The sequence below is a fragment of the Eurosta solidaginis genome, chromosome 3 (genome assembly GCF_040869045.1).
Source record: "Eurosta solidaginis isolate ZX-2024a chromosome 3, ASM4086904v1, whole genome shotgun sequence".
In the NCBI taxonomy this organism is placed as follows: domain Eukaryota; kingdom Metazoa; phylum Arthropoda; class Insecta; order Diptera; family Tephritidae; genus Eurosta; species Eurosta solidaginis.
The window spans coordinates 285547142-285619230 of record NC_090321.1 but is presented as its reverse complement, the minus strand read 5'-3'; the positions used below and the strand labels follow the sequence as shown (position 1 = coordinate 285619230).

At 38.0% G+C, this 72089-nt stretch overlaps 3 protein-coding genes across 9 annotated transcripts; 2 read left to right on the top strand and 1 right to left on the bottom strand.

The window, feature by feature from the left end:
* The first annotated feature begins 11457 nt into the window (after positions 1-11457).
* Positions 11458-13594, top strand: LOC137247231 (zinc carboxypeptidase-like). The gene is made up of 2 exons (XM_067778339.1): positions 11458-12095; positions 12149-13594. The coding sequence occupies exons 1-2, from the start codon at positions 11700-11702 to the stop codon at positions 13139-13141; spliced, it is 1389 nt and encodes a 462-aa protein (XP_067634440.1). The 5' UTR covers positions 11458-11699; the 3' UTR covers positions 13142-13594.
* Positions 13595-27392: 13798 nt separating this feature from the next.
* ACOX1 (acyl-CoA oxidase 1) lies at positions 27393-71875 on the top strand. Of its 5 annotated transcripts, none has more exons than XM_067776905.1 (9): positions 38591-38796; positions 40140-40418; positions 69297-69456; positions 69526-69818; positions 69884-70289; positions 70365-70871; positions 70945-71050; positions 71118-71270; positions 71329-71875. In XM_067776905.1, exons 2-9 carry the CDS (start codon positions 40295-40297, stop codon positions 71587-71589), a joined length of 2010 nt encoding a protein of 669 aa, XP_067633006.1. In that variant the 5' UTR covers positions 38591-38796; positions 40140-40294; the 3' UTR covers positions 71590-71875. The 5 variants fall into 5 exon arrangements, 4 of the variants coding, with proteins under 4 accessions (XP_067633008.1, XP_067633006.1, XP_067633005.1 ...); XM_067776904.1 differs by lacking the exon at positions 38591-38796 and adding an exon at positions 39748-40041; XM_067776906.1 differs by lacking the exon at positions 38591-38796 and adding an exon at positions 39807-39823.
* Positions 33933-37337, bottom strand: LOC137245753 (methyltransferase-like protein 25B). 3 transcript variants are annotated; one of them, XM_067776909.1, is made up of 6 exons: positions 37140-37337; positions 35706-35831; positions 35426-35641; positions 34548-35368; positions 34269-34459; positions 33933-34204 (listed from the first exon to the last, which is right to left on the bottom strand). In XM_067776909.1, the coding sequence occupies exons 2-6, from the start codon at positions 35802-35804 to the stop codon at positions 34122-34124; spliced, it is 1410 nt and encodes a 469-aa protein (XP_067633010.1). In that variant the 5' UTR covers positions 35805-35831; positions 37140-37337; the 3' UTR covers positions 33933-34121. The 3 variants fall into 3 exon arrangements, with proteins under 3 accessions (XP_067633010.1, XP_067633011.1, XP_067633009.1); XM_067776910.1 differs by having other exon boundaries at positions 35706-35827; XM_067776908.1 differs by lacking the exon at positions 37140-37337 and having other exon boundaries at positions 35706-35890.
* Positions 71876-72089: the final 214 nt, after the last annotated feature.

Below are 72089 nucleotides of genomic sequence, written 5' to 3'. Positions count from 1 at the left end.
AAAAATTACATTGGGTTGAACACCGGTTTGGAGACCAAAACTATATCCGCGGAAAACACTTATGTTCACAATTTTTTTTTTGTTGGCACCACAAAATCATCAAAATTACAACAACCATATGAAAATTTTCAAAATTTCTTTTGCAAATATCTCTTGAAATAACCAAAATTTTTTCCCTCCGCTTACGGATTCGCGATCCTGGATCCAAAACGCGTCTTTTGATACCCCTCTTGATATTTTTGGACGTGTATTAAGAGTGTCATGCTGTCGTATAGAATTACCAAATATATTACAGTTTGTTGTATTTTTGTTATGATTTACGCATTTTCTATGTGAGCAGCAAGGAAGGCAGTCGGCATGATCTTGTGTTGCACTGTGGCTAGTCATGTCGGCTGGGTTGGGCCCTTGCCAACCTTGCTGTCCTGCGCCATAACAGGAAAAAGTTCCTATCATGCCTTAAAATAGCCGTCAAAAAAGCGCAGAGCTGACTCAAAACGCTTGAAATTCAAAGTAAAACAACATCCGGCCGAACCGGATGTCACGGACAGACCGTTAAACATTCAAAATTTAAAAATTAAAAAAAAAAAAACTAAACGCAAAAAAAAACAAGTAAGAACGGGACTGTCTTCGGCTGTGCCGAAGACTTCATACCTTTCATGAATGGGGCTGAACAATAATCTTATCCCGTTCGTAATCTCCGAATAATTGGATGTATAAGATAAGAAATATATAGTGAACAGATCTGCATACCTTAACGATTTTTAAGATAAATATAAAATAAAAAACAGGTAGGTACTTTGTGTGAGGATGCAAAGTTTCTGGTTTTTTGTGGTCTGCGTGTAAAAACTATGACTGCGAATCACGTATTTCAACAATATATGACGTAAACGTAACTATTTGATGAAATTTGATGAATTTTGAAGCTTCTAGCCGTAAAAAGTGGGCAAAAATTGAGTTTATATGGGGTATATAATATATATACCACCGGTATCTATGATTTTCTCAGACAACAATATATGCTATACACGTAAGCATTTAGTGAAATTTGAACATATCTAAACAATTTTTAAGATAAATATAAAATAAAAAATAGGTAGGTAATCTGTGTGAGGATTCAAAGCTTCACGTTTTTTGTGGTCTGCATGTAAAAACTATGACTACGAATCAAGTATTTCAAAAATATATGACGTAAACGTAACTATTTGATGAAATTTGATGAATTTTGAAGCTTCTAGCCGTAAAAAAGGGGCAAAAATGAGAGTTTATATGAAGTATATAATATATATACCACCGATCTCTATGATTTTTTCAGACAACAATATATGCTATATACGTAAGCATTTTGTGAAATTTGAAGCTTCTAGCTGTTAAAACGGGGCAGAAATTGCGCAAAGTTTCTTATCTGAACAATCGGTTGTATGAGATATATACTATATATACAACCGATCTCTATGATTTTTTCAGACAACAATATATGCTATATACTTAAGCATTTGGTGGAATTTGAAGCTTCTAGCTGTTAAAATGGGGTAGAAATTGCGAAAAGTTTCTTATCTGAACAATCGGTTGTATGAGATATATACTATATATACAACCGATCTCTATGATTTTTTCAGACAACAATATATGCTATATACGTAAGCAATCGGTGAAATTTGAAGCTTATAGCTGTTAAAATGGGGTAGAAATTGCGAAAAGTTTCTTATCTGAACAATCGGTTGTATGAGATATATACTATATATACAACCGATCTCTATGATTTTTTCAGACAACAATATATGCTATATACTTAAGCAATCGGTGAAATTTGAAGCTTATAGCTGTTAAAATGGGGTAGAAATTGCGAAAAGTTTCTTATCTGAACAATCGGTTGTATGAGATATATACTATATATACAACCGATCTCTATGATTTTTTCAGACAACAATATATGCTATATACGTAAGTATTCGGTGAAATTTGAAGCCTCTAGCTCTTAAAATGGGGCAGTAATTACGAAAAGTTCCTTATCTGAACAATCGGTTGTGGGGGATATATACTATATATACGACCGATCTCATCAATATAAGAAAGTATATGGTGAAGTTTGAAGCTTCAATCTGTTAAATTGGGTAAGATATTACAAAAATCCTCTTTTTCTGAAAAATTGGTTGTATGGAGGATATATGCTATAGTGGTCCGATCCGGTCGGTTCCGACAAATGTCTAATCGGACACCCAAATACACCCGCTCACCAAATTTTATCAAGATATCTCAAAAATTGAGGGACTAGTTTGCATACAAACAGACAGACGGACAGACGGACATGGCTAAATCAACTCAGCTCTTCAACCTGATTATTTCGGTATACTTAATGGTGGGTCTATCTATTTTCCTTTAAGGACTTACAATTTTCGGTTTCGTGACGAAATTAATCAGGGATGCACCTTAACGTTAAGCTAATCGTTTATCAAAAAATTTCCATCGTTTCCGTTGAAACACTTCAAAATATTATCGATAACGAAATTAGCAAGATAAATTGTATCTCGTTTTTAACCGAAACGAAAAGCCTTCGTTAACGTTAAAAACGTTAACAAAAACGTGATACTTTATGTTTGAATTGTGCTGGCAATGCTATAGCCATGGTGAAGCCGTAAGGTGGTAACAGCGAGCGGACATACACACACAAACTCCATGTAATTTGTTTGTGTAATTCGTTGGTGGTAATGTCAAAAATACTGTGAGAAATGTTCGTACTGTCAAAATTCATGAGAAAAGTTGCAATCAGCTTGGCTAATGCTTTCACCTTTAATGACTCCGCCATCAATCAGCTTTGCCAGCATAGTTTGAAATTAATAATCAACATAAACGATTTGATTTCGTTTTGATACGGCAGAAAACGAAACAAAATCATTTCGTTAATTTAACGTTCTTAACGTTAATAAACGAAACGAAATGACTTTGTTTCGTTTATTAACGTTATTTATCGTAACGAAATGATATCGGTTCGTTGGTTAAGCATGCCTGAAATTAATATACCATTTCATTTTCATGAAAGGTATAATTACCGAACCGGACATGACCGGTTACTAACTGCTGAAAATCCGAAAAAAAATTTAAAACCAAAAAGCTGAAAAAATAAAAGGGGGAAAAACAAAAGGGGCCGAATATAACTTGGGGGCGCCGCGGGTTTTGTTGCGACGCCCGGTGCTGAGCCCACCCTCAAAATCCATGGCCACCGTCGCACCTAAAATTTCGGTGGCCCCTTACCTGGTTTACCTAGTGCCTTCTAAATCAGAAGTACCGCCAGCATTCCCATTTTAGAATACAATTTTATTTACAACTCATTATTTAAACATTTCAGGAAAACTTATTCAGTAGTACGTAGTCAAATGTTCGAATTAAGAAGAGGAATGTTTGAGTTTGAATGTCTGACAATAATTGAATTTATTAAAGAAATTCTTTCTCTTTTATAAGTAATTTCTTAACCTACACATTCATAATTATCCTAATACTAACAAACTAAAAATATGTACATTTGCAATAGTGGTATGCATACATGTAGATTTGTATTAAATGGTATGCATACATGTAGATTTGTATGCAAAGTCGGCAGATTGATATTCATGTAAAATGTTTGTATGTGAATATTTGGTTAATTTCCATTATTGGTTGTATGTAAATATTTTCGTGACAAACTAACATTGACGATCGGCAGAATTTGTTATGTGTGAACTGACAAAGGTTATTCGGCATTCCATTGATGTTAGCTAACCGCTGTGTTAGGTCAATGTAATTTATGTCGCATAATATTGTAATATGATTATGCTATTACTAAAATGTATTGGCATAGAAGTTCATGGTGCGTAATGCCGCAAATGTATTGCATAGGTGGGCAAGACGCATAATGCTACACCATCCGCCTTAGAAAAAGAGGATTATATAATTGTTTTGTGAACAATTGTATAAGACTCTTTGTTTGCATTTTAAATGATTTTGGTATTTTACTGTAACTTGATATTGTAGTGAAAGAGTTTATGTACTTTGTTTCTAATTTGCTGACCTTGATACTCTTATTATTTTTACATTTTATATATATATTTTTTTTTTCAATGTTTTGTACAAATCTTTTTTTTCAAAATTTTAAATTTAACGATTATTTTACGTATAAAATTTTTTTAAATTTAACAATTATTTTACTTATTTTATTTATTTTATTTATTTTACTTATTTTATTTATTTTACAGCCGGATTTTAAATGTGTGCACTCACATAAAATCCGATTTAGAAATTTTTATTAAATAACCGAGTAAATTGGAATGCTTATTTTATGATTATTTGCTTTAAATTATCAAAAGATGTTTTAAATGGGTTTAAGCCTATTCTTATGGACTCTTATTTCCTTATCTTTATTATTCCTATCATTATTTTCTAAATTATACCAAACTATTTTCCTATTGAAATTTTTCTATGTATATAAGTTACCGTAAAAAGTTTTATTGTTTATCTATCTAACGAGGGTTAGAGTAAAAATATTTTCCTATTAATATTTTCTAATCTATTGCGGTTAAAGTAAAGTATTTTTCCTAATATGTAAAATTATGACCTTATGAGGCTAAGGCAATAAATGATTATATTTATTTTATTTTATTAAACTAATTCCGCATATTATTCAAGGAAAAAAAAAGATTTTTTTTCACTTGACATTTTTTTGTTTCATTCATAATAAGGTAAATCTGTAATAAATTGTATAGACAATAGAGCAGGGATGCACCTTAACGTTAAGCTAATCGTTTATCAAAAAATTTCCATCGTTTCCGTTGAAACCCTTCAAAATATTATCGATAACGAAATTAGCAAGATAAATTGTATCTCGTTTTTAACCGAAACGAAAAGCCTTCGTTAACGTTAAAAACGTTAACAAAAACGTGATACTTTATGTTTGAATTGTGCTGGCAATGCTATAGCCATGGTGAAGCCGTAAGGTGGTAACAGCGAGCGGACATACACACACAAACTCCATGTAATTTGTTTGTGTAATTCGTTGGTGGTAATGTCAAAAATACTGTGAGAAATGTTCGTACTGTCAAAATTCATGAGAAAAGTTGCAATCAGCTTGGCTAATGCTTTCACCTTTAATGACTCCGCCATCAATCAGCTTTGCCAGCATAGTTTGAAATTAATAATCAACATAAACGATTTGATTTCGTTTTGATACGGCAGAAAACGAAACAAAATCATTTCGTTAATTTAACGTTCTTAACGTTAATAAACGAAACGAAATGACTTTGTTTCGTTTATTAACGTTATTTATCGTAACGAAATGATATCGGTTCGTTGGTTAAGCATGCCTGCAATAGAGTGGTTGCTGACGGAAGAGCGGGGTAGCTATGTATTGATAGTAGTTCTATTAATGGATAAGTGGAAGGTACAGTGGGTGCAAAAAAAAATGTTTCGTATCTTTAAATGTTATTTTTATATTTTCGATAATTTCCCTATTTTCCAGCAATATCTTTGATCTTATGTGTCATGCGATTTCTGCGGCGGCCACCAAGACAAAATCGTCATGACTTTTATGAAGAATTATTTTTATTTCTATACCGGGATTGTCACATGCACAACCTCTTTGGTTAGTGCAATTATTTGATCTTTTAGAACTTGGGTACCAATTATTATTTTATAAATTCGCCTACTGCAGTAAAGATTCAATTCTTAATCACCAATTTGTCCCTCAGGACAACTGTGTTTTTCTTTATAAATTTCAAGTCCTGGATTGCCGGCATTTCTTGTATGCCTGGTCGAATATTGTCCTAAGTCAATAACTTCCTCAACAATCTGGTTGCTTGAAAATTTTTCTACGCCAACATTTTTCTATCCTAAGATGAAAACGAGAGCGACTAGTATTTTCTTGCAAATTTATATAGCGCTTTAATATTTCTATAGTTATATAGGTTCTCTTTGTGACTTTTTCTTAATTTTTTCTTTTGTTGTTATGGGCTGGTTTTAAAAGTTTTGTATTTTTTTTTTTCGTTCTTAGTTTTTGCCTACTTCCACTGTCCTAGAATTTCCTATTGCTTCATGAGCATGTCTGTCAGGAATTTATGCAAAAAGTTTTTTTTTTTGATTTGCTGTTCGCTTTAGGCAGGGCTGCCTTTACTGTCGACTGTGACATTTTTAGGATTACTATTTGAGATTTACTTGAATTGTTTATTGCTGTTCCTCAGCTTTGGGTTTGGTTTAGGTAATGGGTTGCAAAAACTGGTGTTTCTTAGATACGATTTGTGGCGGGTTTTACCTGCCTAAATTTGTGCTTCATATAGTTTTTGAGCATCATAGCTATTGTGATGATCAATAGCATGAATACACAACCTATAACTGCTAACCAAACATCTGGAATGTTCGGAGTATTTTCTGTATTTACCTTAGTTGATGGCTCATACTTGATTATATTGTTATCTGTTGTTTCAGAGCTTTCTTTCCCTAGTTCGTATCCGGCTATCACTATCATGATGCCTTGCGCAATCTTTGTCCACCAAGCCATGCTGAAGATTTTCTATAATAATCTTTCTGAGAAATGAACTAAATTTAATTTTTTGATAAAATTTTTGATTTTATTATTTATCATTTTACTTGGTATTTAGTTAACATTATTAACGTATAAGAAAATTTTTATTCTTAACTGGAAAAATTTGTTTAACTTAAAAAATTTTAGCATTTTTATTTATGTTTTTTTTTTTTTTTTACAAAATATTTTAAAAATTAATTTGTATGCTATTTCGCTGATTTATTTAAAAACGTGTGCTGAATTCCTGTATAAACCTCTTACGTGTCTTTTTATCGCATCCCGAAAGCAAGGGATATTTCCCAGAAAGTGGAAAGAGTGTTTTATAATACCACTTTACAAAAATGGGAATAGATCATGTGTTTCAAATTATCGAGGAATAGCAAAGCTTAGTGCTATACCCAAACTTTTTGAATCGATCGTCACAAAGCAACTAGATCATAGGGTATCCTCAATCATTGACTTGTCTCAATATGGTTTTTGCTCGGGTAAATCTACCGAGACTAACTTGCTTGAGTTCACAACTCATGTGATGAAGTAAAGCTTTTGATAAAGTTTCCCATTCACTTCCTCTGCTCAAACTCGATCGTTTTGGCTTCCCGCCTTTGTTTCTATCTTGGATATCTTCATACTTGATGGATAGAAAAAACAACAGTTATATTTAATAACTGTAGGTCAGAAGCTATAAATGTTACTTCTGGTGTTCCTCAAGGCAGCCACCTTGGTCCAGTGCTGTTTCTGCTGTTCATTAAAGACCTTCCAAATGTTTTGAAGTGCTACAAGCCGCTAGTGTACGCTGATGATGTCATTAGTTTTGTATAATATAAAATGTCGAATTTGATTTAGAGACAAACCCGGGTTAGTTTTTGAAAGATGTTTACTTTTTCGGAATATAAATAAGTAATAATAATTAATTTTTTTTACCAACTTTATACTCAGGTTTTGTTTAGTACCGTTACATATTCATAGCGGTTTTGGAATAATCGCAAAGGTCATATTTTTCTTTGGTGCACCACGCTCTGACAAGAAATATAAATAAGAGTTGGTAGAGGGATCCTCCTAGATGCCAAAACTAAATTTTTCGTCTGCCGATGGCTTCTAGTTTATGAACAAACAAAATTGAATTAATATTTTTCATTAATGATGCAATAATGGTATATGTAACAGGCAAAAATATTGTTGCTTCATAACCCCACCCGGGTATGTATGTGTGAGAAGTGCTCAGAATAAGAGAACAGCAAAAATCGAACAACAACGTTCGATTACATTCGCAACATGATCGTGTTCAATGATCCAACTTGCTTAAACGAACATAATCGACAGTGATTTAAAATCAACCAACTTATTGCATGCGTGAATATAATCAATTCTGGCGTTTGCCTCAGCAGCGATTACATTCATCGGAATGAAAAGGCAAATATGAAAACTCCATGCGTCTGAATATTTGCATGATTCTTCTGCCCTTACGTCACGGCGACAAGCTACATATAAACATTGGCCCCTATTATGAGCTTTATTCGATCTTCTATCTGTGCTGGCTATCGAAAATCGAATTTGAAATTGGTATTATGACAACTCATCTCTGTCGAGATTTTCGTTGTGTATCTAATTTTCAAGCGAATAGAAATTTTGGTGTCAATGCTGTATCGAATAGAAAAAGAATTGTTTAAAATGTAAGTTTTTTGTATTTATGTTCTACTTTTTTACTACCTAGTACCCACTCAGCATTTAGGTGATTCAATTTTGAATTTCCCTACATATCAATATAATTTGATTACTCTTTCTGACTAAATAATGAGTTATTATACAATTGAACAAAAGAAATAATCAAATATGAATACTTTTGATGATAAAAACTAAAAAGCATTTTTCGATCAATTTTTGGAATCATTTTTGAAGTCCTTTAATGACTAAAAATTAATATTTCATAAAAACCAACAAAAAGAATAATCAAATATGGTTACCTTTGATGATCAAAAACTGAATATAGTTTTTCAATCACATTTTGGAATCATATTTGAACCAAATGTGTTTACTTTAGGTGATCAAAAATTTATGATCATTTTTCATTCAGCTTTCTGAATCTTTTATGAATATATTTATTGACTGAATACACATATTTTTTCAATCATGAAGCTAAGAAAAAATATATAAGAATTTTATTATTTATGCAAAAAATATTTTTCAAGACAAAAATAATGTAATGCTGCTCACGAACGAAGATTTCCCCAACCATTTGTCCCCTTCAGCTTCCCAGAAAATACATAATGATTGGACAATACATATGTTGTGAGCTATTTGAACTCCAGGTAAGTGAAAATATCTTGACATACCTGGATACGGCTTCAACATCCCGTATCGTATCCGTATTTTAAGATGCAGACGATAATGCTGATGTTGGATGTTTTAGTCGCAGGTGTATATCGGTCAAGTTTGTTTGCGAGTTAGCTGTGGCTCGAATAGCTCACTTTCGCATGCTTTCTTTCCCTGATGAAATAAGATTATTATGTAGTGTCCTATTTTGAATGAGATATGAAGAATAAATGCATCAAAATTGCATTCAAAAATGATTCAAAAATCTTAACCAAAACGATTGAAATATATTCACGAATATGATCAGAAAATGACTGTGAAAAGCAGTCAAATATTACTCTAAAACTATTAAAGCTCAATTTTACAATGATATCAAATATGTAAAAAAGCGTTTCGAAATAGGAATCATAAATGATTATTCAAGAATAATCACATTTATGGTAAATTTTTCTCCCGACGATACGTTAATTTTCGAACAGAAAATGCTTTTAAATTTGAACGTTTTTAATCATCTTGGGGTATGATATTTAAATAATTTTTGATCAAAATTTTCAAAAAATGCTGACTGGGTAGTAATTTTGAACTATTTGAATTAATTTTATATAGGTCCAAGGTCGTGAGTACAAAACAACAGCTTGAAAGACTAGTTTCAATTACGAACAAATCCATCACACAAATGCATCAAACAAAATCCCCATATAGCAAAGGAACTTGCACATTATAGAAATCCAACTTTGCTTGATGCAGCTCAGCCTCCTCGTAATTCAATTTTATCCATCTTTCACAAATAATATTTTCCAAGACATTCAACACCTCTGATAGTACCACAGACACAGTTGGCTGGGCAAGTCCGAGTGCATTTTCGTTTCCAATGCTCAGATGGTAGGATCGCTGAGTACAAAATCGGAGAACTGTTGCCAAAATTAAAAAATATTAGGAATAGACTCGGCTCTTGCGCATTGCTGCAGCAGTTCATCTGTACTGGACAACAAGTCCATGAACCCTTCTTTGGACAGTCTGAATTTTTGAATAAATCTATAAACAAAACTTATAATATCAACAATTTAACAACTTATTTAGAAAGCTACACTTATGTGGTGGAATTCATTTCCAAAGGATTTGAAGCATCTCATCCGTCTTCTACTTCTGGCTAACTCCAGTAAGCTTTCCTCTCGAATTTGTCTCATAATAGGGGCCATTGTTTACGATTCTGTGTGTTTGCCGAACTAAAGCTGCAGACATTGGTGCGTTATCGGTAACCGTATCGGTAACGTTATAACAGCTGATTCGACCAACCTTATGGGAATCAATGTAATCGATTATTGGTGCCGTATCGTAACTCTAAGGTCGTAACCGCATCGTAGCCAACCAATTGGTTTTTGGTTTTCCGCCATATCCATAACCTATAAATATTTGAGTTGGTGAATTTATAACTTTTTCTAGATTTTATTCATTGTTTTTGATACGTTATGACTAAGAAACTTATTTTTTGTGGAATCTGTTTGTAATTTTTTGCGTTTTCTTAATTTTTATGAAATTTTCACGATTTTTAGGTTAAGGCACCATTAATCGATCACAATGTATCATATAGGGTTACGTTAGGGATACGACTACAGCGATATGACAAACGGCACCAATGACTCCGCTTTAAACGATACTAATGGTTTGATTGCTACGTTCCGGGCTACGTACGTACGTGCGTCGAACGTCGGTGAGTTTTCGTTTACATTGTACACTCATAAGTTAGGTCGTGTCAGCTGAAACGTTTTTTCTACGTACGTTCGTGGGTAACTGACGCTTAATTCTCGTGCTTTGATTTCATTTTCCGCTTGCCTTCGTTTGATCAATACAATCGTACGCAAAACCTGTTCGGTCATTCGATGGCAATCATGCTAATAGCTCCGTCACATAAGCAGTTTTCATATAGATGAGTTTAACACAAGCTTATGCATTGTAAGCAGATCGCACGTATTTTTATGGAGAATGGTAGAATTAGCGACACTGGCGCCATCTGATATTGAAAAGTCGCCAACTCCCCAATTTTGTTCCAAGCAAATCATACGAAGAAGAATTTGACATTTGCTTTGGCTAAGGGTGTTGGCACACTTTGCAAGTGAAATTATTTGTCCCAATGGTTGGTAAAATTTCTAACACATTTCGCAATTGAAAACTGCAATATAACAATCGATTACGACACAAAATATGTTAGCAAGTATTTTGCTGTATAGGGAGAATGTTTATAACAGCGCTTCGCGATATTTTGTATGTGAATGGGCAAGGCGTAATTAACTTCAATTGCCAAGTCTGAAGTTCCTTCATATTTACAAACGCAACATCTTGGTTGATTGTGGCGATGTTATTGGAATGCGTAAGCTTGTGTTAAACGCATCTATATGAAAAATGTCATTGTACCGCGGCCTTAACGGAGTCTAGTAAAGACAAATGCTTAGTTTATTCAATTATGAGTTTATTCGCATGATTGAATGTGAATGCAAGTTTTAGTGTTTGATTAAATGAAGAAAATTCTGATTTTTGCAGTTCTCTGCTCAGCATATTGATTCAGGAAATATTTTTTTTGATGTTTGCTGGGTAGCACGCAAAGATTCATGAATAAAATATTCGAGTGTTTTTGGAGTCAAGTAAACCATATGTTGTCGGTCAGTTCTTATCTTTTTTTTTGTGAAAATGTAAAGCAGAATATTAGATCAAGCAGCAGTGATCCAGTGTCTTGTACATATAAAAAAATGATAAAAGCAAACCAAACATACCGCAGAAAATATTTGTTGACCTAAGAATGTACCTGAATACATACAAATATTCAAACTAGAAAAGAGAAAATATAGATATGCACCGTCTACCTTCATCTTCAAGTGTGCGCATTTTCTTCGTGCTGATCATTATAGTTGCGAATATGTCAGCGCATGGTAAGGTAAGCTTGTCAGACGAGAGCGGAGAATGTACTGCTCTCACATCAGAACACGATTCATCTTCGACGCACTGTGCCATTAAGGATTCGCAAGAAGATATAGCTCGGTATGATCATTACCGTGTCTACAAGGTTGAAATAGATACAGACCAGCATGTCGATCTATTCCAAAAACTAGAAGAGCAAAGTGATAGCTTGACTTTTATAGGACATGCTCGAGAAGTGGGCCAGAAGCTCTCGATATTGGTTGCTGCGCACAGGGTGGCTGACTTTGCGGACTTATTGCATACGTATGCTGTGAAACATCGTGTCTTGGTGAGTTATAGACTAAAAGTGTATGCACTAAATTTTATTATTTTTTTTTTCAGACTTACAACTTTCAAGAGAAAATCGATCGTAATATGAAAGATGTATTGCCTGCTGACACCGCCGCTTCGGCATTCGATTGGAAACACTTTTTTCATTTGCAAACGATTTATGCATGGTTGGAATATATGGTGGCACAGCACCCAAATGATCTTTCACTTATTGACATGGGTAACAGTACGCAAGGTGTTCCCATAAAGGGCTTGAAGCTGTCGCGCAATGCTTCAAATAAAGCAGTATTCATCGAGAGCGGTATTCATGCACGCGAATGGATAGCCCCTGCGGCAGCTACGTATATAATCAATGAACTGTTGACGTCCAAAGAAAATAATGTAGAAAAATTGGCAAACAACTATAATTGGATTATATTCCCTTGCATCAATCCGGATGGGTACAAATACACTTTTGAACATGATCGCATGTGGCGTAAGAATCGGCAAATATTTGGCACATGTCGCGGTGTTGATTTAAATCGTAACTACCCTGATCATTGGAATAGTACTGGCGCTAGTTCTGATCCTTGTCGTTATGATTACTCTGGTCCCAGTGCTGGTAGTGAAATGGAAACCAAACGCTTAATAGACTTTATATCTTCAAATGTGGAAAAAGAGAAAATTAGAACATACATTGCCCTACATTCATATTCGCAAATGATAATGTTTCCATATGGTTACACTAAAGAGCATGTTGCAAACTATGATGATTTGCAAGAGTTTGGGCGCAATGCTGCTGGACGTATACGTGAATTGACGGGTAGTAATTATACTAGTGGCAGTTTGATTGAAACAATTTATCCATCCAGTGGTGGCAGTATGGATTGGGCATATAGCAAGATGAAAGTGCCAATTGCTTATACTTTCGAGCTGCGAGGACCACCTGATAGTCCGGACATGTTTATACTACCAGCTAATGAAATAGAAGATACAGCTAAAGAGGCATTTGTTGCAATAAAAACAATTTTGCAAGGTGCTACCGATAAAGGGTATTTCAACTAAAGCATTGAAATACATATACCTTTAATTATATGTACTACATATATACATATGAGCCGTTTATTTTGAAAGTGGCATAAGTCATTTCCAACTCATGGTCTTAAAGGCATTGTTATTTTTGAACGAATGCATACATATATAAATGGTTCTACAATTATAAAATAATAATAAGAATTACATCTTTTGGATATTGGACTCTAACAAACTGGAGGGAGATACAAACAAATTATCACTGAACCTAAACGACATGAAATGACTTATGCCACTTTCAAAATAAACGGCTCATATGTATATCTGCCGTGAATGTTTACTCTGCGTTATACTTCTCTATCTAATTTAACCAAATAAGCAACTAAATAAAATACACGGCCATACATTCATACAATTTGTCTAAAAAATGTTAATCTATCATTTATATGATCATAAAAGAAACATGCTTAAATGTTAAAAATATTATTTCTGGTGTTTTGAATACTTTGTAAATTTTTTAACTAGGCTTAGGGAAAAATTTAGAAGGAACAAACATTTCTGTCTATTGGTATAATACTGTTTCAAAAGCTGCCACATTAAACACTTGGTTATAAAAGGCTTTTTTGATATATGTTTATTTTTTTACTGGGACCTTCCGGTTGGTAGGCAATCACACTAACCCTATGCCACGACTGTCGCATATGTCCCCCAGCGGGTTAGGGGGTCAGAATATACACGCGGTAGGTATGCCTGTCGTAAGAGGCGACTAAATTACCACATTCAAGGGGCTGTGTAGCGCAACCCTTTCAGGTTGCCAGCGCAATATATAGCTTCTCCAAACCCAATTGTCAACCTCACCTATCCGCGGCGAATCGGGTTTCACTAACAGACGAGGCTCTGGCGACCCCAAGCTCCTCATGGAACTTGAGGGTGGGGAGGGAGGGATGACCTGAAGGTTTAATTTGGCCATATAAATCGTTCCCGAGGAGGGGAGGAGGAGATACGTATGAGAGAGGCGAATCTCTATTTTGTTACCTACTGCAATGCGATTTGCAGATAACCAACAGGGGAAGTATCCCTACATACATTGGTCCAACATTCAGCAATGTTCTGGTTATTACATTGAGCTCCGAACGTGATATATCAAAGTTGTTGTTGTTGTTGTTGTTGTAGCAATGCTCGCCCCACCTAATAGCCGCGACCAATCACAAATTGTCATCAATATCCTCTAACGGGAGTCCAAGGAAACTTGCCGTTTCAACAGGGGTGGACCATAAGGAAAGGGGTGTTAGAGGCGTTGGTTCCACATTACAATTGAAGAGATGGTTGGTGTCATGTGGGGACACATTGCAAGCGGGGCATACATTTTGTATGTCGGGGTTGATTCTGTATAGGTAAGAGTTTAACCTGTTACAGTATCCAGAACGAAGTTGAGCAAGAGTGACACGCGTTTCCCTGGGGAGTATGCGTTCCTCTTCCGCGAGTTTTGGATAATTTTCGTTAAGCACTGGATTCACCGGGCAATTCCCGGCATAAAGGTCCGACGCTTGTTTATTGAGTTCACCAAGGACCTGCTTGTGTTTTTTCACTTCATACGGCTGGGTTCTCAGGTGCCGTATTTCCTCAAAATGCTTACGGAGATGACTCCTTAAGCCCCTTGGCGGTGCTGGTTCATCAATCAGATGTCTGTTGGGATGCCCAGGTTTCTGGATATTCAACAGGAACTGTTTGGTCAGCATCTCATTTCTCTCCCTGATGGGGAGTATTCTCGCCTCATTATGCAGATGGTGTTCTGGGGACATAAGAAGACAGCCCGTCGCGATTCTGAGAGCAGTATTTTGGCAGGCCTGTAGTTTCTTCCAGTGGGTGATTTTTAGGCTTGGCGACCATATGGGTGACGCGTAGCACGTAATCGGCTGGCTGATTGCTTTGTATGTAGTCATGAGCGTTTCTTTATCTTTTCCCCAAGTACTGCCAGCGAGGGATTTGAGGATTTTGTTACGGCTCTGAATTCTCGGAACAATTGCGGCTGCGTGCTCACCAAAATGTAGATCCTGATCAAACGTCACACCCAAGATTTTGGGGTGTAGGACAGTCGGCAGCGTAGTGCCATCGACGTGGATGTTCAAAATGGTCGACATTTGGGACGTCCATGTTGTAAATAAGGTCGCGGAAGATTTAGTCGGTGATAATGCCAGGTTTCGCGAGGCGAAGAAACTGGAGAGATCAGGGAGGTAGCCGTTTATTTTATTGCATAGCGCATCGATCTTTGGGCCTGGGCCTGTGGCCATTATTGTGCAGTCATCGGCGTAGGAAACGATTGTGACTCCTTCCGGTGGTGAAGGTAGCTTAAATATGTAGAAATTAAAACAAAAGTGGGGATAGAACACCACTCTGTGGCACCCCTTGTTTAATTCTCCTTGGTTTTGATGTTTCGTTTCTAAATTGCATCGATGCCTGCCGACCACCCAGATAATTTGCGGTCCACCTTTTAAGACATGGGGGAAGGATAGACCTTTCCAGGTCTTGCAGTAACGAGCCATAGTTGACCGTATCAAAAGCTTTTGATAGGTCTAGCGCTCCGAGTACTGTTCTATGGTGGGGGTATTGATTTAAACCGCAATTTATCTGGGTGCTAATGGCATTTAGCGCGGTGGTAGTGCTATGGAGTTTTCTGAAGACATGCTGATGAGGGGCCAGCTGCAAATTTGCTTGGAAATAAGGGAGCAAAATGGCTTCAAGCGTCTTTGCCACTGGCGATAGGAGAGATATCGGACGATACGACTCACCTCTGTTAGCTGGTTTCCCAGGCTTTAGTAGCGGGATCACCTTGGCCATTTTCCATTTCTCAGGTATGACAAAGGTGGAAAGAGACAGGTTGAAGACATGCGCTAAATATTTGAAACCCTCTTTCCCTAGGCTTTTAAGCATCGGCATGGCTATGCCGTCTGGGCCCACTGCTTTGGATGGTTTAGCACGACCAATGGCGTCCTCAACCTCTTTAGCGGTGATGGTGATTGGTGACGCGCTGAATTTGTGTTTATGTGCGTGTCTATTGGCTCTCCGTCTATCTTTGTCGACCGTAGGATGCATTATATATTGTCGGCAGAAAGCGCTCGCGCATTTTTTCGCGTCCGACAGCACTTTGTCGCCAAAGGCGATGGAAACTTTGTCTTTGTGCTTAGTCGGATTCGATAGGGACTTTACGGTGGACCAAAGTTTACCCACACCGGTAGAGAGGTTACAACCTCTTAGGTGTTCCTCCCATTTCGCCCGCTTGTGTTCATCCACAAGCAATCTGATACGTTGGTTTATATCCCTTATTTGGGGGTCGCCTGGATCAAGCTGTCTTATAAGGTCACGTTCTCTCGCTAAGTTTGCGGCATCCGCCGGGAAGTGGGGCCGGATTTCGGGAATTCTCCCGGCGGGAATGAAATGTGCCGAGGCGGATTTAATGACCTTACGGAAGGCACGCTCCCCTTGGCGGGCATCAGTCGGGATAGGGAGGGCAGCAAAGCGGCTTTATATTCTTCCCACTTTCCTTTTTTGAAGTTTATGAAAGTGCGTTTTTCAGTGACGATGAAGTCGGCGGTACGCTCAAGCGAAATAAGTATGGGCAGGTGGTCGGATGCCAATGTTACCATCGGCTGCCAGTTGACGCAGTTAACGAGTTCTGCGCTCACGAATGAGATATCTGGCGAGCTGTGACAGCTTCCTACCATACGTGTGGGGGCGTCTCCGTTTATTGTGCAGAACGTCGTTTCTTCTATTTGATCCACCAACATCTCACCCCTACTGCCCGCCCGCAAGTTTGAATGCAATAGATCATGATGGGCATTGAAATCGCTTAAGATAATGCGATTGTTGCCAGTGAGTAAGGCCCTGATATTAGGGCGGTATCCACTGGGGCAACAGGTGGCAGGAGGGATGTAGATGTTGATGATTTCTAGGTTTGCATCGCCTGACCGGACAGATAGGCCTTGACGTTCTAATACATTGTCCCTGCGGTCGATGCCAGGATCAAATATATAATATTGCACAGAGTGGTGTATGATAAACGCGAGACCACCTCCATTTCCGCTCTCGCGGTCTTTCCTGTGGACATTATACCCAGAGCAGGTTTGCAATGCAGATCTTGCTGTGAGTTTAGTCTCTTGAGTCGCAGCAATGCGGATGTTGTGCCGCTTCATGAAATCGACTATCTCCGTAATCTTCCCAGTTAGTCCATTACAGTTTAACTGCAGAATTCTGAAGTGCATAAGGGGATACGTCGCCACTCTGGGGGTAAGTGACGGTTGACTACGCCTGGGTTGTGGAAGGCCAGGACGCAATTGCTGTTGTGGCCCTGGGATTGGGGTACCCGGATGATTTGGGTTTGCGACCTGGCAACATGGCGCGATGAAACCCGTCGGGGGGTTGCCGTCGCGGAGACCAGAACATCTAGGAAAGTGGCACCACCCAAGGCAGGAACTGCATTGGGCGGATGTCGCAAACCTATATATTCTGTGCTGGCAGACGGTGCAAACGGAGGTGGGGACTAAGAGTCTGTTTCCCTGACCTGCACGATTGCTGCCGGAAAAGAGGGGGGAGAAGACGGGGGCAGGGGCTGATGCTCAGCATTGTTACCAACTCTACTACGAAGGTAGTAGTTATGAGTGGTATCAGCTGTTGGAGTTCTTGTCGCCGTGGGGCGCGAGCATCAGCGGGTACTTGTTGTGGCTTGCTGAGCAGCGGGGCTGCTGGAAGGTAGTGGGGGGGGCGCTTAGGCGTAGACTACGGGACGCCCTTGGGCGTGAACAGCAAGGAGCCACAAAATATTTATAAAAGTTACGTGGACGTCGGGTTTTGGGATCAAGCCCAGAACAACCTGTCCGATGCAACCATCCCTTGCACGAGACACACTGAACAGAGTATGACCGTCCTAAAAAGATTCTTTTCCGGCAGATGCAGCAAAACCATTTCTCAGGACCGGGGTCAGGAAACGGACCCGGATTGGATTCGATGCCTTCCCGGAGTAAGAGAACATGGAGCAGTCCTGCTGCAAGGAGCTGCTGGGAGGATGACAATTTGTGGGATGGACGAAACAAATTAGATGGGGTTACACTGAAATGACAGTCCTTGGTCGGGAAAAATCCCGAGTCGCTCCGGTACATAGAACCGACTGCCTTGGGAAGCGTTCAAGGTATCATTGGATGGTTCTTGCACATGGTCCTTGAGGTGTTTTGGATACACATTTCACATCAGGAGATGATTTAGGAGAGCCAGCAGACAGCACTCACTTCGCTCACGTAGGTGCCGGGCTTGGGGACCGATACCAAGCCCGAATTGGCGCTGAACACGTTCTCTAAGTTCAAATCGCCAGGTCCAGATGGTATATTCCCGGCCATACTACAAGTTTCAAGTAGAGCGGTCGTGGAAAAAAATGACATTCGATGGGTGCATAAGACTGAATCATGTACCGCACTGTTTATTTATTTATTTATTTTATTTATTACGGCCAAAAAAGCCTAATTCATTGTATAGTACAATTAACAAAATTCATAATTGTTTCTTAAAATTATTTCATTAAAAAGAAATGACTAAATTCATGTTTAACTAATATTACATATTTAAATTTTTACAATATTGAAATAGTTTTTCTTTAAACTTAACAACGTTTTCACAGTCTTTTATCTCTGCTGGTAGTTCATTATACATTTTATAGCCTATGTATTCTAAGGTCTTTTTGCGAATTCGGTTCTTACTTTGGGCAGTTGTTGTTGTAGCGATAAGGTTACTCCCCGAAGGCTTTGGGGAGTGTTATCGATGTGATGGTCCCTTGCTGGATACAGATCCGGTACGCTCCGGTAACACAGCACCATTAAGGTGCTAGCCCAACCATCTCGGGAACGATTTATATGGCCACATTAAACCTTCAGGCCATCCCTCCCTCCCCACCCCCAAGTTCCATGGGCAGTCTTAAATTTCTGCTACTCCATAGTTATGGATCTCATGATTGTACTGTATCCTATCACTTAGATAATTTGGTAACATTCTCTGTTTTATGTAATGTATAAATTTCAAAGAGTAATAACAGATAAGAGATTAATTTTTTAATACTAAGCCAATCTAACATAGGAAGTATAATACTTTTTGATGTTCTATAAGAGCATTTGTATCAAACGCATTGCTTTTTTTGCTGTGTTTGGAGCTTATTAATTAACGTATCATTTGTTACTAGTAGTATTGTTGGGCAGTAAATAAAATGTGGTTCTACAATTGATCTATATACTAATATTTTGTGATGTTGGCTAATATGCTTACATGTTCGATACATAAATCCCATTTTCTGTGCAATTTTCTTCTCTAAATGATTCATATTTTAGGGTTCTTATTATTTTAATTTAACTTTGTGTTTAAGTTACTTTGAACTATGTAATTTTGAAATGTTTTATCAATATTTTAATTCTCAATATTGATTGTTGAATTATCAAAAATTTTCAATATGGAAAGAAATTTGTAAAACAAAAAGTTATAAGATCAAAAGAAAATATAATCAAAATAGGTCCATTTCATTTCATTTATTAAAAGAAATATATATTAGCAAAATAAGATCATGTATGATCTTTTATAGCACAACAGACATTAAATAACAGGATAATAATAAAACATTCAAGCTTTAAATTTAACACATTAACCTAACCTATGTAAGGTATATAAAATACTAATTGATGGAAACCAAAACAGATTCATAACAGAATATGCTCATTACAATTTAAAAAGAAAAAAAAGAAGTAAAAAAAAGTTTAACATTAGCAAATATTCGCTCGCAACGCTTACGAAAAACAATTAGGAAAATAAAAACGAACGTAGTATTAAAATCGGTTATATGTAAATATACAGAAAGGCTGCAGTAAGCCATTTTCGGAAACAGAATTGCTAGTTGGGTACCAGAATACGGTAATAGTCTAGTTGAGGGGTCGACTGCTAATACGCGTCAAAAAATATCGAGAGAAGTGTCAAAAGACGTGTATTAATCTCGAGAAAAATAATCCGAAGGCGAAAAAGAAAAATTTTATCTCTGCCCGGAGATATTTGCAGTTGATGTTGGCGATTTTCATGTGGTTGTTGTTGCGTACCCACAAAAAAAATTTGTGAATCACCGTGGCGGTAGCCACGGTTATACCACACACCCGGACTTGGCATGGCGTAGCCCAAGGTTATTTTTTATAAGCGCGGCCAAAGGCCGCCAACGCAGAAAGGTGTTCTGCGCAAAAATACTATGGATCCCACCCCCGGTTTCAGAGGTAGCCGCGGGCCTTTTTTCGGTTTTTCGTTAATATATTTTGAACGAGTTAAAATTTTTATTTTCCGCCATCGGATTGTCAATACTGATGTCAAGACGCGTCGTTTGACACCTCTCTCGATATTTTTGGTAGCGTATTAGCAGTCGACCCCTCAGCTAGACTATTACACAGAATACTTAAAATAATAATTGACTAGAAGATATGTAGGTAAACTCAGTTTCGAATCGAAAACATTCATTGACGAAAGAACGAATATATAACATTCTTAAAGTTGCCTTTACTTAAGCTATTGCGAATTGAGTTCGGGATGGAGTTCCATATGCGGATAGCATTGACAAAGAATAGCCTTGCAGAGTTCAAATAGTTGTAGTTTGGTAAAATTATGTCACATATGCGAGCAGACTGCGAGAGAGTCAACTTGTTATATAAGTAACTGGGCACTTTATCTGCCATAATACGATAAAGGAAAATGCAGTTCCTCGCTCTAAGGTAATCAGAGACCTCACAACCCAACAAACGAGTCCTCCATTCAGATACATGGTCAAATCGTGCTAAGCCAAAAACATATCGCGTTACATGATTGAAGGCTACATCAATTTTGTGTGCAGACTTGGAATCTAGTTTGCTGTATACACATATTTCAGACAGTTAACATTAATGTAAAGATTTGGTAGATCCTGAAAGTTAATATGCTCTTTTGAAATGGGAAGTACATACGATTTAGCACTGTTAAGGGCAAGGAGATTCGTAGATGCCCAATGGGATAAGGATGACAGGTCACTGTTAAACTTGGCACAAAGTTCAGAGGCTTGCCCCAGCATCGCTGACATATAGATCTGGATATCATCTGCGTAGGCATGTATCTGCGCATGCTGGTAGGAGCTGAAGATGCCATTTATAAATAGACAAAATAATAGCGGTTCCAATATAGAAGCTTGGGGTACACCAGCGAGCAATGGTCAGATAATTCCGATCCAACCTTAACACGCTGCGCTCTACCCCCCAAGTAGCTCGTCAATAATTTTACCGCAGAGTCACTAAATCCGAAGTAGGCTTTCAGCTGCATACATAGCAAACTATGGTTCTTTAAAAAAAAAAAAAAGAATTTATAATTATAAGCTACACATATGTATGTATGTATGTATTTATTGACAAGATATTAGTACAATAAGATCTAAGATCTTTTATAGTACAACCAAGATGAATAACTCTTATAATAATAAAAATAATAAAATAAGTCGAACTATGTCAAACTTAATAACAAACTCAAATTTATAAATACAAAATTTAATAGGAAAATTGTATTTAAAACTAGCATCTATAGTTAATATATAAATAAATAAATAAATTATTACACTTTGAGAATAACATAGTGGGAAAGCTCATTCATATTGACTAGTAATTGTAGATAGCAAAAACTCAGATATACATATTTACGTTAACTGAAATAAGTATAAATAATATTTATAAAGTTGCTTTTATTAAGACTACTTCGAATAGGTGCTGGAATAGAGTTCCATGTACGAATAGCATTGACAAAGAATAGCCGGGCCGAAGTTAAATAGTTATAAGTTGGCACTATTAAATCGTTGATTCGGGCAGATCTGGGGAAAACTAACTTATCATATAAGTAGCTTGGCTCTTTATAACTAATAAGTCGATAGAGAAAAATACAGTTTCTGGCTTTCAGGTAATTAGAAATTTTACAGCCCAACAAACGCGATCTCCAACCAGATATGTGGTCAAACTTACTTAATCCGAACACATAACGGGTGACATGGTTGAATGCTACATCAATTTTGTGTGCAGACTGGGAACTTAACTTGCTGTACACTAGCTCAGAGTAGCAAATTATCGGCATAATTAATTGTATGGAAAGCTTTCTCCTAATGTTAGCGGGGGTAAAGGTTGCAGACATTCTCAGGTTCCTCAGAACATAATACACCTTACTAACAACAGAGTTCACATGGTCGTTGCGACTTGCATATGATAATGAAACCAAGATTGGTTACTTTGGGTACTAGTCTTAGGCTTTTGTCGGCAATGTACACAGGTGGTATATTTTGAAAATCTATTCGCTTTTTAGCTGTGAAACTTAGTTTCTCATCAATTATTACACCTAGGTACTTCATTTGATCTAGATTGGTAAAGTTATTATGGTTCTTGTGAAATATCATATACTTAGTTTTATCAATATTAAGTTTTAGCTTTCTACATTTTTGTCACTAATGCCAAAACTGGATTTTAAACTTCATATTGAATCTTGCGTGAATAATGCTAAAGGTACTTTGGCTTTCGTTAAACGTTGGTCTAAAGAATTCAATGACCCATACGTTACAAAAACTCTTTTTATATCATTGGTCAGGCCTACTTTGGAATACGCTTCAATAATTTGGAATCCGCGTTATCAGGTTCATTCTGACAAGCTTCCCCCCTATTGCAGCCAGTTAAAACTTATACAGTTGCCCACATTGCAGAGCCGCAGGGAAATGCTTGGTGTCTTATTTATTGTTAAATTAATAAGAGGGTCGATAAATAGTCCATTTTTGCTTGGTGAAATTAAGTTTAACGTTTCTATTAGGCCATATAGACATTTTCAATCAATTTTTGTATCTACATGCAGGTCGAATTATGAAATGCATTAACCACTTCGCTGTTTATGTCCTGATATTAATAAACACTGTAAAAATTTAGACGTCTGCGACTCATTTCTTGGTATTAAAAAAAAAATTTAAATACATTAAAATTGTAATTCGAAATGAAGCAAAGAACGCTAAACCGTGATAATACCAGAGATAATATTAAGAATAGAGATGTTGCAGGAAAAATCGTGTGAAGCAAGCTTCACAAAATTCTAGTAGGTCACATTCACCACTTACCACAGTAGAATTTGTTAAACTACCACTGTCTGTATTTGTTATTTAACAATTATTTGTACACTTTTTATTCAGCTAATGTGTTCAGAATTTTAACTTTTACTCTCTAAAACTCCAATCAGTGTATTTGTGTGCTTAAATTATGTTAAAAATTGTGTTAAAGTTTTTGATGTGGTGGAAGTGACCTACTAGAATTTTGTTATGCTCCGCTGCCTTCCACCGAAGTTTGCGCCTGCAACATCTCTATTTTAATATTGTCTCTGATAATACTGTTCAACCCTCTGTATCAAATATGAAGTACCAGTTACTTGAAACTTGTTTGCAAAATTGCGTTGTGATCATTATTTTTATATGTATGTAATCATTCTGTATAAATTCTATTCTGTATAAATTTTATCTACTATTAATTTGCTCTATTGTCAATTTCATAAAATATTATTTAATAGCTCCTTCATGAGTACATTTTTACACATTTACAACATTTTAACTTTTGCTTACTTCTAAGTTTTCAACTGAAATTTTCAAGCGTTTAATTAAGTACTGTTTAAATATTACTTTAAAATGGATAACTGCTTATGTTGTTTATATCGTGTATTACATCTGTGAATTAAGTGTCGGTATATTTGGTCAGCATAATTGTTTAATTTGTAGACTGATAAATAAATAAATAAAAATAATGTGATAAGGACACTCCCCGAAGGCCTTGGGGAGTGTTATAGAGTTGATGGTCATTTGCCGGATGCAGATCCGGTACGTTCCGGTACCAAGCCCGACCATTTCGGGAACGATTTGTTATGACCGCATGCGACCTTCTAGGCCATACCGCCCTCCCACCCCTAGATCCATGAGGAGTTCGGGGTCGCCAGAGCCTCGGCTGTTAATGGAAGAGGATTCTCCACGGATAGGTGAGGTTGACAATTGGGTTTGGAGAAGCTATTTATTGCGCTGGCAACCTAAAAGGACTACGCTACACAAACCCCTTGAATCAGGTATTTTATTCACCTCTTATGACAGGCAGACCTACCGCTGGTATATTCTAACCCTCTAACCCACTGGGGTCATATACTGCACTCTTGGAGAGCTGCTCGTGTAGCTTTCCCACCAAAAGCTCGGTCACATGTATCCCAAAGACCCATTAGCTTAACATCATTTCTGCTCTGGGTGAAAAACTGCTCTCCACAACACAACATGCGTACACCAAAGGCAAGTCGATAGACATCGCATTGCATATGGTGGTAATAAGCATAGAGAAAGCCCTGCAATATAAGGAATATGCTCTAGGAGTCTTCTTATACATTGCCGGGGTTTTCAATAACGTTTCTAAATGGGCGATCGTTGATGGTCTTAATTACATTAAAGTACATCCAGCCTTAATCAGGTGGATCGGCTGCATGGTAAGATTACCTCACAATGGGTATTGTATGAGGCCACTAAATCAGTGGATAGGGGTGTAGGATTCCTTTTATTATATTATAAATGTAACTTTTAACTTTACATACTTTGTGAATTCAATTTTATAGTTTATTCAATAATTTTATTTTCATTTTTGATTGGTTAGATATCAAAAATTTTCATTCGGGTTAGATGTTTTAAAACAATGTACATATACGCATACATTTAAGATTATTAATAAAAAGCTTTTAACCCTTTCAATGGCAAAACCAAACTGCAGTGAAATAATTTTTTTAGGCCAATATTCCCACCACTTAGACCCTAAAAAGATATAAAAAATGACATTTGATTTTTACCTGCTCGGGTTACTTTTTTGTGGGTGGTCCATTATAATGGACACAGCAAGTCAAGGGTTGTAGAAATATACATCCAATGTTATAGAAAACGCTAATGCAAACGCATTTTGGCCCAATATTAGTGTATGGAGGATGATATAATAGAAAATAAGGTTATTTATTGCTGCGTAAATGCCCTTATGGATTTTTTATTGAAAAGAAATAATTATAATGGTAGTAATAATATAGAAATATTAATTGTAAACAAAACAGAAGGTTAGGTTAGGTTGAACTGACGGGTCCACGAGGACCTCACATAGACTGAATAAGTCCTTAGTGTTACCAGAAGTTTGTTTTAACGACTAAACTGAAAACCTATCAAAAACCAGGACCTATGTCATAAAATAACTCCGTCATCTTGGCAAATAATAGAAGCGTCCTAGCCTTTAAGCCACTTGCTGCTTCTAGATCTGACAGCTGTATCACTCCTAATAGCTGGAGTCTTAGCCTGGCAAGCGTAGGGCAAGAGCACAGAACGTGCTCGATCGTTTCCTCCTCCAGCCCGCACTTCCTACATCTGCTATCACTGACCAAGCCTAATTTAAAGGCATGTGACGCCAGAAGGCAGTGTCCAGTCAGAATACCCGTCATGAGTCTACAGTCCTCTCTTTTTAATGATAGAAGCAACTTTGTTAGTCTCAGGTTATAAGACCTGCACATAATCTTCAACACTTTATAGCCCCGCGCTTGAACCCACGCCTTTCCTGCTTGGTCGATCATGTGCACCTCTCGCCTTCGCTTAATTTCGCCCAGTCTAATTGGGATGTCTACGGAGCAAGCTTCAAGGGATGCGCCCTTTTTCGCTAATTCATCCGCTTTTTCATTCCGATCTATTCCCATATGCCCTGGGACCCAATATAGATGTATGCTTCTCCCTGTCCCGATTCTGTCCAGGGACTGCTTACACTCTAACACGCATTTAGATGCTGTGGTATGCGAGATTATTGCCTTAATTGCTGTTTGACTGTCAATATAAAAGTTAACACGATTGCAGGCTTGGGCTATTTTCTGCCAGGGTTTCTACTGCTTTGGTTGCGGCTACTATTTCCGCTTGGAAAACGCTACAGTAATCCGGCAGCCTATAGGATCTGTTTATTTCCGGATCAGCACAGTATACCGCAGACCCTACTCCTTCCGCTACTTTGGAACCATCTGTGTACACATGTATCGGCTTGTCGGCCATTTGAGCACCCTTGCGCCAACCGTCCACCTCTATTGTGGCATTAAGATCGGCATCGAAGCGCAGATTGGGAATCAGGTAGTCTGTTCGTCTTGTGATTGATGATGCTATACTACTATGGCCGTATGGCCGTATGGTCGGCGCTCAAGCCGCCCCGAGGCGCCGAGCCTGGTTGCAATTGTTAACGCTATGTTCTTTGCTACCAGGTCTACAGGTGGAATGTGAAGAATGGCATACAGTGAGCTGTCGGTGTTGTTTTCAGGGCTCCCGTAATGCTAAGCATTGATAGTCTGCATATCCCCTCTAATTTTTTGAGGTAGGTTGCGTTTTGTGTGGCTTTCCACCAAACAAGAACTCCATAGTATAGGATAGGGTTTACAATCGCTGTAAAACCCCAATGAGAAAGATAGGGCGATAAGCCCCAAGTACACCCCAGCATTCTTGTACATGCATAGAGTGCCGTTGAGGCCTTCTTCACCCTCTCCTCCACGTTGAGCTTCCATGACAGCTTACTGTCTAGGATAATTCCTAGATACTTTGTGCAAGGTTTCTCCTGTAGGGTCACTCCTCCTAACTTAGACCTGATCCAATTTGGGACCTTGTATCTCTTTGTAAACAAGACCATATCCGTCTTATCCGCGTTGACTTTCAACCCGACATTTGATGCCCAGCTATGAATATCCCGAAGCGCCCGATCCATCAGAGAGCTAATCGTTGGAAGACACTTTCCACTTATGACACATATTACTTCATAAATATGTATATAAATAAATTAAATAATGTAATTGAAACACATAGAAGTTGCAACAAAACTTACGAAAAAATTAAAAAAAAATCAATAAAAAAAGTACTGAATAACAACCGTTGATTGCTTTTGTCCATTATAATGGACAGGACATAAGCAGTCCTAGTTTACTTACCTTACACTGTATTAGAATGATACCGGTACAAGTGTGTTATTTATATGTTAGCAACCCTTAATTGTAGATTAAATTCCGAAAATGTTCACTTGTCAAATGTATTTGTATAAGTATCTACTATTGTATTGTGCCGTTCATATAAATATGTATGTGACATCGCTAATGTATAAATAAGTGTCAAAGGACATAACGTTACATATTCCTTTTCTGTCTGCCGAACATCAAACAACTGGTAATTAAATACGCGGTAAGACTTTATATATTTATTTGTTTTTTATGTAATTATGACCTGTAATTTGTATGTTATTTTATGTTTAATAAAGATTGAGCTACGGCTAACACCCGACAAACATAACAGTGGCGACGAGATAAAAGGCTCTTAATAAAAGCAGTACCAAAATGACAAACCCATTGGAGCAAGTGGTAGCAACACTTCTGGCGCGGCAACAAGAAACGCAGATCAACAAAAACAACTATTGGAGCGGTTGATCGCTGCAACATTTCCAAATGAGCAAAATGGTAGGAATGCAACACAAAGCACAACGGGCAGTTCCGAGGCTATTATGGAAACAATTTCGAAAGGTATTCGTGAATTTTGCTATGATGCGGAAGAAGGACAAACCTTTGCCAAATGGTATGTGCGCTATGAAGATAACTTCACAGTTGATGCTGCATTATTAGACGATGCTGCTAAGGTACGTTTGCTTTTACGCAAGGTAAGCACAAATGTGTTCGATAAATACCGGGACTACATTTTGCCTGCACAGCCACGCGATTTAAATTTTGAAGACACAATTGCTACATTAAAAAAATTGTTTGGTAAGAAAGAATCACACTTTAGTACGAGAGTAAAATGTATGCGAAATGTACGCGAAGAAAATGAAGACATTGTGACGTATGCAGCTCGAGTAAATAGGTTATGTGAAAATTTCTCGCTACAGAATTGCACGGATGATAATTTTAAATGCTTGATGTTCGTTCAGGGTATTCAATCGACACGTGATGAAGATCTTCGCGCTCGACTTTTAAGCATGCTCGACTCTGAAACTGTAGATAGACCACTAACACTAGATAATTTAGTCGCGGAAATTCAGCATATTAGAAATTTGAAAAGTGATGCTGTCGTAGCTGAACAGCAATCCAAGGTTCAAGCAGTTTCACAAGCTCAGCATAAACAAAGTAAATTACCTAGCAAGTCAACTCCAAGTAGACCTTGTTGGCAATGCGGAGGTATGCATTTCGTGCGTGATTGTAATTTCAGTAACCACAAATGTACTCAATGCGGTAAAGTCGGACATAAAGAAGGGTATTGCACGTGCTTTTCGGAACGTAAAACGAAAAATGCTAGTACGAAGAAAACGAGTAAGAAAACGCGTAAATCAATCAAAAGCGTATTTACAATGTGTGGTAATGGTGCTAAAAATCGACGTTTCGTGGCAATACAAATTAACAACACAACAGTTAAATTGCAACACGATACCGGGTCGGATATCACCATTATTTCCAAACAAAACTGGGCCAGCATAGGCAGTCCACAATTACGTTCGGTTAGAAAATCAATTCGCGACGCTTCAGCAAATCCACTTTCAATAGCTGGCGAATTTGATGCGAATGTCGTGGTGAATGGAAAAAACAAGCGAGCAACCCATCACAGTTTCTACTAACCTAAATTTGTTAGGCACAGACATAATTTCTCTGTTTGATCTTTAGGACACTCCCATCACTAATTACACTTCATGCAGAAGCATCCAAACTAGCAGTCGATTAGTCGAACCGAATTTACGTCAGATGTTTCCAACTGTTTTCAGAGATGAAATAGGTCACTGTATGGCATACAAAGTTCACTTACAGCTTAAGCCTCAAGCGGTGCCGGTGTTTCGCCCAAAAAGACCAATACCTTATGCAGCAAGAGAACAAGTCGAAAGGGAATTGAAAAGATTAGAAGATGACGGTATTATTACTCCAGTCAATTTCTCCGAATGGTCAGCTCCAATCGTGGTAGTCAAAAAAGCTTCAGGTAATATTCGTATCTGTGGTGACTATTCTACAGGCCTCAACGCACAGCTTGAGCCTCACACATTTCCATTGCCACTACCAGACGAAATTTTTGTTAATTTCAACGGCTGTTCATATTTTTCTATAGTCGATTTAAACAATGCTTATATGCAAATATAAGTGGACGAGGAAACAAAAAAACTTCTCGTAATCAACACACATCGCGGGTTATATACATTCAATCGTTTAGCACCAGGAGTTAAATCTGCACCCGGAGCGTTTCAGCTTGTTATGGAATCATTACTTTCGGGACTCTCTGGAGTATTTCCCTATTTAGATGATGTTGTTGTAGCTACTAAAACTAAAGAAGAAAATATAAGCGCAGTAATTAAACTTTTTGAACGTTTTAAACTCCACAACATTACGGTCAATTTCAATAAATGTAAATTCTTTCAACAATCTTGTACGTATTTGGGATATCACATCGATCAGAAAGGCGTAAGGCCAGATAAGAATAAAATCAGCAAAATTTTGGAACTTCCACCACCGAAAGATGTCAGCGAATTAAGATCGTTTTTAGGTGCCATAAATTATTACGGAAAGTTTATCCGAGGGATGCGCGTTCTTAGGAACCCTTTGGATAATTTACTAAAACCGAATGCACAGTGGAACTGGTTCACACAATGCCAGAATAACTTCGATAAATTTAAAAAACGTCTTTCATCAGATCTCTTACTAACACACTACGATCCCAAACTGCCAATCAAGGTAGCAGCGGACGCTCCTAACGTGGGTCTAGGTGCATATATTTGTCACTTGTATGCAGATGGTAGTGAAAAAGCAATCGCGCATACTGCAAGAGCTCTGACACAAGCTGAGAAGAATTATTCGCAAATTGAATTTTATTTACATACAGATCATAAGCCATTACTTGCCATATTTGGTAATAAGGGGATTCCGGCACACTCTGCAAACCGCCTTCAGCGATGGGCCTTAACGTTGATGTCATATGATTTTATTTTAGAATACGTACCTACCAATGAATTTGGTGCAGCTGATGTACTTTCACGTCTTATTAGAAGCACATCAAAACCTAATGAAGAAACAGTCATAGCAAGTTGCAGGCTTGAACGTGATATTAAGCAAATTACAATTGATGCCATAGAATTTCTACCAATTACTTTTCAGATGGTACAAAAAGCGACAATGCAAGACGCATTTTTACAAGATGTTATAAAACACGTGAAGACTGGTAAGTGGCCGAACACAATCGGCAACGATTTCTATACACATTGTGATAGTCTGAGTATGGTTGAACATTGCATCATGCTAAAAGATCGTCTAGTTATTCCCAAGTGTTTTCGCAATCGAATCCTAAAGCAACTGCATAAAGGTCATCAAGGAATTGAACGCACAAAAGCGCTAGCACGAAGTTATGTATACTGGCCGGGTATAGATGAGGATATAAAGCAGTATATTCAATCATGTGAAAAATGTGCAACTGTTGCTAAAATATTACCAAAAACAACTCTTTCTTCATGGCGTAATGCAGAGCATCCGATGCAGCGCATTCATATTGATATTGCAGGTCCGGTTAATCAAATTTACTATTTGGTAATAATCGACGCATACTCGAAATGGCCTCAAATATATCAAATTAAGTCGATCACATCATTAAAGATTTTAGAGTGCATTTCAGATTTTACATCACAGTTTGGAAATCCTGAGCTAATTGTTAGCGATAATGGTACACAATTTTCCAGTAAAATGTTTGCGGATTTTTGCAAAAGTCATGGTATCGCTCATACATTCACAGCGCCGTATCACCCGCAGTCGAACGGTCAAGCGGAACTGTTTGTGGACACACTTAAGCGAGCTTTAAAGAAATTGGAGGACGCGGGAACGCCAACCCAAATTTTACAAACGTTTTTGCAAACATATCGCACCACACCCAATCGCAATGCACCGCAAGGGAAATCTCCAGCTGAATTATTCGTTGGGAGAAGACTACGTACAGAGTTCGACATGCTTAAAATTTAAGCCATCCAATGAGTCACGTAACGAACACATGGAACAACAGTTTAATAAGCGACATGGAGCTAAAGAAAGAAATTATGAAGTTGGAGATCTAGTTTACGCAAAGTTATATAAACTTAACCAATCTTATTGGGCACCCGGAACAATCATAAAGGTTCTAGGCAAAGTTAACTACGAGGTTAAAATCGAAAACTCTGATATATTTAGAGCAGTAAAATCTCATTCAAACCAGCTTCGACCAAGATTCGTAAAAACACCAAACAACACATTGGATATTTTATATGATTATTTTGAGCTTCCACCTAAGCCAACAACTTCGAATTCCGATTCAACCAATTCAAAAGTTCAAGAAAGTGACATTGCCACAGGGCAAGAGTCAACGCTAAGTAATCCAGCCGAGGAACAGACACAGTCTCCGAATATAGAAATTCCTGTTAACGAATCATTAACAGCAGTTAGCAATGATAAACCTAAGATGCTCGAGAGTCAACTACTGAACCACCTGCAGTTTCTCAAGAGTTAAGAAGATCAACGAGAGGCAAGAGACCTCCAGCTTGGACTCCAGATTACCATCTTATCTAAAAGAAAAAGGGATGTTGGCAACCCTTAATTGTAGATTAAATTCCGAAAATGTTCACTTGTCAAATGTATTTGTATAAGTATCTACTATTGTATTGTGCCGTTCATTTAAATATGTATGTGACATCGCTAATTAAATAAGTGTCAAAGGACATAACGTTACATATTCCTTTTCTGTCTGCCCAACATCCAACAACTGGTAATTAAATACGCGGTAAGACTTTATATATTTATTTGTTTTTTATGTAATTATGACCTGTAAATTGTATGTTATTTTATGTTTAATAAAGATTGAGCTACGGCTAACACCCGACAAACATAACATTATATAATATTTTACCAAAGAGATCAATTTACAAAGCACATAAAGAGTTTTAACCTCTTTTTTTTTTTGGTTAAACCTTTAAAATAGCAACACACACAAAAAAAAAATGCTTCAGTTTGCCAGAAAACCGCAAATAAAACTGGCAAAATTTCACTTTTTTTAAATCAACGATTACTACGTTGACAACATTCTATTTCAAGGCTTGCTATAAAGCAAATTCTAAAAATATTAAGCAAAGTAATTTTTACAATTTTTTGAAGATGTGTCCATTATATTGGGCAAACCCAATGAAAGGGTTAATCTAAATAAAAAGTGGTTTTAATAACTACAAGGGGCACCTTACCGACGGTTAATAGGAAAAATATTAATTTAGAACGTTTAATTATCACGCCAATTATAAATAACCTTACCGAGTTTATTACTATTTTAATACCTTTTTAAATGAGAATAAAATCACCGCGAGAAAAAATAGTTGGAATTGGTCTGTATGGTTAGGTTGATCTTGCCGGTCCATGAGGACCTCAGAGAGACTGAATGAGTCCCTAGTGTTCCCAGAAGTTTATTTAACGACCAAACTGAAAAACCCTATCAAAAAATGAGGACCTAGAAGCTTTCTAGGCCTTATGCCAATTGCTGCTTCTAGATATTATAGCTGAATCACTCCCAGTAGCGGGAGCACACAACGTCACCCCAGCGGGTTAGGGGATCAGAATATACCCGCGGTAGGTATGCCTGTCGACGACTAAAATACCAGATTCAAGGGGCTGTGTAGCGCAACCCTTCAGGTTGCCAGCGCAATATGTAGCTTCTCCAACCCCAATTGTCAACCTCACCTATCCGCGGCGAATCCTGTTTCACTAACAGACGAGGCTCTGGCGACCCCAAGCTCCTCATGAACTTGGGGGTGGGGAGGGGGGAATGACCTGAAGGTTTAATGTGGCTACATAAATCGCTCCCGAGATGGTCGGGCTAGCACCTTAATGGTGCTGTTACCGGATCTGTAACCGGCAAAGGACCATCACATCGATAACACTCCCCAAAACCTTCGGGGAGCAACCTTATCGCTACAACAACAACAACAGCATAAAACGTCCCCGATCGTTTCCTCTTCCAACACGCACTTTCTACATCTGATATCACTGACCAAGCCTACTTTAAAGGCATGCTACGCCAGAAGGCAGGGTTCTGTCAGAATACCTGTCCTGAGTCTACAGTCTTCTTTTTTTAATGATAGAAACAACTTTGTTAGTCTAAGGTAGTAAGACCTACACATAATCTTCGACACTTGACAGCCCCGCACTTGGCCCCATACCTTTCTGCTTGGTCGATCATGTGCATCTCTAGCCTTTTCTTAATCTCGCCCAATCTAATTGGGACGTCTACGGACCAAGCTTCGAGGGAAGCGCCCTTTTTGGCTAGTTCATCCGCTTTTTCATTTCCATCTATTCCCATATGACCTGGGACCCATTATAGATGTATGCTGTATGACAACTTATTTTCTGTCCCTCAAGGGAATTCATAATAGTTTCAGTACAGTTTCTAGTATGTACATCTCATCATCATCACTCGTAGAGTGCTGCCGAATAAGGAAGCTGGAATGTTTTTAGCAAGTTTCATAAATTAAAATATTGCCAATTATTCATTAAAACGTTATATGACAATACGTAATGCATCTTAAAGAAAGGACTATTTAGTGGGATTCTACTAAACCTTTAGCCAAGGGGCGTTTTATAAATCGTTCCCAAAACTTCTCAATTCCCTCCGAATGAGGTAAAAACTGATCTTGGAAAAGTGTCCAGAGCAGTCTTGGATCACTTATATATTGGTGCAATATCCTGCTAATCCTGTTCATTATTTTTATTTATTTATTAATTTTATTATTTATAAATGTTTTTTGTAATCAATATTGGCAAGCAATGAATCTGTTATCGATGTCGCATGTACAAATTCAATGCAATAAAAATGGATAGTGCATACATAAAAACAAATGTAGGTATAGATACAACTGCAATGGACGATCTGCAAATATCAGCTGTGCTTAAATGCACAAGTTATATGATTGCGCGGCGAAAGACGTGCATCGAATACTGCACTAGTCTTTACCTGACAATCTGGAAATACATATATTGAAAATTATGAAGAACTGTTATTGTTACAGCAATTTGATAAACTTACAATTCTCTTGAAGAAATAGAATACGATCGTACAATATAATGCTTTCAATTAATGGTGCAAACATTAGACGTAGCGTATAAAAAATAACGATTCGTCGCCAGCAACGTAAATCGTTTTGTGTAGCTATAGTCTGCAATTCAGACCGTTGTATATGACTGGCTTCTAATCCATGGACTGCTTTGTAAAAGTAACTAAGGATGAACAAAATGTTGAAATGCAATTTAAATTAATATATACGTACATTGGAGCGCTATTTATAGGAAAAATAATTATACGTACTCTTCGAATTGCATATCATGCACATGTTTAACACTACGTAGTCCGCAATGTTTCAAATCAGGCCATTGCTTTACGATAATGCGCTCAGCAGCTGCACGGAATGAGTGTACTTTCAGGTATTCATAATCACCTTCAACAAGCCGATCGGCATACATTTCTATGGCATGACATGAAATTTCACGGGCCTCATAACTCAAATGTGCAAGCTTCGGAAATTGCAGTAAGTGGCTGCTAAGTGGATATCCCTGTAATCCAACGTTGGATTGCGTTTCAACAGTGCTTAATTTCATGTAACAACAGCCAGCAAAAATAAGGAATCGGGCTTGTGGATTATTGGTGAACATTCGCATCAAAGTCACAGCTAAATCGCCACAAGGGTGCAAGCCAATAATACCAAATTGAAAGTTAAAATCGGTCCTATTAAAAGTTTTGGCAATGATGCTAACAAGCTCTTGTGGTTGCATATCTGCCGTCAAACGTAGCGTAATATGCTGGGGTCGACGAAAAGTTGCCCTTATTTCTGGTTGTATATGTTTTTCAGCCAATAATTCAAATTGTTTGTCTATACTAATTGCTTGGTCGTTCAGTTTAGATTGCATTTCTAAGCAGCATACTTGTATGCCATGACCATATCCGAGCACTCGTGCTAGATGGCCCAAACCAGCACCGAAATCCACAACATAATCAACGGGTGACTGCTGGCAGCTTTGTTCACACATTGATCCCATTAATTCAATTTCGTGACGCTTCTTAGGTTTGACACACTTATTGAAAACGTGCTTTAGCTTTGAATGGTTTATAATAGGACCGTATGAAGAACTCTAGAATTAAATTCCTTTTAAACATATAAACATACATATGTATATAATTGCACTTACCAAAGTCAAGTCAGTGCCTTTTTGAACTCTTGGGATACACAATTGCCGTAATAGACTATGTAAAGCTAACAGCGTTAAGGGCCAAACACTAGCATGTCGTCGCGCAGGCTGCTCATTGTAATTTAATAGGGCACTAAGCTGCTCAGGGGGCATATGTTCCAAATGTAGCTGCCAACTTTTTGGGAGCTTTTCCCAGTGTTTGTCGATATAAAAATCCTTAGCACAAATTTACTGGATTAATATAACCAATGATATTCTTCCATACTGCGCTTTTTCTTACCAATATATATGCATTTATGAGCCAATCATAAGTTCTTACAATTTTCAGGCAGATAGATAATTTAATATGCAGACAGTCTGGATATGTTGTGTTTTCCATAGGTAAATATTTCTCGTTGCTTGCTACCTTACAAGGCGAATTCAGTAGAGGTGGTGTTATCCCAACAGCTGATTGCTTCTTCTTGATTATTTTCCATACAACGCCTTCAAGGCGAATTCAGTACCAGGTGTTATCCGAACAGCTGATGGCTTCCAAGGCGAATTCAGTAGAGGTGGTGTTATCCCAACAGCTGATTGCTTCTTCTTGATAATTTTCCATACAACGCCTTGTACTGCAATATGTCAGTTAATCGAAATCAATGAAAATTTTCTTTTGACTTGACATTCTTCTGTACGGCGAATTGGTTGAATTCGCTTTGCCACCACCTGGTATGGATTCGCCTTGATTGCTTCTTTATTATTTTCCATACAACGCCTTGTACAGCAATATGTCAGTTAATGGAAATCAATGAAAATTTTCTTTTGACTTGAAATTCTTCTGCACGGCGAATTCTTTGAATTCGCTTTGCCACCACTTGGTATGGATTCGCCTTGACACCACGCTGTATGGAAAATCAAGGCGAATCTATACCAGGTGGTGGCAAAGCGAATTCAATTAATTCGCCGTGCAGGTGAATATCAAGTCAAAGAAAATTTGTATACATTTCGATTAACTGACATTTTGTTGTACAAGGCTTTGTATGGAAAATTATCAAGAAGAAGCAATCAGCTGATGGGGTAACAACACCTGTAATGAATTCGCCTTGATGGAAAATAATCAAGAAGAAGTAATCAGCTGTTGGGATAACAACACCTGGCACCAAGGCGAATTCATTACAGGTGGTGTTATCCCAACAGCTGATTGCTTCTTGTTGATAATTTTCCATACAAAGCCTTGTACAACGAAATGTCAGTTAAGCGAAATCAATGAAAATTTTCTTTTTACTTGACATTCTTCCGCACGGCGAATTGCTTGAATTCGTTTTGCCACCACCTAGTATAGATTCGCCCTGGGCGAATTCATTAGATTCGCCTTCGTACGAGGCAAGGCGAATCTATACCAGGTGGTGGCAAGGCGAAATCAATCAATTTGCCGTCAAGTCAAAAGAAAATTTTCATAGATTTCGATTAACTGACATTTCGTTGTACAAGGCTTTGTATGGAAAATTATCAACAAGAAGCAATCAGCTGTTGGGATAATACCACCTCTAATGAATTCGCGGCAGCGATTTAGTTTAGCACCCCCCGAGTTCGGGGTTAAACTTGGTATCAAATGAAAGAGGGAGTTCTCCCGATCACAAATATATATAACTTAAAGTGCGCGGACTTATAGTTTACGAGTTATTTGATGTTAAAGTTTGCAAATTTAGCAAATTTCTATAGCACTCTCACTTACAATTTACACATCTTTCAAAACCTTTATGCTCATAAATATCTATATAAATTGGCAACGATACACTTAAATTTCATTTTAGTATATTTCACATATAATTCTTGCATTGTTTTTACTTAATTTAAATGTTTTTATTAAATAAATCGCGCTTTTGTAGCAACATTCACATTTATGTATGTATATATTTTATCGATGACATTACAAAGCTGTGCTACCACATTAACAAAGAAAAAACAAATATAAATATTAACGTGCCACCTTTCAGTTAATAAAGAAAAAGGAAAATATATATTTTTACTACTATGCGGAAGGACATCACCGTGGCGGTAGCCACGGTTATACCACACACCCGGACTTGGCATGGCGTAGCCCAGGGTTATTTTAAATAAGCGCGGCCGAAGGCCGCCTACGCGGAAAGGTGTTCTACGCAGAATTACTGTGCATGGCGCAGCCGGTGTTGGATCGGCTAACATAACAATAAACATAAGAGTTATAAGGTAATATGCGGAAGGACATCACCGTGGCGGTAGCCACGGTTATACCACACACCCGGACTTGGCATGGCGTAGCCCAGGGTTATTGTAAATAAGCGCGGCCGAAGGCCGCCTACGCGGAAAGGTGTTCTACGCAGAATTACTGTGCATGGCGCAGCCGGTGTTGGATCGGCTAACATAACAATAAACATAAGAGTTATAAGGTAATATGCGGAAGAATATCACCGTGGCGGTAGCCACGGTTATACCATACACCCGGACTTGGCATGGCGTAGCCCAGGGTTATTTTAAATAAGCGCGGCCGAAGGCCGCCTACGCGGAAAGGTGTTCTACGCAGAATTACTGTGCATGGCGCAGCCGGTGTTGGATCGGCTAACATAACAATAAACATAAGAGTTATAAGGTAATATGCGGAAGGACATCACCGTGGCGGTAGCCACGGTTATACCACACACCCGGACTTGGCATGGCGTAGCCCAGGGTTATTGTAAATAAGCGCGGCCGAAGGCCGCCTACGCGGAAAGGTGTTCTACGCAGAATTACTGTGCATGGCGCAGCCGGTGTTGGATCGGCTAACATAACAATAAACATAAGAGTTATAAGGTAATATGCGGAAGAATATCACCGTGGCGGTAGCCACGGTTATACCATACACCCGGACTTGGCATGGCGTAGCCCAGGGTTATTTTAAATAAGCGCGGCCGAAGGCCGCCTACGCGGAAAGGTGTTCTACGCAGAATTACTGTGCATGGCGCAGCCGGTGTTGGATCGGCTAACATAACAATAAACATAAGAGTTATAAGGTAATATCAGCTCGTTCACGAATGCAAAAAAGAGCTTTTTCAAATTATTGGTAAATAAAGACTAGAAAAGTTAAAGATATATATACATCAGATGAAAGATATTTTTATAAGTTATTTTTCGATTCTGCACCGTTTCCGTTTTTTAGATGTGGCAGCACAGCTTTGTAATGTCATCAATAAAATATATATATACATAAATGTGAATGTTGCTACAAAAGCGCGATTGATTTAATAAAAACTTGTATATTAAGTAAAAACAATGCAAGAATTATATGTGAAATATATTAAAATGAAATTTAAGTGTATCGTTGCCAATTTATATAGATATTTATGTGCATAAAGGTTTTGAAAGATGTGTAAATTGTAAGTGAAAGTGCTATAGAAATTTGCTAAATTTGCAAACTTTAATATCAAATAACTCGTAAACTATAAGTCTGCGCACTTTAAGTTATATATATTTGTGATCGGGAGAACTCCCTCTTTCATTTGATACCAAGTTTAACCCCGAACTCGGGGGGTGCTATTCTAAAATTTTCCCGAATTCGCCTTGCCTGATACTGAATTCGCTTTGGAAACGTCTAAATAGCCAGAAATGTCAAAATTCACAAAACACTGTTAAGGCAAAGTGCAAGAAGATTGCAGCTTGTTTTTTTGTTTCATTTGAAAGTATATTTCATTGTTTGCTATATAGTTTGGCAGCTTAATTCGAGGCGAGGCGAATCTATACCAGGTGGTGGAAAAGCGAATTCAATCAATTCGCCGTGAAGATGAATGTCAAGTCAAAAGAAAATTTTTATAGATTTCGATTAACTAACATTTTGTTGTACAAGGCTTTGTATGGAAAATTATCAAGAAGAAGCAATCAGCTGATGGGATAACGCCACCTGTATGAATTCACCTTGATTCGAGGTTATGTTGCGAATAGAGTGGAAGGCACTCGCAAGCCGTGAAAATAGGCACTCGAATGGAGTGGAATGAAGAACAGTAGGAAGACCAGAGTTGCATTGGATCAATCATTGTACCAATATTAAAGATAAATTTAGAAAAAAAGAATTAAGTACTTGAGTATAAGCAAACATTTTCTTTCAATTACTCCAATTAAGGTGTCCTAGATGCTATATATTCCAAAATTATAACATTTTATGTCTGTTTAAAAATTTAACTTCAATTTCCCTAAGATTTCCGTAATATGGCCATTAGTGGTGTTTGCGTGTGCGTGCAAATTTTGAGCGATCAGCTGTTAGTTGCGCTACTTGGTAAAGTTTACAATGGTATATTTCATCTAAACCAGTTTTAAATTGTTTTGTGCGTGATTTAATAAGGCAAACATTAACAAAAGACAATGAATGCATGCGGTGGGAGACGTAACTGCTTATGCTAAATTTAAATAGTAAACGTGACTTTTACAGCGCCATTGGGGAATAAATACTGATAAGACTAACTAAATTCGACCAGTTCAATATTCTCTAATCATTTATAATCTTAGTGATGTACATAAAGGGATCATAAAAACGAAATTATTGCAATATAAAGTTCAATAATAAGATTTACAACATCTAAATACATACACAACGATACTCCGCAGACCGCAGATTAAGATAAGCGCTTGTACAAAGCATTCATTGCTGAGCTGGAGTTATATTATACCCAAACTTACATTTATTAATTGCTTAAAACTATTAGCACGTATTGATATTTCATTACAGCGATCATTAAAAGAAACTACATAGTTACAGTAAATTGACGCGGAGTTCAGTATTCGCATGGAAGCCAACTTAAACAGTTTAGATATATGCGCTTACTAGATAATTAAAAAAACTTGACCAGCAAGATCCAGTTGTGAGTAAAGAAAAAAATAAAAATGTCATCTAATTCTGTAAATACAGATTTACAAAATGAACGCAATAAAGCTACCTTTAATACTAAGGAATTCACTTACTGGTGGATTGGTAGCAAGGAAAAATATGAAGCGAAAAAGAAATTAGGTGAGTGTATAAAATAGTCCAATATTGCAAATTCGCAGACATTTCGCATGGTTTATTGCAAACATGTACATTAGACTGGGTCGATTTATTAACCGATATCGCGCCATCGATTTTTCGATAGGATTTGGGCTCAGGAAAAAAAGTTCAACTACGCACACCGCATACCCCATAAAATAGTTTTCGAGCCTGCGAAAGCCTGCCGAAAGGGTAAATTTTTCGACCAAAACACTCCCCAAAACCCAAAAAATATATATTTTTACAAGTTTTCTGAAAAAAAAAAATATATTTTTTGGGTTTTGGGGAGTGTTTTGGTCGAAAACTTTACCCTTTCGTCATTTTTTTCGCAGGCTCCAAAATTATTTTTTTTGGTATGCGTAGTGGAACTTTTTTTTCCTGAGCCCAAATCCTATCGAAAAATCGATGGCGCGATATCGGTTAACTTTCGTCCATACAAATCGACCCAGGTTAATGTACATAACTTACATATTTGACCAACACTATTTACCGTCTAACTCACTGACCGACAAAATGCTTTATCAACTAATTTTAAAGCTATTGCAGTTGCCTAAATAAACAAGTGCTCGCGAAACGTTCTTTAACATCAACTCTGCCTGCAAAGTGTCCAATATTTATTCAAACGTTATTGCTTGCATAACGGTCGAACAGTTAACCACACAAATCTCATAATCTCAAGTAGCCCAACTTACTGAACTTTGCACGCATATGACTCGTTTGTTTGCATATTAAATATTGGGATAGATACTGACTAATAATCAGGTTTAATAATTAAAAAAGTAATACATACGGGCATTTCCTGGGTATCGTCAATCAAGACTACAAAAATTTGACTTGGGAACAAAATATCTGATGAAAAAAAAAAAATAGAAACTTTTCTAAAACTGTTTTCGTTAGGCAAATCGTCAGATCGGATAGTCCAAAGGTCGAAATAACAGTCCATTTGCCTTAAGTTCTTTTTTAATGTCTATACACCCGAGAATCCAAAATTTTAAAATGTTTATGGATATACCTGATACGAAAAATTCATTCTCTCTCAATTCGTTTCCAGGAATGGGTCTTGAATGAACATCAGATGGCTATAGAGTTGCCAAAAATACGCAAAAAAAAACTCCAAGAAATCCGTTCGGTTTCATTATTTTCAAATAAATCAGCAAGCTGATAAAAACTTTTTAAAATTTATAAAAAGGTAAAGTTTTGTAATATTTTGTGGTAGATAAGTGAAAAAATATGAATTAATATATTTCGTTTGCGTTGCTTTGCTTTGTTGCTCTGGCACCGCCATAAGATAACAATGAACGGCTAGCCCCTTTTTTCACTTTGATGCGACCAAAACGTTTATGTACATATCTCCACATACAATAAAAAACGCAAAAATTGTTTAAGAAATTACGAAATTAGATCACTTGGTGAAGTATATGCGTTGTCGTCCGCAAAAGGCTGTTAATTAAACATGTCGCGTTAACTATACGTATACCTACAATTTATCTCAGCTGTCAAAAATGGAATGTCGCAACGCTCCACAAAAACATGGCCTTTATGCGTCCATTTATATCAATGCGAAGATAAGAAGCTAACTTTTTCACCAATCGAAAGTTGCTACCAAAACCCGTTTCGTGTGCAGCCCTTTGATGAAAGGTGTTGCCACTGATAAGTTTTCCACGGGTGAAAAAGTTATTTTTTTTTTCGGATTTGTAATCCTGACAAAAATTCGAGTTTTTTGATATCCCGTTTGACAATCTTGAGTAAATTTTCGGTGAAAATCAGAAATTAAACCTTTACCATGTAAAATACCCCAAAGTTATTCTGAAATGCCCAAATTTGATTTTGAGCATGATGGCATCTATGGCCAATATCATAAAAAATGCACATTTTCACGCGCTCTCAGAGAGCGAGAAGTTTCATATCAGGTCATCAGTGCGTGCGACACGTGCTTATTGTACCAAGGAGGATAGATATTGTAACGAATTTAGAGCAATTCCGCTTATACCCAGTCTTCTGCTAACGTTCGTATCGCTAAACTGTTGAATAAATAACTCCAATATTCAATAATGCAAAATGGTCTTTATTACACTACTTCACAATAACACTTATACTTCGCCACTAATAGCGTTCTTAAAGCTGGAGACATTGGTGCTTTATCGGTAACCGTATCGGTAACCTTTTAACAGCTGATTCGACCAGCCTTATGAGAATCAATGCAATCGATTATTGGTGCCGCTAAGGTCGTAACCGTATCGTAGCCAACCAATTGGGTTTTGGTTTACCGTCGTAACGATAAACAGCTGATTACGTTAGGGATACGGATACAGCGATACGACATACGGCACCAATGACTCCAGCTTAAATCAAACTGATTCTGCTTACTCAGCTTTTGCTCCTTTTATACTCCTCCACAAATCACATACAGAAGATTGCGCATTCACGAGTTCAAAATTGCTTCGTTCTGCGCATCTACGTCACACTTGACTGCTTGAGCTAATGAAAGAAAGAGAGAGAAAAACAAGAGCTAAAGGAAAATGATGTAAAAATTGCCCATAAAAAACAGCTGATCTTTTGTGTACATGCGCAATCTTGTGTATGTGATTTGTGATACTCTCTGCTGTGTCGTTCGCATACTTCTAAGCGTTTCTTCTACTAGAAATTACTACTTGTTTACGAGCTATAAACTCACCAGCTATAAACTACAGATGCACGTTTATAGCTTCTCGCATAGCATTTGCGCGTGTATATGTGAGTGATACTTCCACCGATGATTGCATACTTTTGTGAGTATCTCAGATATATGCATGTGTTTGTGCATATCTCTCCGCTTCTTGTATGTACATATGTGTAGACATAATGATTGATTTGTTTATGTAGATTGAAGAGACTGCTTAGTATCGGCTTAGAGATGATAGTATGCCTTAGGGTTGCTAATATTCGTCACAATATATGTAGCCATTGTGTACAATAATACCAAGTGTGCCAACTAAGCGATAAATGTCAAAATTACAAACAGCCTCGCATTTCCAAAAATAATAACAAATGAATGTTTTCAATAATGAATGTGATATTTTAATTAATTTTAAGCATTTGGCATTGATCGCCTTGTATGCTGATATGTATTGCATCAATATATGGCGAAAAAAAGTTTAATATTCAAAATTTTATATTTCGAAAACAACGAGTTTTGGCTAATGAATATTTACCCAAGTTGAAAAATAAGCTGCTCACTCGATATAGAAAAAGTTTAAACAAAATACAATGACCGTTTTTTTGAAATATTAATTTTTGAAAAAAAAGTTATAAATTTTTACTAAATACTAAAAAAAATTTTTTTAACTATATGCCATTGTTTATAAATTTATATAAAATTAAAACTAATAACGAACATTTCAAAGAAAAAGTCATGAGAATCGGTTAATTTTTGACAAAATTATTGTATGTTGTAATTCATTGCATCAATTAATGGGGGAAAAAATTTTTAATATTCAAAAATTCGTATCTCGAAAACAACAAGTTTTGGCTAATAGGCATTTAGCCAAGTTGAAATATTAATTGTTCACTCAATATAGAAAAAGTTTAGACAAAAAAATAACCTTTTGTAAGAAATTAATTTTTGAAAAAAGTCAGAAATTTTTACTAAATACTAAACAAACATTTTTTTTAAACTATATGCTATTGTTTATAAAGTTATATAAAAGTAAATATAACAGCGAACATTTCAAAGAAAGAATCATAAGAGTATGTTAGTTTTTGTCAAAGTTATTGACAGTTGAAAAAATAGGTGAATAAAATACCGATTGCATTTTATGGAATTCAGTTGCCGATAAATCCGAAAAAAAATTTGTTTAAGGCAAAAAAAAACACGTGTTTCATTATTTTGACCAAAGAACAATATACTAAAATTTCATAGAAATCAAAAATCATGTCCGCAGAAAAAAAGGGGATAATATCAAATTGTTACAGCTTTTGTTTAAGTTTTTAAACTCATATTGTATTTAAAAGTTATTTAATATAACATACCCAAAAAGGTAAAAACCCAAACCTAAACGTGTTTGGAAGATGAGCTACATATGGAAAGGTAGTCATCCAGTTGCGTTATTCCATCGTAATATTTCTCACAGGGCACCATGGTTCAACACTATACAGGTTGGCTCATCTGTAAAGCAACAAAATATGTCTGTTCAAATTGTCAAAATCTGTGTATTGGTGTTGGTGCGAATAAAACTTAGCAGTTTTTGTATGTGTAAGTAAAATGTTGCCAATGTGTTGGTTTCATTTTGAGTTTGCCATCTCCTTTTGACAATCCCTTCGACCATGCAATGACATAAATAAAATCAGCTGATGAGATGAGCCAACTGTACATAATTGAACCATGCAGGGCACCTTAAAGCTGGAGACATTGGTGCTTTATCGGTAACCGTATCGGTAACCTTTTAACAGCTGATTCGACCAACCTTATGAGAATCAATGCAATCGATTATTGCTACCGCCAAGGTCGTAACCGTGTCGTAGCAAACCAATTGGTTTTTGGTTTACTGTCGTAACGATAAACAGCTGATAACGTTAGGGATACGACTACAGCGACACCAATGACTCCCACTTAAGCGCCAAATACACGACACGAACATTCCCGCGAACATTCCCGATATGTCATGTTTCTGCGACCTTTTCTGTCGTGTATGGTGGTGTTTGCCAGTTCGCGCAAATGTTCGCCAAGAAACAAAATATTTTAATTTTTGGCGAACATTTGCGCGAACTGTTCGTGCGTGTATGGCGAAATAGCTCATAATCGTAGTAATTTCTGAACGGAACAGACGTGCGCGGAAACGTAAAATGGACAATAAAAATTTTCTGAGTGAATTTATTGAAATGTATAAATTTTTTTTACGCTTAATTGCCACAGCGAGCTATATTGCTGCAGCACAATTGTTGTCCGTATTCATCGCTGTCTGAAAGAGAAATAATGTTCCGCCAAAATTTCGTATGGTGTATGGCCAAAGCTGCGAACAAGATTGCGGAATGTTCGCGGAAATGTTCGTGTCGTGTATCTGGCGCTTAACCTTTTAACAGCTGATTCGACCAACCTTATGAGAATCAATGCAATCGATTATTGTGGCCGCTAAATAAATATTTGCGCGAACTGGCAAACAACACCATACACGACAGAAAAGGTCGCAGAAACATGACATAACGGGAATGTTCGCGGAAATGTCCGTGTCGTGTATTTGGCGCTTAAGGTCGTAACCGTATAGCCAACCAATTGGTTTTTGGTTTACCGTCGTAACGATAAACAGCTCATTACGTTAGGGATACGACTACAGCGATACGACATACGGCACCAATGACTCCCGCTTTAACATTTTTCCGACATCCGCGCGCAGTGTTCGTTCATTCGTTGCTGTCTCGCTAAAGGGCTACGGCGATTAACAACGCGATTGACTGAATTTTTGTATGGGTGCGTGTCGGGTATTTTACGCTTGCCCCGCGACTATCAAGTAAAAAACCATCAATCAACATTTGCATTGAAAACCCGTAGCGTTCGGACATGAATATGTCATCGGATGATGATTTTTTTTACTTGCAGCTACAGCAGTTTTATTAAATAAAAAGAGTGATAAAAAGAAATTGTGGAAGAAAAGCTTGTACGCAAAACGTAATACATTAGCTGTATTTCGTTGCAAACTATTACAATTAAAACACTAGCTAGCTTACCGAATTGCATGGAAGGCAACAACAAAAAGTAATCGAGTTGAGTTGGCTAAGCGGTTTCAACTGAAACCGCTTAGGTATTTGTCGACCTGATTGATGTTGTTGTTGTTGTTGTTGTAGCGATAAGGTTGCTCCCCGAAGGCTTTGGGGAGTGTTATCGATGTGATGGTCCTTTGCCGGATGCAGATCCGGCACGCTCCGGTACCACAGCACCAATAAGGTGCTAGCCCGACCATCTCGGGAACGATTTATGTGGCCACATTAAACCTTCAGGCCATCCCCTCCCTCCCCACCCCCAAGATCCATGAGGAACTTGGGGTCGCCAGAGCCTCGTCTGTTAGTGAAACAGGATTCGCGGCGGATAGGTGAGGTTAACAATTGGATTTGGAGAAGCTATATATTGCGCTGGCAACCTGAAGGGTTGCGCTACACACCCCTTGAATCTGGTATTTTAGTCGCCTCTTACGACAGGCATACCTACCGCGGGTATATTCTGACCCCCTTACCCGCTGGGGTCGACCTGATTGATAGTGTTGTATGGTGTTGCATAATCAAAAATAGATATCAGTAGCGGCAGTAGTGACGATATCAGTAGCGGCAGTGGTGACGGTAGCGGCAGAGGTGACAATACTAGTAGCGGCAACTGCATTGGGAGTAACTTCAGCAACAGCGGTATTATTCTGGGCGGCAGTGGTTACAATATCAGAGGCAGCATTATTATCGTTAACAACGATGGGTAGATTGCTTGCTCCATCTCCAATTACGTCCTGCAAAAGTCGGCGCAATTAGGCGTTTGTAGCCGTAGATGGAAAATCCACCCCAACTCATTAAGCGAGATCAATAGTTGATTTCGAGCGGCCATAATATTGTTTTATATAAAATAATTGATTTGTCGATTTAGAGCTTCACACCTGAGATGAAAACTTCTGTTTTTCTTAGCGATTGCGCTAGATTTATTTCCGCAAGTTAAAAACACGAGTTTTGGATTTCTCTCTTCAACCGGAAGTGTTCTTCCTCTTCTTCTTTTATTTCTTCTTTATTTTCAGAGTTGCATTATCTTTATGTTTCAACCACAGGGTTGTTACAATATAAAATGACCTGTTTTGTAATACATGGTTGTTACACAGTGGTTAACTTACATTCTATTTTGCGATCTTACACTTCTTAATTCTTTTTTTTTAATTATGCAAAGTGAGCATTTAATTTTTTATATAATTTTTCTTTTAGTGTTTTGAATTCTTATAACTGGCAGTGATGCGCATCCGTTGTTACCCCTTTCGACCATATCCGTTTAATTTTCGACATGAACAATAAATGGCCTAGACAGTCTTAAATGAGTAGAAAATATAGTACCGCGTCGGACGCCGCCGCGCCGATATTTTTGACATTCGGCGGCGGCGTGAAAAAAACGACGAAAATCGGAGGCGGCGTTTATCGGCGGCGTGTATCTCTAGTGTATAATAACAAATTCTCAATTTTTCAGCCTTGTATATGTAGTGGTGCCCACCACTGATCATGAGGTTTCAATAGAATTAAATTATTACCTCACTAGCAATGGCATTCAAGAAGTTATGGAGTGAAATAAGTATGTATCTCCTCCTCTACGAAGTGTCTAGCACGCATCTACGCCAAGGAACTCCTGATTCACAGATAAGTTCTTACGGAATAATGAGCTACAAATACTTAAAAGGTTCGACTTGGCATAGGATCAAAAACGGTTCTAGTCCCAGGGGGTTCTAATTTCATATTCGATAAAAGCTTGTCCAAACGGGCAAATGAACATACTCTAATGATCCTGAGGATGACTTCAGACTGAAGTCGAAATATATATGTACGAAAAATAAAATTGCATACTAATAAATAAATTGTGGTTTCTCCTCAAACATTCTCGGAGCGCTCATAACTTAGGGATCCGATATGAGTCCGAAATACGTGAAGAATATGAGCCTCAGAAATATGGACATATAGGAGTCTTTTGTGACTCCGATATGATGTAAACTATGAACTATGTATATGCCAAGGGTGTTCAGCAAACAAAGCAACTTCGGGACAAATATTCATATATTATTTTGAAAAAATGTTCTTTATAATGTGTCTTGCTGTTTACATTTTAAATTGGCATGGACGCTTCCAATCATCTCCGTAATGATCGGTATTTTAACAATGTATGTATTTCGAGAAAAACTACCTCCGTGGAATGCCCTGGTTGGTCTGTTGAGCCCGTGTTTTTTTAATAACGGCTGACGTCCGTATGCTCTACATTTATGGGTTTCCTGCGAAATTCCTGTTTCGCAGCCAATATTGAGGATATGCGTCCCCATTTTTAATGCCATTCTTCCAAAATCCGCCCTGATCTAGCCAATCGAATTCCTTATATCAAGCTTGTATATGACTCCCAAAAGAGTCATATAAGAAGCAAATTATGAGCTTTTTATGAGCCTATTAGGAGTATTTAGGCTCATAAAATGTATGAAATTAAGCTCATATCGGTCGACCATCGCAAGAAGGGAAATAAATTCATTCCGGACTCATAAATGAGCTCATGAGCGTAACCGATCGGAATTAGGACTCCGTTCTGACTGCGAATGTTTGTTGCGTTTATTTAAATTTGCTTTTTTGAGCAAAAGGATATTAACTTTCACCAAAATAGCTAAATATCCTTATTTCACCATATGTCTTTGCTTGCAAGTAAAATTTAATATATTTTAGTGGGAATATGAGCGCGCCTAGAGTCCGCTAGATACTAGTCTTGGCGTTTACCGCTTTGCTAGAATGGGACATAAAACCAATGAAGACTATTTTGAAAGCTATCACGTAAAATTTCAAAAAAAAAAACAAACATTTTTAATGGTTACTATCAAATAAAATAATTAAAAAATTTTTTTAAGTTAAACGCTTTTATTGAAAACAATACTTACATGAAGTAATAGTAATACTAAAAGCTAGAAAATAATTAGGTAGGGCCTATGTACTAGCCATCACACTCCTCATCAATCTAGGGCGTTGATCAGACAATTAAATAAAAGCGTTGGGCGCGTGAAATTTCTAAAAATGTGAGGCGTAGCATAACCTGATTAAAGTTCAGTTGGTCTTATATATGACTATCAATAGAAATTTGACGCGTCCAACGCTTTTATTTAATTGTCTGATCAACGCCCTAGATTGATGAGGAGTGTGATGGCTAGTAACTAGGACCTATCTAATTATTTTCTAGCTTTTAACTTACAAATTTTTTTAATTATTTTATTTTCAAGTTTTTAGTCTTTATTTAATTACCTATTATTTCTTATTCTATTTAGTTCATTTAGTGACTCATTATTACAAGGACTCTTTCCTGACAATTTGTTACAATCTAAGTCCTCAATACATAATCCTTCCAAAGACTTTACTCGACTCTGCGCCACGTATGCTTGTCCCTCCTCCAACTCCAAATATTTTGATGTCACTTCTCCCGGACTGTATGTAATATTTGTTCCAAATATCAGCCAAATCGGACATGATAGATCGCTTTCTATTCATGTATGTATTATGTTTTCCAAATGTGGACCAAATCGGACCACAAATACGATTTTTTTGAATATCTCGATCTTTGCGTCACCCAGCGGCGATTTTTTTTTCATAGGTTGCTTTCTATTCTTGTATGTATTATTGTATTATGTGTACCAAATATGAGCCAAATCGGGCCACAAATATGATTTTTGTGAATATCTCGATCCTTGCGACACCTAGCGGCGATTTTTTAATAGGTCGCTTTCTATTCTTGTATGTATTATGTGTTCCAAATATGAGCCAAATCGGACCACAAATACGATTTTTGTGAATATCTCGATCCTTGCGCCACCTAGCGGCGATTTTTTTCTTATTATTGCATTGTCATCGGGTTCTGAACTATATTCCAAGTTTCAAGCTTGTAGCTTATCGGGAAGTTACTTAAATTTCAATTACAAAATTCGTACCAGCCAGCCAACCAGCCATCCAACCAACCAGCCTGTCAAGTCAAGCTAAATAAAACCGTTTAAAAACAGCTCCACTACTTTTATGCGTATCAATGAGTCAATGAATGAGAACGCCTAATACAGACAAAGTAATTCATCAGCATTAATAAGCGTTTTATCGTCTAGGCGCCAATTATCCCTCTTTCGCAATACAGATGTAAATCGCGAGCACTATGGGACAAAAAATATTCCTCCATCTGCCTTCCCCAACTCAGTGGAAGTCGTCATCTTCCTCTGATTGTAAATACGATTGGTGATAGAAATACTTTCGGAATCGGACGGCCTTTATTCATTCGCATACCTAGCAGCAAAGCTTTTGGGCCTTGAGAACCTAAAAAAGAAAGATCGTAACTTAAAGGCCGTATCTCTGTGAAGTCAATAATAAAGTCGTATTTCAGGATTCTTTTCACAATTCGTTAACTGATTAAAATGCTAAACTATACTGATTTACCAAGTTTATGTCATCTACGAATTGTAAATAGAGAGCTGAAGGCCTTAGTTGCCATTGCTCCTATTAAAAATCGCTAGCTTATAATTATACTCAGCTGAGCAGAGCTCACAGAGTATATTAACTTTTTTCGCATAACGGTAATCCGTAACGGCATAAACTAATCGAGATAGATATAGACTTCTATATATTTAAATGATCTGGGCGAAAAAAGAAGCTTATTTAGCCATGTCCGTCCGTCCGTAAACACGATAACTTCAGTAAATTTTGAGGTATCTTGATGAAATTTGGTATGTAGGTTCCTGGACACTCATCTCAGATCGCTATTTAAAATGATACGAAAAATGAAAAAAAAATGCCATAATTCTATACCAAATATGAAAAAACGGATGAAACATTGTAATTGGATTGGTTTATTGACGCAAAATATAACTTTAGAAAAAACTTTGTAAAATGGGTGTGACACCTTCCATATTAAGTAGAATAAAATGAAAAAGTTCTGCAGGGCGAAATCAAAAGCCCTTGGAATCTTGGCAGGAATACTGTTCGTGGTATGACATATATAAATAAATTAGCGGTACCCGACAGATGATGTTCTGGGTCACCCTGGTCCACATTTTGGTCTATATCTCGAAAACGCCTTCACATATACAACTAAGGGCCACTCCCTTTTAAAACCCTCATTAATACTTTTAATTTGATACCCATATCCTACCAACACATTCTAGAGTCACCCCTGGTCCACCCTTATTGCGATATCTCGAAAAGGCGACCACCTATACAACTACCGCCACTCCCTTCTAAAACCCCCATTAATACCTTTAATTTGATACCCATATCGTACAAACACATTCTAGAGTCACCTCTGGTCCACCTTTATGGCGATATCCCGAAATGGCGTCCACCTATAGAACTATGGCCCACTCCCTTTTAAAATACTCTTTAATACCTTCCATTTGATACCCATGTCATACAAACACATTCCAGGGTTACCCTAGGTTCATTTTCCTACATGGTGATTTTCCCTTATTTTGTCTCCAAAGCTCTCAGCTGAGTATATAATATTCGTTACACCCGAACTTAGCCTTCCTTACTTGTTTTAATTGTAAGTTAGCAATCACTAATAATAGATAAGTTAAATTTAAAGTTTTTTTTGACTAGGATATAGTCGATATATGAATTTTATATATATCGTATTAGTAGTAAATATATTTATTTTGCAAAAAAAACCAGATACAGAGTATGACTTATGCTATTGCGTACATCGAAACACTTAAATAAATAAAGTAGATACTAGCGCCAATAACAGAGTATGTTCTGTATCGCACCACGTTGTAACGAATTCTAGGGATTTCTGATAATTATACACACATTCTGCTAAAGGTCGAATCGCTGAATGTCGAATAAATAACTACAATATTCAGTATTGCAAAATGGTCTTCGTTTAGACTAATTTTTGTGTAGTACAGTTTTATACTTCACTATCACGTACTTCACAAAATTTAATTTAATTAAATTTATTTATTATTACAGCTGTTTAGGCCTAAAACTTAAACTACTAAGCACAATTCATTATTATATCATTTATTTCTATTGAATATTGTAACTGGTCCATTATCGTATTAACAAACGCAACCCTGCGTATTGCTGAATATTTGCCTTATTTCTTGTATTTCGTATTGCTGAATATTTATCATATTTCTTTATGTATTCTATTTCACTCGTTCAATTTATTCGTTGTTAACTATTCTTTGTAACTTATAAGTTAAACGTACGCTCAAGACTTTAAATTAAATGTTCATTTTAAACCATGGCGGAATGATACAAGGTGGCCGCATCGAACAGCTAATTATAACCTTTTTTTATTTGATTTGATACATCAACTTCCGGCGCAGTACGATTTTGACATTGGTCCATCGAATTTACAAAAACAAAGTACATGGAATTCTTATTTATGTATGTAGGTATGTCACCACGCTGCCACCTTGTATCGTTCCGTCATGTTTTAAACTAGCAAAACATATATTTTTTACTTGCCAGTAGCATCAATGACATAAGTTTACACTTTGCGTCCAAATTAACTTGTCCATTGTGACAATAAATTGAAAATTGCCGAAATTTACACACGCAGTTAGCGTTCTAAATAATTCAAAACGTCGCAGTCAGCGTCGCAACCGTCGCCACTTGATTCATGCTGAACGCCAGTCAGTCAAGTCTATTCGTTCGAAGTTGCCATAGTCGTGTTGAAGCACGTCAGATCGTTTAATTTACAAACGTCGCAACCGTCGGCACTGAATTCATGTTGCATGCCAGTCAGTCAAGCCTATTCGTTCGAAACTGTCGTAGTCGTGTTGAAGCACATCAGCATAACAGCAAATAAGTCTCTTTGTTGTAGTTGGTTGCAATAGATACATAACTCGTCAACATTTGTTGTTGAAAATCAAATTAACCGTCAACATTTGCCCCATCAAATACTCGCTACTTTATTTTTCATTGAAACAAACAATTGCAACAGGCAAGTGCATTTTCGCGTTCATAAAACTTCACATAAATGATACAAGGAACAAATCAAAAGAGAATAAATTGACCAATGGAAATTCGGAGGAAGAGGAGCATTTAAACGAAACAATGGTTAAAAAGAATAATGCCACTGGAGAAAGCGCATCAGCACAAATTTCACAACAAGAATTGACGGCGTTGTTAGCCAGCATAAGTTCCCTGCAGGAGTCAGTTAGCGAATTACGTCGTGACCACGCGTGATTGCGAATGGAAAGAGATAATGCCGCCGCAGCTAATCTTCCAGCTGGTTCATCTGCCATAACATTGACATCATCTGCAAATGCTTTAAACAATTTAGCGCTGAGCTCTACCAGCACTGTTGATTCAACCAGCGTATATACCATTCCTCATTGCAAGTACTCCGCAACGACTACCAAACAATCATCAGAATTTATGTCATACCAAACTACTTTAGGCACAGCAAATTATTTCCCCCTCTCCTGTCACCACAACCGTCGCCGGTGTTTCACCAGTAACACAAATTGCCTATCACCATCAATTGCCATATCTAGGATCCATGCCGAATGTTCCTGTGAACCTTTGGAACACACCGCAACCGAGCCAATATTTACCATCGCTGCCTACCTTGCAGGCCGCACAACCACAGGTGTATCAGCCAGGAGCTGAGCAATATCGAGGAACAATGACATACGTGGAAAATGCAGCTGCTAAACTCTGTACCTTGCCTATTTTCAGTGATGATCCGGAAGACTGGCCATTATTTAAAGCGAGTTACGTTGACACCACCAGAGAGTTCGGCTACAATAACAAGCAAAATTTGATACGATTGCAGAAAGCGCTGAGTGGAAATGCCAAGCAAAAGGTTTCGTCACTGCTAATTTTTGCAGACGAGGTGTCACATGTTTTAGATGAGCTGGAATTTAATTTCGGACGTCCTGAGTTACTGTTACGTGTACAGATGTAAAAGATACAACAGTGCCCAGTTATAAATGAAAGAAATATTGAACAAATAGTTGACTTTTCAAATAAGGTACGCAATATAGTGGCGTTTTTAAAGTCTTCCAATGGCCATCATCATTTAATGAGCCCTATGCTATTGGAATTACTCGTTCTTAAGATGCCACCCTCGAGGCAGTTCGAGTGGAGTCGTCAAATCCTGAATATATCACATTCTAATCTTCAAGTTTTTTCTGATTGCTTAAGTGAATTGGCGAAAGTTGTTAGTCTGATGCCGTCAATTTATACAGCCCTTCAACCTCCGGAATGGGTCGCCAACAAAACAACAGACGTCACACCAGTCTTCGTCCCGTCAGTCAAACTCTGGCCCTATCACATCGCGTGGAATGTTGTACACTTCCGAATCAGGTGAGTCCAAAGCCGTAACGACCTGTGTTAAATGCAATCAAGAGCATCAGCTAGAACTTTGTGGTCAATTTAAAACATTGTCGGTATTTAAAAGATGGGAGTTCGTTAAACAACGCTCCCTTTGTTTTTCTTGCCTCAAAGCTGGCCATAATTTAAGTAACTGCCAATTTAAAAGGGTATGTGGTATTGATTCTTGTCGACGTATGCACAACGAGCTGCTCCATAATTCAGAGCCAGCACCTGCTGCAGCTAAATTGAATGTTTCCACAACACAAGAAAACGCACATATTTTAAATACGTCAATAAATAAGACCACTGCATGCCTATTCAAAGTCATTCCAGTCATTGTTAATGGACCTAAGGCAATTGTTAAAATCTACGCAGTGATGGATGAAGGGTCATCAGTCATACTTTTGAAAGAAAATATTGCCAACATCTTAGGTGTTCGAGGATGCATCGCACCACTCACATTGCAGTGGTACAAGGAAAAACAAACTACAGAGAAGTCACGCATGGTCAATCTAGAAATTTGTGGTTTAGATTCAGCATCGTATCATCTTAAGAATGTACGAACAGTGAAACACCTCGATCTGCCGACGCAGTCGTTTCGCAAAGGTGCGCATGAACATTTGGTACATTCATGTGTAGCAGATTATGAAAACGTGAAGCCGTCATTGTTGATAGGTCTTGATAACATCTTTTTATGTACACCTAATGATACGATTGATTCCGGACCGGACCAGCCTATCGCAGTGGCCACCAAATTGGCTGGCGTACGGACCAGTAGGATCAGTCAGTACAGCCAAGATGCTCCATGTGTGCCAGTCCGTCAGAGAAAATCACTTACATCAGCTTGTCGCGGACTGTTGAAAACTTTGGTGTCAAGCATTCAAACGCGACTTTGGAGTCAAATGAAATCAGCCGTTCCAGGCGCATTCTGGAAGAAACCACCATATATCTTGTGAATCGTTATGAAGTAGGATTGCTTTGGCGCGAGGACCATATCCAACTGCCCCTCAGCTATGATATGGCCAAGCGAAGATTAATTAGTGTCTAAAACAAACTGATGAAAGATGCCAGCTATGCCGCCACCTTCAAAGCAGAAATAACAAATTATATCGATAAGGGATATGCACACCCGTTAACAATGCATGAAGCACCGCACCATACATCTACGACTTGGTATTTACCTCATTTCGGTGTAATAAACCCCAACAAGCCGAATTAGATGCGCATCGTATTGATGCAGCTGCTGTTGTGGAAAATACATCACTGAACTCTACACTATTGAAGGGACCAGAACATGCTCAATCATTAATGGCAATTATGTACAAAATTCGCCAACGTAAAATTGCTGTCGCTGGGGATATCGAGGCCATGTTCTCCCAAATAAAGGTTAGACCGGAAGACATGAATGCGCAACGATTTTTATGGAGGGATGGCAACCAATCCGAGCCTATACGAGTATACGTAATGTCGTCCATGATATTTGGTGCAACTTGCTCACCATGTTGCGCTGAGTACGTGAAAAATAAAAACGCTGATCAGTTTGTGCAATCCATGCCGCGTGGTGCCAAAGCAGTGATACACAACACTTACGTAGACGACCTGGTCATCAGTCTCGACGATGAGCAAGAAGCGGCCGAAGTTGTTAATGAAACTATAGTTATCAATGCCAGAGCAGGATTTAACTTGAGACATTTTGTATCCACTGCCAAGCAACTGCAACAACAGTTAAATGGACACACCATAGCCGAATCAAATTTCGTCAATATGGACCAATAACAGACCGACAAAATTCTTGGTATGTATTGGAACAGCAATAACAATGTTTTGGTATTTCATTTTATGTTCTACAAAATATGTCGAGACGTTATCGATTGTGTACGTGGTCCAACCAAACGAGAACTACTTGCCATCGCCATGTCTATCTATGATCCGTTTGGAATTCTGGCGAATGTTACCATTACCGTCAAAATACTTATCCAAGCTACTTGGAAACAAAGCATTGAATGGGACGATCCTTTACCAGCGGAGCTTAACAAACAGTTGGCAATATGGTGGTCATCCTTTCAGAATGTGGAGCAGTTCGCAGTGCTCAGATGCCTCTCACCCCGCTACTCAACGGCAGGCGAAATACAGTTACACATCTTCGTAGATGCAAGCGACACAGCTTATGCTGCAGTGGAATATTTAAGAATCAAGCAAAATGGCAGTATCGACGTCGCATTTTTGCCCGGAAAATCGCGGTGCGCCCCCAAACGAGAAATTCCGTTCCACGATTAGAACTGCAAGCCGCTGTGATGGGTAGAGCCGTTTAAAGAGTTCCATAGAAGAGTGTCTTGAGCGAAAAATGCACAGTATAACGTTTTGGAGTGACTCTAAAACCGTATTACTATGGATTCGTTCTAACACGCGAAATTTCAAACAGTTTCTCGCCAATCGTATTGCGGAGATACTAAACAACACCGCACCCTCATAGTGGCGGTGGATACCATCGGCAATAAACGTAGCCGATGCCGCAACAAAAATAATGTCACCACCCATACTCCAATCAGATTCACCGTGGGTAAAAGGTCCCAAGTTCCTACATGTCAGCGAAGACATGTGGCCGGAGGAACCCTTGCACATGCATTCTGAGCACTGCGACAAAGAAGAGACGCACAAATGTTTGCTGGTCACAGCCAAAAAGGTAAAGCACATTGTGGAAATTAGCAAGTTTTCGTCATATTTGAGACTGTTGCGAGTTATTGCCTGGGTTAAACGTTTTGTGGATAATGTAAAGGCTAAACAGAGCAGACGCGGAGAACTTACAGCAGAGGAACTGACTGAGGCCGAAATCTACCTTTGCCAAAAGGGCCAACATGAAGTTTTTTCATAAAGATATCTACGCTCTACAAAATAACCAATCTGTGCCGAAGTCTATCGCACTATACCAGCTTACCCCGAAGCTCGATGAAAAGGGTATCCTACGGGTGAACGGCAGAATCGATGCAGCTTACTGTCTTCCATACTCAGCTCGAAACCACATTATACTGCCGAATGGTCTAGCCCTCTTAGTAACGGACTACTACCATACAAAACGTCATCATCATAACGATCAACTTATAATCAACGAAATGAGACAGCACTTCTGGATACCCCGGTCCCGTCATCTATTGAAAACTGTTAAAAGAAACTGTCCTGTGTGTATTAAAAGTAGCGCTAAACCTATTGTGCCGCGGATGGGTCAATTGCCACCGGACCGCCTTACGCCCTATGTGCGCCCATTTACATATGCGGTGTAGATTATTGTGGGCCATTCCTTGTCGCCATCGGCCGACGTCGTGAAAAACGCTGGGTAGCGCTATTTACTTGCCTGAGAACACCAGCCATCCATATAGAAATCGCTGAGGACTTATCAACCGATGCCTTCATTATATGTATGAGAAACTTTGTTAACCGTAGGGGCGTGCCCTTTCGTTTGAGAAGCGACAACGGCACCAACTTTATTGGGGCCCAAAAGGTACTGGAAAAGGATCAGCAAATCTTTGATTTCGACGCAATATAACAGGAGGCCGCTAAAAATAGAATTGAATGGGTTTTCAACTGCCCAGTTCATCCTGCCGCTGGTGGATGCTGGGAGCGTCTGGTGCAATGTGTTAAACGCATATTACAAAGAGTTCTCAAAGACGAAGCACCACGCGTCGAAACATTGCGAATCGTGCTTATCGAAGCTGAAAATATAATAAACAGTCGTCCGTTGACAGACATCCCAGTGACGCCCGACAACCCTGAACCATTGACACCAAATATTTTTTTATTAGGTGGCCTGAATTGGACACAGACACCACCTGCCAGTGAGGAGAATGTCTGTTTAGGTAAACAGTGGCGTATAGCACAAAACTTAAAAAACCGTTTCTGGAAACGGTGGATATCAGAATATTTGCCCCAATTGCTCCTTCGGCAAAAATGGCGTGAAGAAGTTCGACCGTTGGTGTGTGACTCACAGCTCCCAAGAAGTCAGTGGCAAACAGGCCGCATAACCGAAGTCATTACCGCAAAGGATGGTCAGGTGAGGAGCGCAACGGTGCGAACAAGCCACGGTATCCTGCGAAGACCTGTAAGCTAGCCGCTTTAGCGCTGTGAATCCCCATGGATTCACGGAGGGGTGGAGTGTAACTGGTCCATTATCGTATTAACAAACGTAACCCTGCGTATTGCTGAATATTTGCCTTATTTCTTTATTTCTTGTATTTAGTATTGCTGAATATTTATCATATTTCTTTATGTTCTTCTATTTCACTCGTTCAATTTATTCGTTGTTAACTTTTCTTTGTAACTTATAAGTTCAGTTAAGTACTGGACGCCAACAAAGTGTAAGACGCTCAAGACTTATAAATTAAATGTTCATTTTAAACTAGCAAAACATTTATTTTTTACTTGCCAGTAGCATCAATGACAAATATCCTGTTGGAATGCCATGTGATTCCGATCAGCATATTTACTGGCGTGACAAACGGACGAGTCTGGGAGCCACTCATTTAAGGAAGGTTGGAGAGGACGCGTTTCTAATCCTCCAGTGCTTCCAGCTTAAGGCAACAAAAGCGTGTTTAAAATCTAACTGATTACTGATTCCTCAGCTTGTGCTGCTTTTATACTCTCGGTTTTCTCGATCGCCCATTTCTCCTAAGGTCTAGTCATTTCGCGAACATGGGTTCGAAAACAGTTGTATCTCATGCTTGGTTACCCAGCTATATATGTACATGTATATTTGTAGTTTATGCTTTTCTTCTAGCCATATGTGTGTGGATGTGTGAGTACAACTTCTGCTCTTAGCTGATGACTACATTTGTGTATGTGAGATATCTCTTCACTTCGAGCTGCTAGTTATGTGTGTGCATGTACATAAGTTTGGCTGCTTGCTGTATTTGTTGTTGTGATTATTTACTAACAGACAAATTTTCCGATCCAACCGCTGCTAGCCTCTCCAAATGAACCACCCTTCTATTTCGTGGTTTCCCAATTGTTTGTATGCGGTAGACGGCATTACAGATCCGCTTCACAACTTTGTACGGGCCTTCCCAACTGCACCGAAGTTTAAATGGAACACCTTGCTGCCGGTTAGGGTTGTATAACAGTACCAAATCTCCCTCCAAGAAACCTTCCGAATTGTTGTTCACGTCGTACTTGTGTTTCATCTTACTACTCATTAACCTGGTTCATTGCCTCACACTCTGTTGTTTGGCCACTGGAATACTTCGAAGAGGTTGAGCTTGACGGATTGGCTTTGCATTATCAGTATCGTTCTGACGTTTCATACCAGTAGTTTGCCCTGGCTTGAAGCGACCCTTGTATTCTTTCCAAGAAATTCTTTCCTTCGTTTTAGTGCATCCATTTTAGCTTATCAATGCCAGTGTTCTTTCCGCAGGTACATTTGGTATTGATTTGTGTGTTCCATTCGTTCCAACAATCTGCACTCGCTTCTTGCTGAGTCCCTTCTCAAAACTAAAGTTAAGTAGCACATCCTTCTTCTTATAGCGCATAATCCTTCTCTGCATATCGATCCTGATGGCATAGTCAACTAAGAAGTCCACTCCCAATATGACTCCACAACGATCTCTGCCACAACGAATTTGTATAGAACCGTGACCTTTATTTATTTTATTTATTTATCAGTCCACAAATAAACAATTATACATTAATTAAATACATTAATTCACAGATATAATACACGATATAAACAACAATAGCAGTCATCAATTTTAAAGTAATATTTAAAAAGTATTTAATTAAACGCTTGACAATTTCAATTCAAAACTTAGAAGTAAGCAGAAGTTAAAATGTTGTAAATGTGTTAAAATGTATTCATGAAGGAGCTATTAAGTAATAATTTATGAAATTGACAATAGAACAAATTAATAGTAGATAAAGTTTATACAGAATAGAATTTATACAGAATAAATTTGAGTACATACATATAAAAATAATGATCACAAAACGCAATTTTGCAAACAAGTTTCAAGTAACTGGTACTTCATATTTGATACAGAGGGTTGAACAGTATTATCAGAGACAATATTAAAATAGAGATGTTGCAGGCGCAAACTTCGGTGGAAGGCAGCGGAGCATAACAAAATTCTAGTAGGTCACTTCCACCACATCAAAAACTTTAACACAATTTTTAACATAATTTAAGCACACAAATACACTGATTGGAGTTTTAGAGAGTAAAAGTTAAAATTCTGAACACATTAGCTGAATAAAAAGTGTACAAATAATTGTTAAATAACAAATACAGACAGTGGTAGTTTAACAAATTCTGCTGTGGTAAGTGGTGAATGTGACCTACTAGAATTTTGTGAAGCTTGCTTCACACGATTTTTCCTGCAACATCTCTATTCTTAATATTATCTCTGGTATTATCACGGTTTAGCGTTCTTTGCGTTATTTCAAATTAAAAATTTAATGTAGTTAAAAGGTATTTTTTAATACCAAGAAACGAGTCGCAGACGTCTAAATTTTTACAGTGTTTATTAAAATCATGACAAACAGCGAAGTGTTTCGTGCATTTCATAATTCGGTCTGCATGTAGCTACAAAAATTGATTGAAAATGTCTAGATGGCCTAATTGGAACATTAAACTTACTTTCACCAAGCAAAAATGGACTATTTATCGACTCTCTTATTAATTTAACAATAAATAAGACACCAAGCATCTCCCTGCGGCTCTGCAACGTGGGCAACTGTATTAGTTTTAACCGGCTGCAATAGGGTGGAAGATTTTTAGAAGGGTCCCATGGTAAGTGTTTTAAAGCGAAAAGCAAAAATTGTTTCTGGACCGATTCCAGCTGTCAGAATGAACCTGATAACGCGGATTCCAAATTATTGAAGCGTATTCCAAAGTAGGCCTGGCCAATGATATAAAAAAAGTTTTTGTGACGTATGGGTCATTGAATTCTTTAGACCAACGTTTAACGAAAGCCAAAGTACCTTTAGCGATATTCACGCAAGATTCAATATGAAGTTTAAAATTCAGTTTTGGGTCCATTGTAACGCCTAAATCAATAAAATTAGTGACTTGCTTGATTAAATAGTCGCCAATAACATAATCATGAACTTACATTTTGGTAGGTTTAGTGACATGGCGTTTACAGTCAACTAGACTATTCAGATCAGCCTGAATACTTGCCCTATCCGGGTGAGCGGATAGGCATTATAAGTTTTACATCATCAGCGTACATCAACGGCTTGCAGCGCTTCAAAGCACTAGGAAGTCATTAATGAATAACAGGGACAAACCCGGACCAAGGTGGTTGCCTTGAGGAACACCAGAAGTTACGTTTACGAACCGAGACCAACAAATATTAAGGCTAGGTGCGAGTACGCCTAAATTTTGGGTACCTAAACTAATATTCCACTGGAACTTTCCAGCACTGCAATAATTTAGGAAAAAGCTGTCAAAACTCTGCGAGTTGATTTGTAAACTTAAATTGTTTATTTTGCTAAGAAAATAATAACAATACGGAAAATTTGGTATTTTTGATGCGTTTTCACGCTTAAAAAGAAGAGAGGTCAATTAGGGTCCGCGGTAAGTACCTATCTCAAGATAGCAGTTCAAGAAAATGTAGTGGCTCCGTTTTAAAAGGCTTTTTTCGGGCATAGTGGTGTACGTGCACAATGACCTTTTCCACAATCTCGAATTCAATACTGTGATGTCGGTACGCCTCCAATAACTTCTTTAGGCCAATTAGTAAACTTGGCTGCCAAATATGTTCAAAATGCGGTCCATATTTAAGAAGGATCCCATTCTTGTGTCGTCAACATCAGCTTGAACAAAATTGAGCCCACCGTACAATCGATCGGACCTGAATCGCCGCAGGGATCATCGCTCTATGATCTATGATTTACTTACATTGAAGGACGAGCCATTTATTTGCATATACAATATTGAAAAATCAATACTTTTGTTTATGAAATTTGACATTTGAATTTAGGTTGAAAAGTATGCTCATACAAATTTTAAGTTTTTCTTTTGCACTGCCTTGCCGACAGTTTCCAGTGATTTAGGTCTTTTCTCTATTTAGGTAGAAATTTAGGCAAACTCGCACGCAGCCTAAATATAACTGTTTGCTTTCTTTCCTTCACATAAGAAGAATAAAAGTATAGAATGAAAAACTTTATCAAATTCCTTACTAAAATCAGTATAAATAACATCAGCTTCACAATTAGTCTTAAAACTGGTGGATACAAAGGTTGTAAACCCAAGCAAGTTGGATACCGTTGATTTACCCTTGCAAAAGCCATGTTGGGAAAAGTCATTAATGAAGATACTCTAAAAGCAATCTGTTTTGTGATAATCGATTCAAATAGCTTAGGAATAGTGTTGAGTTTGGCTATTCCTCTGTAATTTATAAAACACGTTCTGCTTCTATTTTTATGCAGTCGTATAATGAATGATTCTTTCCACTTCTTGGGGAATACCCCTTGCTTCAGGGACGCATTGAACACACAGGCTAGAGGTCGATATAAGTATCGAGCATAAGATTTCAGCAGTACCGACGGAATTTGATCCGGACCACTAGAGTAAGACATTTTTAGATTTTCCAGATGAGTTAAAACATCATCAGTACATATATATGGGACTGCCTGAGAATCCAGAGGAGACAATCTGAAAGGATAATTCGATGGCGGGTGATAGGTCTTTGATTAATAAGAATCGAAGAAATCCGCAAACAAATTAGCAATTTCAAAGCTGTCGTGGAAATCTGATCATTTAGCTTCATTGTAGAAGGAAACCCTTTTATCTTCCTTTTCGAATTAACGAAGCTGTAAAACGACTTAGGATTGTCAAAAATTTGGCTTTTAATCCTACTGATATAGTTCTGGTAACAAATTGTGTTCAATGTGTTATATTTGTGGCGTAAAATTGAGTAGGCGGCATAGGCAGTCATTCATACAGAAAGTTTGTAACGTTTGAATGAACGTGTCTTCTGATTTTTCAGGCGTTTCAATTCTTTAGTGCTCCAAGCCGATGATGATATTGCAGTGGTTTCGGACATAGGTATGCATTTTTTAAATATTTCGTATAATACGTTATTAAAATGGGATATACTCCTATCAATATCCCCATCGTACTCAGGCCAATTTATTCTCTATACTTCGAGTATTACTTTAGACCAATTGGCTTTTCTAAACAGAAATCGGTGAGGGGTCTTTCGCACTACGTTGGAGATATGCTCAGATAGATTGTGAGATTCCATAAACATCGCGAGAGCAGGATGATACACATCTTCAGGCAGGGCAAGGGGATCGCATCGATTTACAAAACAATTTGATTCGTCTGAAAAAAATTAAATCCAAGCATTTACCGAATTTATTCTGAATGTTGTTCACTCGAAAGAGTCCAACATCTGCAAACTCGTTTAGGAAATCATAGTGGATAGCACGAGAAGAAGTAGGGACTAGCTTCCCGTCGATAAGACTCCATGTCACACATGGCAGATTAAAATCGCCAAGTACAGTGACAGAATCACAGGCCCTGGCAGTACTGCACACAGATTTCACTATTTAGGAATGATTCAAATATAAGGAAATGTCAGATTGTGGGGGAATGTAGTTGGCTATAAAATATTTGTAGGTTGAGGAAAGTTTTACTCTCACACCAAGAAGCTCAGCATCGTCAAAGTCAGGAAAATGTAGTTCCTTCGCGGAAAACCTAGTGTGAACGGCAATTAACACACCACCAGCTCTGGACAGTCGGTCTTTTCTAAACACTTGAAACGAACTCGATAAAACTTCAGCAATAAATACTGTTGATTTTAACCAAGTCTCAGTAAAAACGAGTACGTCATAAGAACTCTCATGACTCAGTAGAAAAATTTCCGTTAGCTTGGTTTTCAACCCCCTAACGTTCTGATAAAACATACTAAATGAGATATTATTTACGTTTGATAAGACATAATTTAAGTTTGTACCACTTCTGGAGTGTTGCCTGGCAAGTTGTTTGAGGTATTTAAAGTAGCGCGGTCACGGTTCGACTTTCTAGTAAACAAGTACACCACAGAGTGTTTCGGCCAGGAAGTAGAATCGAGTACCCTATCAAAAAATTTGTTAGGAACTAAGATTCCGAAAGAAGAAATCTCTCTCGCAGACTTAATTAAACTTATAAACATTAATATTGCTGTTAAGTTCAACATCAAGCTTGGAGCAAACGTAGTTAAATATATCAGCTTCCGTCAGCGATGCGTGGAGCCGAGATACAAAAATGGACCTACGGGGGGAACAGCAGTCACCTCCCTAGGAGCACCAGGTTCTAAAGCAGCCGATTCAGGAACAGGGGCTTTGTGATCAGGGTTGCGAGTGTGGTTGTTGTAACTGCAGTCGAATCAGTACAGAATTGAGTTGAATAGCATGAATATTAACAGCATCAGAATCATCAGCATTAACAGAATCAGTACTGTTCCCGACAACATTCGCTTTGTTTGTTGAAGCTGGATTCTTGTAAAAAAGCTCACTATTGTTATCAGCAGAAATTGGACTTGCACAAACAGGTGATCGGGCGAGCAAATGGCAATGTATACATGGCTGCATTAGTGTAGGCATGCGCGGTTCCAGGGAGGGAACTTTTTTTGTATTGACTATAATGAAGTATATAATACTAATCTACATAGTAATTTCTTATCACACAACGGATTTTTACAACTTTTTAATTTTTCTTGCTTTTTTACGTTATTATTACATATATTTAAAAAAAAAGTGTTTTTTGATGAAATTTTTTATATCAGCCATCTCTGCAAATAAATCCTTACATTTAAGGTCCAAGGTGAGCATTGTGGACTCCAATGTAGCTTTATGGGATGCCAACAAAGCGTCATAGGCGTTACAAAGCTTGCCGTAAGCATTTAGGCAATCCGTGCACATATAACTTAAGTGGCGGTACTTCGTAAGCAAATTCACGTCCTACTTTGAAAAGTTGCCTTCACAGCAAGAACGATGGTAGACATTTTTGCGAAAGCCACCACAAGGCACAATAAGGGTATCCGAACGCGAAAAATGCTTGTCACACTTGACACAAAACTTATCCATTACACCAGATATTGTAATAGGAAAAATAAATAAATAAAATCTGGACGAAAAGAATAAAAAACAGAGAGCGACGTGTCTTAGTCTGTTCGGCACGAAATTTCAGATCCAATTAAGACTTCACATACCACTTCTCTCTGGATGGTTATACTCGCCACTGACCGTACGCAATCTTGCTTCATGTAATGGCCTTACTCTCCTGTTCACCAAATCAGATCGGATTATGGAATGAGATGCGCCCTATCTATAGTCAGTAAACGTTCCTTGCCATCCACATATCCACTCACGGTGAGACTGCTCGATTTTCTTCCGATTTGTGATACAGAGATATCGCGACATTCAACAGCTGGAGCTAGCTCTCGAACTTTACATCTGGCTCGGTCTTGCTCATCTCCTGCTTTGTACTTAAGACCACCCATGCTGTTGGAACCACTATGGTCAAGACCGCAATGACGTGCAATGTGACCTGGCTTCCGGCATTTGATTACTCTATCACTCCGCTTTTGCGATACTTTCAGTGCCTCCAATATTATGTTCACCCAGTCTGGCCTTTCCACTTCCACACGGAGTGTTTTGAAAGCTGGCTTACACAGAAGCGATGCTGTTTCCTGAATCAGAGTATGTTATACCGTTTCTGCGAATGTAGGTTTTGGGTTTGCGTATGTCGCGGGTGCGTTCGCATTTGCTAGATGGGCCAGCCTTTCAACATCTGACGCAAACTCCTGCAAAATCTCATTAGTTTTTTGGTAACGGTTTTGCAATTCTATTTCATGTATCGGCTTCCTGTGTTCGCTTCCGTATCGCCTTTCTAGAGCGCCCATCAATGTTTCGTTCTCCTTCGGGGATCGTCTGTAGGGTTTCGGCTGCTGGCCCCTTCAATACGAATAAAGCAGCAACTTTATCTTCAGCATTCCAGTTGTTCACTGCTGCTGTCTACTCAAACTGTAGCTTAAAGACCTGGAAAGGAACAGAACCGTCAAAGGATGGTGTTTTTACCTTTGGATTAATCGCTGAAATAGACGGGCGATTAAGTTGCAACTCCTGGATACGACATCTTAACGCGTCTATCTCGACATCAGTGTTGTCATCGAGTTGTAAAATCCTGCTCTTCTAGTTTCGCAAAGAGCTGCGATGATATCTGTCCCGAAATTTGTGCCGACATTTCACATATACGTGCCTCTTGCGCTTCCAGTTGAGATGCCATATAGGTCTTCTTTTTTTCCAATTGTGCTTCAATCTTCGATGTTATGCGGGTCTCCTGTGACTCCTGTGAAACGTGTCTGCTGTACTTCAAGCTGTGCTGACATATCGGTTGATGTTGGTGACGAGATTTGCTTCAGCACTGCTACAATCGCGTTAGTTTCAACACTTGCCAATGGATTCGGAGTCTCTTATCTTTTCCTCCATTTTAGTCGCTGACTCCTCCACATCAGGATGAAAAGTGTGTTCATCCACGTCGATTCTTTCAAATTCCAAAGCTTCTCTTAGTCGTATTTGTAGCTCGGATTTATTGCCAGTATTATTTAGTCCACGGGCTTCCAACTCCGTTGCTGAATTTTCAATTCATTCAACTTGGCCATGTCCTTGTTGTCCTCTGGAATTTATTCATCAACTCCTCTTCTGACACTAATTGTAACGAATTCTGGGGATTTCTGATAATTATATGCACCTTCTGCTAACGTTCGAATCGCTGAACTGTTGAATAAATAACTCCAATATTCAGTATTGCAAAATGGTCTTCATTTAGACAATTTTGGTGTAGTACAATTTTATACTTCACTACCACGTACTTCACAAAAGCGTGTTTAAAATCAAGCTGATTACTGATTCCTCAGCTTGTGCTGCTTTTATACTCTCGGTTTTCTCGATCGCCCATTTCTTCTAAGGTTTAGTCATTTCGCGAACAATTGTTCGAAAACAGTTGTATCTCATGCTTGGTTACCCAGCTATATACATGTTTATTTGCAGTTTATGCTTTTCTTATAGCCATATGTGTGTGGATGTGTGAGTACAACTTCTGCTCTTAGCTGATGGCTACATTTGTGTATGTGAGATATTTCTTCACTTCGAGCTGCTGGTTATGTGTGTGCATGTACATAAGTTTGGCTGCTTGCTGTATTTGTTGTTGTGATTATTTACTAACAGCATAGTGATGATAATATTCGCCACAAAGTGTTAAATAAAATACTACCGAGCTACGAATAATAAGTTCCTAATTTTAAAGCTATCCGCGAGAAACTTGGCCAGAGATTCAGCAGTTAAATCCGTTTAAACTAGCAACCACCTTGGCCATATCTAAAGTTCGTTCTCCAAAGCAAAGGGAACGAATGTTGTTATATATCGGACATACCCAATAAAGTGAAGAACGTCTTCTGTCTCCTGCAAGTTACATACTGTGCCCCCGTGGGACTGGCTGCATATGCACTGTAATCATAAGGGAAATACGAACTTCCGAACGGTACTAGGGTCGGGTAAAGGTCGTTGGTAGTAGACTTCTGAGCCATTTCAAGGAACCTATTTGTATTATACTCAGATTAGCGTTCTAAGAGCGAGGAAGTGAAGGTCTCTATATTAGCTGATGGAAATTGTGTAATGAATGGTAGATTGACGGTGTTAGCAAGTTCTTTCCAAGTGTTTATCCAAGAAATTCCCAGGTTTGCAGTCTCCTCTGCTAGACTAAAGCAACGAGCGATATAGAGCATGTGCAGGCGAAGCGTATGTAAATACAGGGGCTGTATTAGAGGGAAGGAAGACCAGTTTCTTTATGAAAAATCTAAGAAGTTTCTCAACTTGGTCGAATTCGTTAACCCCATACCTGCACGCCGTAAAACATAATGGACCTGGAAGCAGGCTCGAAGATTTTTATTTTCTGCGACAAGCAGATGCGAGGGTTATTGAAAAATCTAAGAAGTTTCTCAACTTGGTCGAATTCGTTAACCCCATACCTGCACGCCGTAAAACATAATGGACCTGGAAGCAGGCTCGAAGATTTTTATTTTCTGCGACAAGCAGATGCGAGGGTTATTAATATTCGCCCGGCGGGTTAGGGGATCAGAATATACCCGCGGTAGGTATGCCTGTCGTAAGAGGCAAAATACCAGATTCAAGGGCTGTGTAGCGCAACCCTTCAGGTTGCCAGCGAAATATATAGCTTCTCCAAACCCAATTGTCAACCTCACCTATCCGCGGCGAATCCTGTTTCACTAACAGACGAGGCTCTGACGACCCCAAGCTCCTCATGGAACTTGGGGGTGGGGAGGGAGAGAATGGCCTGAAGGTTTAATGTGGCCACATAAATCGTTCCCGAGATGGTCGGGCTAGCACTTTAATGGTGCTATGGTACCGGATTTGTATCCGGCAAAAGATCATCACATCGATAACACTACCCAAAGCCTTCGTGGAGCAACCTTATCGCTACAACAACAACAACAACAGGGTTATTAATATAGTTCAGCCACGAGTCCAAATGTTTATTAAAAGATAGTTGACAAGTAAGAAGCGCATCTAAGTATTTGTATTCGTTAACTACTTCAATAACCGGGGGCTCTACCAACTTTCCGAAATACCATGATTTTTGGCTTGTTCAATTTGACAGTTAGTGTACATTGACTACAATAGCTGTGAAGGAAGTAGCTATTCAGGTGATTCCGCAAGCAGGACCAGATCATTTGCGTACATAAGCACCTTCACATTAATATTATTCACCCTGACACTTTATATTTGTATGTGTACATACATATAGATACATATATATATATGTGTTTTTTTTTTCAGAGAAAATGTTTCTGGAGGACCCCGAGTTAGATGATGACCTTCCTATTTCCTATATGTCTCCCAAGGAACTATATGAACACAGCGTAAGAAAAGCAGTAATTATTGCCCAAAGACTGCGTGATTTACGAACTGAAGGAGAGGACAATATTGATACATACACGTAAATTTTATTTATTCGTTCAATGTAAACGTATAAATCAAAACATACATATATATATATATATATTAGTGCTCTTTTTGGCGGTGCGCTTGGTTCAGCGCTCATCAAAGAAGGGAACCCAATGATGCTACATTTTGTGATGTTCGTGCCTACAATAATGGGTCAAGGTACGACAGAACAACAAATTGAATGGTTGACCAAAGCTTGGGATTGTAGTATACTTGGTACTTATGCTCAAACTGAATTAGGACATGGCACCTTTCTACGCGGCTTAGAAACTCGTGCCGATTATGATGTCAAATCACAAGAATTTGTTTTGAACACACCTACTCTCACCGCTTACAAATGGTGGCCAGGCGGCAGTAAGTATTAAAAAAATATTTTATTCCTTTTACCAAAGTGTAATCTATATGTTTCATTTTTAAAGTGGGGCACACTACAAATCATGCCATTGTTGTGGCACAATTATACACTAAAGGCGAATTCCGTGGTCTTGCACCTTTCATTGTTCAATTACGTGATTTAGAGACACATATGCCTCTGCCTGGGATTGATGTTGGTGATATAGGTAATAAAATCGGTATGAAATCTGTAAACAATGGCTATTTGGGATTAAAGAATGTAAGAATACCATTGAAAAATATGCTAATGAAGAATCAAAAAGTGTTGCCGGATGGTACCTACATGGCACCGAAAAACAGTGTACTTACTTACGGGACTATGATGTTTGTGCGGTGTGCTCTAATTCGTGATTTATCGCAAACCTTAGCGAAAGCATCAACAATTGCTATGCGCTATTCGGCTGTTCGTCGCCAAAGCCCCATAGATCCTAAGTAAGTATTGTACATACATATACATCATTACTATGTTCTTTTGTTTCATATCCAGATATTTGTTTTTTGTTGCAGTGCTCCTGAACCGCAAATCATTGATCACACTACACAGCAATTGAAGGTTTTTCCACAAATAGCTAAAGCGATAGTATTTAAAACAACTGGCGAACATATATGGAATATGTACAATAATGTAACTGGCGAAATGGAGCAGGGTAACATGGAACGATTGCCTGAAATGCATGCTCTCTCCTGTTGTCTTAAAGCAATTACTAGTGCAGATTCAGCGGCTGCAGTAGAAATTTGCCGCCTATCATGCGGTGGTCACGGTTACATGGACTGCTCAAATTTTCCTACCATATACGGCATGACAACTGCTATTTGCACTTACGAAGGGGAAAATACAGTTATGTTGCTACAAACAGCGCGGTATTTAGTTAAAGTATATGCACAAGCGTTAAATGGGGAATATTTGGTACCGACAGTTACATATATAGGAGAATCTATTAAGAACAAGAGGTTTGGAGCTTTCGATGGTTCATTAGAGAAAATCGTACAAGCTTTTAAATTTGTGGCAGCAAAGTAAGTTAAGCTATGTATTTATAAATAAAATCCTTATTATACCAATTTAATTTAATGCAATTACATATAACAGTAAAGTACGTATCGCATACGAACGTATGGAAAAATATCGTAAAGAAGGTTACGAACCAGAAACTGCAGCGAATCGGGTTGGAATAGAATTGACACAGGCAGCGGATGTAAGAAACTTCCAAAGTAATTAAGCAAATCATATGTACAACGCATTTTTCCCCCTATTTCATACAGATACACGGTCGCGCTTTCATCGTTCAATCGGCGTATATTGAGCTAAATAACCTAATAAGACAGGTCTCACCTGAGTTGGGTGCTATATTAAAAACCATTTTGGAATTATATTTGATAGATTCGTGCTTGGCACGCATTGGAGATTTCTTAAGAGTAAGAGTTTTTTGTTTTTCAATGTTTGTATCTCTTAAATCATTGTTCATGTTTACAGTTTATCAATCTAACGGATGCCGATGTCAGCATTTTGGAATTACGTTTACAGGATTGCCTTAAACATTTGCGCCCAAATGCTGTGGCACTTGTAGATAGTTTTGACGTACACGATCGTGTATTGGATTCTGCATTAGGTGCAGCTGATGGTCGCGTTTATGAACGAATTTTTGAATCAGCAAAGAAAAATCCTTTGAATAGTGAGCCGGTGAACAAAACGTTCCATCAGTATTTAAAGCCATTCATGAAGGCGAATTTGTAGACATAAGCTTCACGTGAAATGGCTTTATATGTTTAATATTCAAAAATTCATATGTCGAAAACAATGTGTTTTGGGTAATGGGTGTTTGCCCATGTTGAAATATAAACTGCTTACTCGATATGGAAAAAGTTTAAACAAAAAAAACGGTTTTTTGAAATATTAAATTTTGAAAAAAAAAGTCATAAATTTTTACTAAATACTGGAGGGATAATTTTTTTTAACTACACGCAATTTTTTATAAATTTATATAAAATTAAAAGTAATAAACATTTCAAAGAAAAAATCATGAGAATCGGTTAATTTCTGACAAAGTTATTGAATGCTGTAATGCATTGCATCAATAAATGTGGGAAAAAATGTTTAATATTCAAAAATTTGTAACGTAGCAAAATGCTACGTCACAATAACCCACTCACAAGCCCTAACATTAAATATGTACATACCCTAGCATTTAAATATACATACCCTACGATCGCCCTGCACAGCGAACAACCATCCGC

What these genes read in the sequence shown, in the direction of transcription:
- ACOX1 (XM_067776905.1), top strand. Translation starts at nt 40,295, where the DNA reads ATGTCATCTAATTCTGTAAATACAGATTTACAAAATGAACGCAATAAA. An exon ending in TGAAGCGAAAAAGAAATTAG is followed by an intron (nt 40,419 to 69,296) that starts GTGAGTGTATAA and finishes TTTTTTTTTCAG; the next exon opens with AGAAAATGTTTCTGGAGGAC. An exon ending in CAAATGGTGGCCAGGCGGCA is followed by an intron (nt 69,819 to 69,883) that starts GTAAGTATTAAA and finishes TCATTTTTAAAG; the next exon opens with TGGGGCACACTACAAATCAT.
- LOC137245753 (XM_067776909.1), bottom strand. Translation starts at nt 35,804, where the DNA reads ATGGAAAACACAACATATCCAGACTGTCTGCATATTAAATTATCTATC. An exon ending in TCATAAATGCATATATATTG is followed by an intron (nt 35,642 to 35,705) that starts GTAAGAAAAAGC and finishes ATTTGTGCTAAG; the next exon opens with GATTTTTATATCGACAAACA. An exon ending in TCTATTTCTTCAAGAGAATT is followed by an intron (nt 34,205 to 34,268) that starts GTAAGTTTATCA and finishes ATGTATTTCCAG; the next exon opens with ATTGTCAGGTAAAGACTAGT.
- LOC137247231 (XM_067778339.1), top strand. Translation starts at nt 11,700, where the DNA reads ATGCACCGTCTACCTTCATCTTCAAGTGTGCGCATTTTCTTCGTGCTG. An exon ending in CTGTGAAACATCGTGTCTTG is followed by an intron (nt 12,096 to 12,148) that starts GTGAGTTATAGA and finishes TTTTTTTTTCAG; the next exon opens with ACTTACAACTTTCAAGAGAA.